Source organism: Amborella trichopoda, chromosome 13 (genome assembly GCF_054954075.1).
Source record: "Amborella trichopoda isolate Santa Cruz 75 chromosome 13, AtrichopodaSantaCruz75HAP2 v2.0, whole genome shotgun sequence".
Taxonomy (NCBI): domain Eukaryota; kingdom Viridiplantae; phylum Streptophyta; class Magnoliopsida; order Amborellales; family Amborellaceae; genus Amborella; species Amborella trichopoda.
The window spans coordinates 39869208-39941296 of record NC_142348.1 but is presented as its reverse complement, the minus strand read 5'-3'; the positions used below and the strand labels follow the sequence as shown (position 1 = coordinate 39941296).

Sequence of the window (72089 nt, the reverse complement as noted above, 5' to 3'; positions counted from 1 at the left end):
AGATCTTTATAACTTCCAGAGAGATAGAGAATCGAATCAAAATCTTGAAAACGTTTAAGGAAGTCTAGAGAAAGAAAACTAGCTTTATGTTGTCATTCTTATACGAGGTATATGGAATTTAAATGCATATTCCAGAGTATTGATCTTTGTATTTTCTTCTTCCTTTGAGTCTTTGTATGTCCTCGTAGTCACGGATCAAAGTTTTTTCTTTTCTTTGTAGGATATAAATGAAACTTGTCGTTCACGAACACTTGGAATACTTCTCTTTTTTAAAAAAATATGAAATCTTTTTTCTTTTTTTCTTTTTTTTTTTCTTTTGGTGAATCAGTGGGGATGACAGCCCCTACCTATTTTTTTTAAAAAAAGAGTTCACATATATATTCATATTACAATCCTTAACGAACTTGCCAAACCTCTCTACACCTCAATAGCAACAAACGAATCCTCTAATCTCAACTCCTTATTACAAATGAGATATTTAAGACACTTATAGGGAAAGGTTTCTATACTTCCCAAACAATATAGTAGCAATATACTTCCCCCCATAGCTAAAACCCTAGACGCCCTTAAAGTCCCAGTGGCCCATCTCCTCTCTTAGAGACCCCAATCACCCTTTTTGTTTGAAGCTCGCTGCCCATCTCGCTTGAACCACCCTTGGTCACGCCTCACAGTTTGAAGTTTGCAGTGACCTCCTACAGGTCATAAGGATTCCTGCAGCAACCTTCTGGCGACCCGTGGCAACCTCCTGCATACTGCATCACCCTTCAGAGGGAGAGTTGTTGCTGCTACCAAGATATCCATAGAGAGAGAGAGAGAGAGTGGATGCTGCCTAGACGTTTGGCAGCTACTACTACTTGAGTGACCTTCGTCGGGAGCTTAGACCAGCGTCGTTGAGCACTTCGGTGTCCTGTTGTGACAACTAAAGGACATAGGTGACCTGAGAGTTCTTATCTTTCCCCCTTGGAACTGTCTTCTATTTTTATGTATCTCCTCTTTTCCTCTTGCCTCAGATATGAGCTTGTGGTTGTAGATCTGTGGGCTATTTTCCTCAGATATTGGGTTTTTATTCAAATCTGGGTGCTTCTTCTCAGAGCTGAGTTTCTCTTTCAAATATGAGTTTCTTCTTCTCAGAGCTGAGTTCTTCTTTTAGATATGAGTTTTGTTCTTGTTGCTTTGTAGGTTCCTTTTATTTATTTTCTTTCACTCTTCTTTTGCCTCTCAGCCTTTTCTAATCCCTTTTATTTTTGGGTTTTTCTATACTTCTTTTCTCTTTTTTTTCCTTTCTCTTTGTTGCTAGCTTGTTTTTCTTTGTGCCCTTTGCCTTTTTGTTTTCTTTGAGCTCTATTCCGTTAATCTTAACGTTTATTTTTTTGTCCTTTCTTTCTTCTGACCTCCTCTCTCTAGTTCTTTAGAGAGAGAAAGAGAGAGAGAGAGAGAGAGAGAGAGAGAAAGAGAGAGAGAGGCTTCATGGATACAAATAAAGAGTGGCCTTTTGGCTTGGGAGGAGGGGGAATTCTCTCCCCCGCTCTTCCCCCCGCCCTTTTTGTTTTTGTGCCTTCTTTCATCCCTCCTATCCACCCTTATTGCCCCACTGTCTTTGTCTTTGTCTACCTTTGTTCAAGGAAATGTTTCTATACTTCTCCTACAACATAAAAGATATATACTCACCCATTCGTTCAGCCGCCAAATTTAGATCTAGTGAGCCACAGACCATTTAATCTAGATCTGACGTCTCAGAGTATTTTATTTTTAGTTTTGTTTTTACTAACTATAAGACTATGAAATTTGATATATGCCATCGTCTCATTGAAGTGCATCTAAATAAAATATTAAAAAAATAATAATAAAATAAAATAACAAGAATACCCCTAAAACTTTCAGAGGCATATTAGACATTTTATTTTATTGGGAATCCTTTTTTAATATAGATGCGAGTTCAAGAGAGGATTGGATGCCCAATTTTTGGTGTTAAAATGTTTTATATAACATAAAAATAAAAAATAAAATTTTATAGAGGGTGACATTGTAATTGGGGCCATATAGGCGGTCCATTTAGAATGGACGGTTGGATGGGGGAAGTATAAAAGTTTTATGTTGTAGGGGAATCATAGAAAGTGTGCTCCTTTGTTCGCCCTCCACCGTTGTCTATGACATTTCTTTGATGCTCTCGGCCTCCTCCCACTTCCTCAACTCTTAACTCTTCATGCTTAAGTTAACGCTTATGACAGGGTTACCTTTTTTAGGAGTTTAACCATCTTATTGCTTGACTTCTTTTTTCAAAGTCTATTGTATCTTGCCAAAGCTAACACCTATTATGGGGACGGTCAGTTTCTTGACCTCGATAAACCCTGTGTATGGTAGTATGATACAATTGTATCTTGCCAAGGCTAATGGCTATTATGGGGGACAGTCAGTTTCTTGACATTGATGATCCTTGTGTATGTTAATATGGAACAATTTTTTGGAGATTTATTTGAGTTTGGTCCCCTCTCTTTTAATGCCTAGTTTTTTCCTCTTATCTTGTTCTCAGTTTTTGTTCTCTTTAGAGTTTTTCTACTCTCCTACTACTTTCATTTTCTTTTAAACCCCGCATTTCAATCACTGGTTGTGCCCAACCCCCACAGAGCATTGTTTATCCTGCGTTGGTTGGTTCTTTGTTTGAACCCTGGCTTGTTAGGTTTCTATTGAAAGGGATGTTTTGTTATTGAAGGTCTTGTTTGTGGTTCAGTTTGAGTGGGATGCTAAGAGGCATGTTGCCTGTAGAAGCAGTTGTGCATGGTTTAGTAGGGATTATGGGGTTACTAGTGTGTTTGGGCCCATAGCCGTTGAGGGTTGTTTGTGTTTTGTTAGTCTTGAATGGGTCATTTTTTTAGTAAAGAACTTGGTCTCTTTTTTTTTTTCTTCTCTTCTTTCTAGTGTAATTTGTAATTTTGAGCTTCGCTCTATGTTAATGAATTCATTCTTAACATTAAAAAAAAAAAAAAAAGGTTGAACAAATCAATTTGTTTACTTTACATGGTTTTTATCCATATCTTGCACATGTGTATTAATGTATCAATGATATAACACTTCTCTCGTTAAGAGATGCAAAAGAGAGTTTCCAAAGCCCCTTGCTTTCATCTCTCTCTCTCTCTCTCTCTCTCTCTCTCTCATAATTTACGTAGCATCAGAGAATCTAGGATCACAATTAGTATTTCAATCCTTTTATTCCTCTTCCATAGTTGTTACTTCTCCCTAATTCTCTAACATCATACCTTTGGTATCCATCAAGCTTTGACCGATCCAACTATCTATTGTGGCAATCACAATTCTTATCTATTCTGCACGACCAAGACCAATATGGTTACGTCGATGGGTCAACTCCCTCTCCACCCAAGTATTGTGACGGATATCAAAATAAAACTATCCTGCATGGGAAAAACATGATCAACTCTTACTAAGTTGGTTAATTGATGCAATGACAAAAATGAGTGATGTCACAATTAGTTGGCCTTATTACTTCTAGGGACGTGTGACAAACATTTGAGGAGCTCTATGCACCATAGTCAAAAGCATGTATTATCTAACATAAGCTTCAACTTCAAACCCTTAAGAAGTGAATAATGTCCATATCAGACTACCCAACAAAGAAAAAATCATCACAAATAGTCTTCCGGCCATTGTTTATCATGTCGATAACAATAATTATGTATACATTTGGTGAGGCCTTGGTCCAGAATATGATTCCTTAATGACATCCATCACAGCTCATGCTGATTCGCTAAACGCAAGTGAGCTTCACGGTCTTCTTCTTAATAAAGAAATTCACTTTGAAACCCAACATCAACAAGGTATTCTAGACTAGCCAGCAGCGGACTACCCACTGATGGTTCTCGCCAACCTTTATTCTTTTGTACTTCTTGTCAATGGTAAAAGTAAGCGATTACCATTCACTCCATCTCCCTTGATGGCCCCTCAGTCATTAGAACTTATTCACACACACACACACACACATATATATATATATATATATATATATATATATATATAACCTACTTATGTCTATAAGTGCATATCGTTATTATATTGTTTTACTGATGATTATAGTGCATATTGTCGGCTATATCATTTGGCCCTCAAATCTCATGCCTTTGAAGTGTTCATTACATTTAAAATTTTGGTGGAAAGTATGCTTGTGACTAAAATTAAGAGCATACAATCCAATAGCGGAACGAAATGACACTTTTGAACGCAAACTCCGTCAATTGGTATAAATGTGGCTCTCTTTGTTTGCCTATGCTCATATGCCACAACACTATTGGGTTGCACTAATTTTTTCTAATTAATTGATTCCCTACAAAAGTCACTTGTAATATTTCACGATATTAAAATTTGTTCAGGTGCCCACCAGATTACAATGTTTCGTGCTCTTTTGGATGTATTTGTTTTCCCTACATCCAACCATATAACACCCACAAATTGGCATTTCAGTCGATTCTATGTGCTTTTGTTGGGTAAATCGTAAACTATCGTGGTTATCAATGCCTTGATCTGGCCATGGGGTGTATTTTTCTCTCTCAGCATGTAGCATTTAATGAGTCGCGGTTTCCATTTGCAAAAATTACACCATTGCATTCCTCTAGTCCTCACACAGAAACTAGTTACATCGTGTCAGAGAGATCATTGGCCCACTTTGTGTGCTTCATGGATCTTCTCCATCATATGTCCATGATTCATCGCATGTCCCTACAACCCCTCAATCCATACCCAGTCTCCTTAACATCTCACATTCTCCTCCTACTACCTTTACTCCTAACAACCTTCCTACGGTGCTTCCCACCTCCTCTTTACAACTCATTGTATCAACCCCAAATGACCTCCTTGACACCACTAACTCAACCGAATCCCTTCGCTTATCCAGAAAATGACTTGCAACTCAAAACACCACTAATGCATCATCAACCAATACATGACAACCATTTACTCACCCAATGATAACTTGAAGTAAAGATGGCACCCACTGCAAACTTCGTGCTTTTCTATCCATCTTGTGCCCTATGCCTGCAGCCCATTATCTACTACTCCTAGTGAGCCCACATGCTACACTCAAGCATCAAAGTTATCATATTGGAGGGTGGACTAGTGAATTTTATGCATTCATTAAAAATTGATTATGGGTACTTATGCCGCCTCGCCCTAACCAAAATGTGGTTGGATATCGATGGATATGGAAAGTCAAACACAAAACATATGGGACTATTGAATGGTATAAGGCTTAGCTGGTAGCCAAGGGCAATCATCAGCAACCTGGCATAGGTTACTCGAACACGTTCAACCCGATTTTCAAACCTACAACCATTCAGATAGTTCTCTCACTTATCGTCAATTATAATAGGCCAATTGACAATTTGATGTACAAAAAGCATTTCTATATGGGGTTCTATCCGAGGAAGTATACATGCAGCAACCACAACGCTTCATCGATCCTAGATTTCCTACACAAGTTTACCACCTTTGAAAAGCATTATATGGTCTAAAACAGGCTCCTTGAGCCTGATTCAAGAGGTTCACACATTATATTATAATTCTCGAGTTTATATGATCTACTGCTAGCTCTTTTCTATTTGTCAACTTCACTACTAGTATTATCACCATTGTTTTAATCTATGTCGACGATATTCTTATCACTGGCAATAGTGACACCTACTTAAATATATTGATCCATGATCTTGGGCACCTCTTCGCTATAAAGGGCCTTGGGCCCTTACATTAATTTTTGGGTGTCAAAGCACATCGCTCATCTGAAGGACTCTCTTTGTGTCAATCTAAATTTATTATGGACTTAGTTGCACGATTCAAAATGAGTGGGGTCAAACCTTACATGCCTCCTATTATCGATGGCAACAAATTATCTAAGGACACAAGTGATCCACTCTCTGATGGTATCGAGTATTAAAATATTATTGGTGTTCTCCATTATTACTAAATAACACAGCTCCACATTGTTTTTCTTGTCAATCAAGTATGTCAATTTATGTACAACCCCACTATGATACACTAGGCTGCTGTTAAATACATTCTACAATACCCTAAAGGAACGATTGATGAAGGTGTTCACTTTAAGCCAGGCACACTAAGTATTGTTGCTTATTCTGATGTGGATTGGGCACCAATCCGGATGATTGCCGATCAATAAGTGGCTATTGTGTATACTTTAGTAGCATTCTTGTCTCATGGAGTGCCAAGAAACATGCCATTATAGCTTGGTCAAGTACCCTCGAATATAGATCTTTATCTCACACTACTGTCAATTTATACTCGATTCGCATGCTTCTCAAAGACTTGTACATTTTCTACCTTATCCACCAATCATTTGGTGCGACAACATTGGTGCACTATCACTAAGAATTACTAAATGATTAATTTCAAAGGAAAATTTGATTTTTGAGTTTTCTACAATTATATATTGCCCATAAAAAATTGGACGGTCTCGATTCAATCTTAGGACATTATTTTTTTCTAGTTTATAGAGTTCAATTTGAATTTTTATTTTATTTTATTTACTGCAATTAGTCTATAAATTAAAACATTTTATATCCCCAAAATTTAAGATGTCCATGAATTGAAGAAGTTATATCCTTAAAATTTAAGATCTTAAAATCACTCCCATATTGAGTTTTACTTGAGGGAGTAATGGGTAAGGGAACTATAAAATCATGACAGAAAAAAGAGATCTCATCGAGGGCATTATAGAAAGGAAAATGGTTTGATTGGGCTCAATCCTATCAAAATAAGTAAAGCTCACTTTATAATTCATCGAAAATTGCAATTTAAGCATTGAAAAACCTTTATATCAATCATGTCAGCTTGAACATTATGGTTGTGAAAAAAAATTAAGATTTTAGCTATAAAAATAGTGTATGTCGTAAATTATCTAGACCGTCCATTTCGCCCTAAAAAAAAATGTTCATAGATCCACATTATTTGTACGTTTTTTGGTTTCAAAATTTATTGTGGATGTTTGAAATTGATTTTAGAGCCATCTGAAGAATTCCATTACCGAAAGTGTTTTTCGAACGAGGATTTGAGGTGAAGCTTTATTTTGTTTTCATAAAGCCTATGCCCTATAGAAACTTATTATTATTAATTTTTGACAATAATATTTAATTTTATTAGATCAAAAGCAATACAACATTAAAGAAACACATGAGAAATTGCTAAGGAATCACGATACGTCCCTTTCTTTGCTCGATCATCCTCCATAGAATTGGCTTCTCTACAAACGTGGTTAAAAGAGACGATGTTGCATGCCATTCATTCCTTGATTTACAACCATTAACATCTTAATCACTGAGGTAGACCATGTTTTGAATCTACTTCAACAATTAATGAATTCCCCAGTTTAAAAGTTGTCCATACTGGGCAAGGACAAATGGGTTAGAGCAGTACTTCAATGATTTTTCCCTCACTAAACACTGCCCATTCCTTTGGGCTACTCGGCAAAAGCCCATAGGAAGTAAGCGTGTGCATGATAAGACAATTGGAAAACATTTTTCCCATCTTCTCTTTGTTTTCCACACTTTCTCACTTTTTTTTTTTTTTTTAATGAGTATTACATGGAAGGTCGGTTGATACGCATCCTTTGTATTTTTTCATGTTGCCTCTTGGTCCAATGTTACTAATATTAAACCGATTTAAATTTTTTCATATTTTTATTTTTTGTAAGGTTGTGGTTTATACGATGTCCCAAATATCATACCAATAAGGTTCAAGCGGTTCGAGGTGCAAGACCCCAGACTGGTAGTTTGTGCCCTATTGTCATAGTATAGCAGTCTCAGACCATTTATTGTACTAATCTTAGGATATCAGACTGGATCACCCCAAAGTGAGAAAAAACAAATAAATAAATTTAAAAAGAATGAGAGTCACCCAACCTTTTCCGTAATATTTGTAAAAACTATATTTTTTTGTACTTTTCTTTTTATTTTCATGTCTGTATGTAAATAACTCAAATTCAAAAAAATACGCCTGAATTTTCCCTCACTTATATAGGGCTGCCAACAGCCAGACCCGGGCCTACTCGTGGCCCAAAAAGCCCATAATTGTCTCGGGCCTGCATGATAAATTTATGAGGCTCAGCCCGTCCGACCTAGCCCGTTAACTTTGTGCGGAGGCTGGCCCAACCCAAAAAATCCCATTAAGCTTATTGGGGTTGGTCCGACCCATTATTATTATTATTTTCATAAAAAAATCTTTATCTTCAAATTTTTCTTGTAGGGATATTTTTTTTTTTTTTTGCTAATTATGTTTTAGAAAATTTAAAAAGGCCCCTCCCTCCTGAAAGCTTTTCTCCTTTGCCCCAGCTCTCTGTTGCTCCCTGGGAGCTCTCCGATCTCCTCTCGCTGAAACCCCCAAGCCTCAGTACGTCGCCCAATTCGAGGAGCCTCCCTCGTCACTTTCTTTCGCTCTCTCTTACTCCCCTGCACTCTCTCTCTATATGCAAATCCCTTGACCCCAAATCCCTCTCTCTCTCTGCAAATCCTTCACCCCAAATCTCTATCTCCCACTTTCTAGTAACTCTCTCGCTAAAAAACTCTAGAAAATACTAAAAAAATATCCCCCTTCTGCTGCTCTACTCTGCATCCCCTTTTTTCTCTCTCCACTCCCAACGACCCACATACCCAACTCCCCAAAAAAAACTCTCTCTAAAACCCAACTTTAGAAATCCTATTCAAAATATGATTCATTGGGGTTGATATTAGACCGAGATAGAGGAATCGAAACGGAGGGAATTTTTTTAAAAAAGGATAGAAATCATCAGAGCAATTGAAGCATTGGTTTTTCATAGAAGAAACATGGTTACTGCGAATTGTAATTCTCTGAGGTTTTTTCATAGAAGAAACATGTGGACTATAGAGAGAGCAACTGTTTAGATGAGTGGTTTAAAAAACGGATCGGTACCCTTGATCGGGCACTCCAAAAACCCATCCAGATCGATAAATCGGTGATCCGGATCGAAAATCGACTGAATCAGTCGGATTAAACTTTAAAAAAAATCCAAAAAAATTATTAAATTCCATTATAAATGTTTTTTTTAGGAATTTAGTAAAAAATTAGGTTACTGCATTTTTAACTTTCATTTTTTTTCATCAATTTGTGAATATTGATATGTTATTTCCTTATATGAACTTATGTTAACTATTAAATTTACATCATATAAAAGAAAAATCATAGAATTATCATGGATAAAGTATAGGTGCGGTTTGTATAGAACCTAGGCTCTAAACAATCAAATTAGAGCCTACTTTCAAATAGTGTCGAGAATTGTGGTTTCAAAACAACCTCTTCTAGTGAAAGTTTTGAAGTAGGTTCAAATTTGATTGTTTAGAACTTTGGCTCTATATAAATTTTTTCTGTAAAGTATATAATCATACATAGACTACAATAAAAAATGAATTAAATCGATGAAAAAATGGCCACTAAAATCTCTAGCTATAATCTTAATTCGCTAAGAAAAACCTTAACTAGCTATAATCCAAAATTATTACAACCTAACTAACTATAATATTATATACTGAAATTGAAATTGTTGATTTATATTTTATAATTATTTTATTACACAAATAATGACAAATCCAAAAAAATAATAAGATGTTGTGCTACACTTTTTTTTGCTTATTGCATTACCTTTCTTTTCTTTTTTTATGACAACAAAAATAGGAAAATGATGCTACCAAGGTACCTTTTAATTTTTTTATACTTTTTATTTTATTTTTTGACAATAAATACTTGTTATATTACCTTTTAATACTTGTTATATTGTCTTTTGTTTTTTTGACAACAAAATAAAATATATTGTATTACCTTTTTTTTTTTAAAAAAAAAACCTTTTATTTTTTATTTTTTTCCTTTTACTTTATTTTCTTTCGTTTAGATATTTTTTTTGAAAAACTTTTTATTTTTTATTTTTTTTTCCTTTTACTTTATTTTCTTTCGTTTAGATATTTTTTTTGAAAAACTTTTTATTTTTTATTTTTTTCCTTTTACTTTATTTTCTTCCTTTTAGACAAGGAAAATAAGTTGGATGGCGCCCAAGGGGCTCGACGTTGAGAAAATAAGTTGGATGGCGCTTAAGGGGGAAGTTGAGACGTCCAAAAAGAAATTGTGAGTCATAACCAACTGCACCATGTAATAATAGTGTACATTGAATTGCCATTTAAACATTATAATGATTTTGAGTGCACAATGTGTGGGAGTTATCCCACATCGAAGCTTTACTATAAGTTGCATGGTATAAATGTGTTTGCCGGGCCACCAATACTTTTGCATGGTATTAATACATACTAAAATATTTTTTAAAAAAATTTAAAATCCATTTTAAGCCCGCATTTCTACATATGTGGGCTTTGTCTAATAGAAGCCAAATCTAAAGGTAAAAGAGAGAGAGATTGGGATTGGGGTCTTAGAGAGTCACTCCTTAAGAAAGAGTGATTGGATTTTTAGAGAGATAATAGGTTTTTAGAGAGAGAAATAAAGAATTTAGATTTTTAGAGAGAGATAAGAGAAAATTATTTTTAGGAATAAAAAGAGATATTGAGTTTTTTTAGAGAGAGATTGGATTTTTAGAGAGAAAAAGAGAAGTTGGGTTTTAAGAATTGGTTTAGAGAGAGATTAGATTTTTAGAGAGAGAGAGTGAATGGGTTTTAAATTTTCTAAAAAATATTTTAGTATGTATTTGTTTTGTTTTTATTTGGCTTATTACATATAAAAACAAGGAAAAGAATAAAATGTGACTATTTACCTTTGATACAATGTGATCACAATAATCTTGACCATTGGATGTGACATTAGGTGGTTGCAATTATTCAATTGACAAGCTCAATCTTCAAAAGAAATTTTTTCAAACGTTGTGATACATCAAAGCTATTAAAGTTTACATCAAATGGTTGTAAGTATTTGTGACCGTCTTGTATCAAAGATAAATGGTCTCTTATACATTATCTTGGAAACTTGAAGAGTGAAGATTACAAAAAATAAAGAAAAAAAAAAAAAAAGAAAAAGAAAAATAAGATTACAAAAAAAAGAAAAAAGAAAAGAAAAAGAAAAAAAAAGACGAAAAGAAGACTAAATGGACCCGGCCGGGCCCTATTGGCTGCTGACTGACGTTATTAGCCCGAAGCAATTCTCGGCTGCGTGGCTAGTCATGCCCGCTGGGCAAAACCTCTAGGATTTTCCGTCCTTGCCCATTAAAGCCCCGTACCGGCCTGATACGCATCGCTGTTCACAGCGGAGCGGTCCTAAGTCCATTAGCGGCCCGTTAACAGGGCCGTCAATGACCCGAAGCCCTGCCCGTCTATTACCATCCTTGCTCTTCCATCAATCGGTCTCAGCAAGTTTCTCTGTCGGCTTCCCTGCTTCCAAGAGTGAGAAAGCTACCTTCTCTCTCTAACAAGACAAGTAAAAAAAATCAATCCCACTTTGCAAATCCATTTGCCAATTGGCTTCCGCTTTTCAGAGGCTGCCACCATCACCTGCCCTTTTTTTCATTTTCTCTCTCTAACACTCAGCCCTAAAGTTCAGCCAAGAAGCCATATGTCCTTCTACTTCATCCTAGAGAGAGAGAGAGAGAGGTGTTTCAACATGGTGTTCTGAAAGGTGGGTAGAAAGAGATGGTGGTTCAAAAGGAAGATCAGTAAGAGAGAGAGATGGTCGTTCGAAAGGAAGATCAGTAAAAGAGAGAGAGAGAGAGAGAGAGAGAGAGAGAGAGATGGTGATTAGGAAAGTTGGGAAGTATGAGGTGGGGAGGACGATCGGAGAGGGGACGTTTGCGAAGGTGAAATTTGCTCAGAACACAGAGACTGGGGAGAGCGTGGCCATGAAAGTTCTCGACAAGGCCTCCATCCTCAAGCACAAGATGGCTGACCAGGTGCCTCTTTCCTTTTTCTTTTTCTTCTATAGAATGATTCCTCTGGTTTTTGCGGCTCTTCTCAATCTAAATAGAACTGAAGATGGATTGGTTCATATCCCTCTCTCTAAAAAGTTTCTCTTTTTTGTTTCTGCATTGCTCTTGTATTGAAAATTTGACATGATAATTGTAGTTTAGGGAGATTCTAGTAGTCTCCATGACATAGGCGTATTTAGGTACTCACAAATAGTGTGAGAAACCACTCTCTAAAAGGTTTGCAACACATATCCGGCCACCATTAGAGATATGGAATCAATAGTAACAGTTACAGTTGTAGACACAATAATTTTAGTTATTCTTAGTAGCATAATAGTGGTAGACAATTTGGGTGAATCCCTCAAATCTTTGAAAGGTGGTATGAGAAACAAATATAAAGCTACCATTATAGATGTAGAATCAGTAGCAACAGTTGTAGTCATAGACATTCTATCAAAAACACTACAATCATAGGTTTTCTTAGTAGTTTAATAGCTTTACACAATTTAGTTAAGGTTTGCCAAGCGGCAATGTACTTATATGTTTTATAGTGATAAATAAATTCGACAAAAGCACTGCAAGCATCCAGAGTTTTGGTATTAGTAATAGTGATAGTCATTTTAACATATTCGTTACATGTGTTGGTTTTCTTAGGAGGATTGGTAGTGTAGTAGTAGTAGTAGTAGTAGTGGTGGTAGTAGTTGCAGTTCTATGTCACTTTGTTGTAAAAAAACAACTATTCATCGTAATAGACTGGTAGTGGAAGTTGTAATAGGTAGAAGTTGTAGTAGTAAACCTAAACCCCCAGAATTGGAATGTCTTGGATTCCTGGCCAAGTTTTATTAAATTGGCTGAGTCTATTAGCCTTGAACTTAGCTGGGCTTTCCTGGTACACCAAAGGTGTTGTTTTGGTCAGTGGAGCACTCTCGATACGCTCTTTTATGGGCTTATGTGTTTTTTGCATTAAAATGAACAGAGTTATTCTTCAATCTGACATTGGTCTCCATTTTAATACCCCCAGAATCAGCAGGTCTTGGATTCCTGGCCACATCTTATTAAATTGGCTGAGTCTATTATCCTTGAACTTAGCTGGACTTTCCTGGTAGTCTGGTACACCAAAGGTGTTATTTAAGAAAGGAAATTATACATGTAGACAAAGGCCAGTGAACTGCATGGTTTTAACATGCATGCTAGGCAACCAATTGGAGCATTGCCATGGATACACCTCATAAACTCAAAAGATGAAGATCTCATCATCTTTTTATTAAAAATATCCCACTCTTTTAAGTCGTTTCAAGATAATTATCGCATGATTTTGAAGGCATTCAACAAGGTCCTATTATTTTCAAGCTGTTCAAGGCGGCAATTATCTCACAAGGTGATGTTGATCAACAGTAAAGTTTTTGTACTTAAACAGTGTAACTAAGTTTTGTAATAGCGACATTTTGCAATACATTAAATAAAAAGCATTCTGAACCATTTTGCCAATCTTCGGCAACATTGGAGTTGCAGATTGTGAGGAGCTTCACCTTATCGAGTTATAACCAGTCTTTGTTTGTTATGGGTCATTACAGTGTTAACTTGCTAACTGCTTTTTTACCTATTCCTCAAAAAAAAAAAGGCTTTCTAACTGCTTTTTGTCCTTTAGTGATCTATCATACTAAGAGAAGTTAAGGGGACTCCACTAGCCTTTGATCTCCATGTTTTTAATTTGTATGCTATGTCCATTAATCTGAAAGTAGTTCCAACAAGTTGAATGCAAACTCTATGCAATGTATTTTTTTGCTTCTCTACCAAAGAAAAGTGAACTCTGTAGATGAAACCAATCATTATATGATGCATTAATCAGTTTTGCTTAAGTCATTAATAAAGCAACTACATATTTTACTAACAAACTAAATTAGGAATGGCTGTACTAAAACACCTGAAAAGTTGTTGCCTGGTTGTAAAATAAACGCATGAACAGGTATGGTATCATAATACCTGGAAAGATCATAGTGGCCTTGGGGGTTGATGGTGCTTGAGTCTCATTATTTTTTATGGCTATCTCTTTTTGTATTTGACTGGTAATGATAAAAATATTTATTAAATACACAAAACATAAAAGGTGGGTTAGGGAAACCTTAAGGTGGTAGAAAATCCTGTGACCCCGAACAATTTCCATTGCCACCAAACGGTTTGCATCCCTTCCAACGTAAAAAAAAAAAACTATAAAATGATGATTAAAAGGTCTTCAATTTCTGATAAGAATTTAACCAATCTCCTTGGGATTTGAGACTCTAGTTTGAGCATCTGATTATATTAGCCATGTAACAAAATCCCTTGGTTAGCAGTTGAATAGCTTGTATTGTCATGTACACCTTGGTTCTAACTTCATCAGTGGCTCGAAGGTCCTCTGAAAATCTTAAACTAATGCGTTGTGCATTCATTGTCTTGTCAAAGGTTATCAAAGGTTCACGTGTTTTCCTGTCTTGCTTGAACATGATAAAGAAGAATTGAGTTTGAAGTGAATATTATTCATGTTAGATAAACTCTTAGATATATGCATCTATAATTGTTTCTCAAGTAGATTTCTTAAGTCAACAGAATAAAAATTTCAGGATATAATTGGAAAAGCAGAATATTGTGTGATACATTTGCTTTACTATATGAGCTCTGAACAAAATAGGCTTTTTGTTTTCTTTGCCAGATTGATAAAATCTATATTAAGGGCATTCCAACGAGTGCATTGATACTTGAGGCAGTTCACTTCAATGTGCTTTCCAGTATTCTTATTGAAAATAATAATGTGACATGTCAAGTATTTATTCTGAAGTTGTTTTTATTGACTTCCTATCTGCAGATTAAGAGGGAAATATCCATTATGAAGCTTGTTCGACATCCTTATGTTGTTCGCCTGCACGAGGCATGTATTCGTCATGTTTCCTTTTTTCACATTTTTTTTCTAGTGACTGTACTTTATTATTACTGTCATTTTGTGTTTGATCTTCTAAGTGAAGCACATGTATATACTAATTTATATTAACTTGATTCATTGTGAACTATAGGTTTTGGCTAGTCGTACAAAGATATACATAATTCTGGAATTCATCACAGGTGGTGAATTATTTGATAAAATAGTAAGATTCCTCTGTTATTTCCCTTCTAACGTGCTCAGATTTTGTTGATTCCAGTAATTGTCTATTTTTTATTAAAACAATCTCTCTTGTTTGTTCTCTGGTTGCTGAGAGATCTGAAATATCGTTGATATATATGCTAAGAGTACTGCCCTATACTCATGCTTATTCTTCTGTTATTTCCCTTCTAATGTGCTCAGATTTTGTTGATTCCAGTAATTGCCTTTATTAAAACAATCTCTCTTGTTTGCTCTCTGGTTGCTGAGAGATCTGAAATATTGTTGATAAATATGCTAAGAGTACTTCCCTATACTCATGCTTATTTCCTTATACTCATGCTTGTGAAATTATGAGTGCTTACAATAATATGTTTTACCAAAAGTTAGTGTAAAATTTTCTTTTCTGGGAGGGATGTGGGAAAGCAGAGATACAGAGATGCATCAGAAGCAGATCAAGAAAAAAATTTGAGTCATAAGCTAGCATACAGACTGATTTTAGAAGGGTTGGAACCCTTTATCATAAAAGCTTATAAAATGGGAAGGATGCAACACCAACAACACCACTCCTACCCACTGCAGCCCCCCTCTATGAAGGGGGAGGGGGGAATTGAACATACCATACTGTTATTCTATACGTATTGTCATTTTAACCAACAATGCTATGTACAGGGCCGATCATGTTTCCATATATCAGCTTATCAGTTGGTTTAGGCATTTCACTGGGGTTATGACTGGATCATCCCATCAGTTTTTAGCCAACAGGCTCATGCCCTCAGGTCCCAATTCAGTAGTTTGAGGGGTGATTTACACCCCCTCCCACAACACCAGCTAAGGAAGATCTTCCCTGTTTTCTCTGTTCATCTGTCTTGCATACCCAATTTCAAGTGCATAAGGGTTTTATAACACAAAATACCCCTTCTCCATGCTGTTTATGAATTGAATATAAAGGAACAACTGAAATACTCCTTCATGTCTAAAGGTATATGCATGTATACAGGGAACTTATGTTGTTACCATATTGGTGATTCTGCATTGGCCAGAGGAAAGAATTTCACTGACATTTTCATCTTCATTACATATATATTATAGTTTATGTTCTCCATGCTTCTCTATGGTGATTTGTAGAAATAGCTTGTAGATGTGGTGCAATTTTTCAGCTCTATGTAATCTCTTTCATGAATGAATAAAAATGTGCATGCACATTATGTTAGCAGGTTCATTGGGGAAGGCTAAAGGTATATGCATGTATACAGGATGCTTATGTTGTTACCATATTGATGATTCTGCATTGGCCAGAGGAAAGAATTTCACTGACATTTTCATCTTCATTACATATATATTCTAGTTTATGTTCTCCATACTTCTCTATGAGTGATTGTAGAAATATCATGTAGATGTGGTGCAATTTTTCAGCTCTATGTAATCTCTTTCATGAATGAATAAAAATGTGCATGCATATTATGTTAGCAGGTTCATCGGGGAAGGCTTAGTGAAAATGACTCAAGAAAATACTTTCAGCAGCTCATTGATGGGGTGGATTTTTGCCACAGTAAGGGAGTGTACCACAGAGATTTGAAGGTGTTCTATGACTGGTAATCAAATAGTTTTTGCCAACTAATGTGATACGAACTTCTAATTGATTACGTTGCTCATTTGTACAGCCAGAAAATCTTCTGCTTGATTCACAGGGTAATCTGAAAATCTCAGATTTTGGCCTCAGTGCATTGCCTCCACAAGTATGATATGTTTATGCTTTCTCTCTCTCTCTCTCTCTCTCTCTTCTTTTTTTGTTTTTTTCTAACATAGAAACAAACAATAATTAGGGATTGTATATGATTGTGGCAGGGAACTGACCTTCTTCACACAACATGTGGAACACCGAACTATGTTGCTCCAGAGGTACTCAATTATAATTGCTCATTGAGTATGGCCTTATACTTGTTTTCTAAATTTAGCGCGAAATATGATGTGTTAATCACGCTTTTTATTATTGTTACAATTCCTAATATATATTTTGCATTTTCTTTCGCTGAATAGTCGGCAATACAATACCACAATCTATATACCTTAGAAAATACTAGCTTGAACAAAGATGATGAAACCTATATTAGCTTAGAAATGTCTAAACCTAGTTAGAACTTATGAGAATGGCAGTGTTCTAAAAAAATATAGCTCAGGCAAGGTACTTGGCACCTACCTGAGCCGAGTTACTTGTGTGAGTGGACTTGGACTCACCCTAGTCACCACGTCTGAGCCATAAAAATATGACCAAAAAATGAAAAAGCTGTAAAAATTGTAAAAAATAGAAAAATTCTGAAAAATATGTAAAATACAAAAAAACTTTAAAATAAAAAATGTATAAAACATGGAATTGAAATACAATTGATATTATTGGCTTGAAAAAAAAATAGAAAAATCGAGAAAAATGGGGAAAAAATATAAAATTGAACTGAACTCACCAAATCGGCCCAGCAGGGTAACTGTGTCACGCAAACTGCGACACAGTTGTCTAGACCCGTCAACCTCCAAAATGGCTAGGGTACGGAACTGAACTCACCAAATCGGCCCAGCAAGGTACAGGTGTCCCTTTCTTGACGAATACGAGGATGGAGGTTCAGAAGATCCTGCTCCCCTCCCTAAGACCAAAGTCGGTGCATGCAAGGACTGATATCCTAACGAGCGCTAGGACCGAAGTTGGCGCTTCATTCTCTGATCGAGTGTCAACCCCCCTGTGTTGACCCGGTACCCCTTCTCGAATATGTGCTTAGCCTGCATGCCGTGTTGCCAGGTAACCCCCTAGGGACCCAGCGTGCTTTACGTCGGTGCACTCGATTCCAATGGCCCCAACATTTATTCTCTTCGACCCTTTCTTCTCTTCGGCTGCCACGTCCCTTGTTACGCAGCACACTCCAGGCCACGCATTAACTCCTTTCGACCCTCTCTTCTCTTCGGTTGCCACATCCCCCGATGCGCGGTCCTCTCCAGACCACCTGTTGCTCTCGCCTTTATTGCCTCCGCCGTCTGGGCACTCCTCCGGTGCCGACCCATCACCTCCTTTGATCTCTCTTCTGTTGTCGACCTCACCTACCACCTCTCAATCGTCCTTCGAAACGCCTCCTCTCTCTCCTCCCCCTGCTACTGCCACTTCGCCTACTACCCTACCTCGAGATCCTGACCTACCTCTCTTTCCCCCTCCTCCTAATGTTGCCCCTTCACCTTCGGCGGAAGCCCCTTTCTTTCCCCCTCTTATGGCACCTCCTTTGCCTTCGCTTTTTCGCCACCTACCCTTTGAGCCCCCCTCTCTATTGGCCCCGGCGACCCTCTCCTCTCTCACCCTTCTGAGCCTCCTCTCCAAGCCTCCCCATTCTTCTCCTCTTACACCATCGATGGACCGTCCTCCTCTCCCCTACGGCTTCGTGGCTGTGCACTCCATGGACCCTTCCCCCCCAGATCTAGACTACATCTCCTCCCTTCTTGCCCCACATTTTTCCTCTTCACCCCATCTGGTCCGCATTTGTAGGATACACACCTTCCACTTCAACTATGCCTTCCACAACCTGTCCCGCCACTTTTTTACTTACTCCCCCTCTTTCACCCACCATGCCTCTCTCTACCCTTTTAACCCCTTTCCTCTCCTATATCTTGCCGTTCTCGACCATTTCTCGCCCCCTATTCTTCCTCTTGGGACCAGGGCATGCCAAACTCGCCTCCCTTCTCCTCTGCTGAGCCACTCATACTTGCCTCGCCGGGCTTCCCCTCCCCTACCTCGCCTTTTGCCCCCTCACCCCTCCCCTCACCTTCTTCTGATCCTCCCTCTGTTCCCCCTTGCTCTGTGGATCCCTCTATCCTCCACCCTTCCTCTTCCTTTGAACCTATTCCAACCCTACCTCTTGACCTCTACCCTACCCTTTCTCCACCTCTTTTTCCTCCTGAGCAGGTCTCGGGTTCGCTCGAGGAGCTTGGCACGCCCATCTCTCCCCCCTTGGCGAGGGACAACGACGACGGGGATGGGAATGATCGAGACTTAGAGAGAATGAACGAATTATTTTGGATTATGGGCTTTTAAGATGAGGGCCCTGAAGGACTTGCCCTCTAGTTCTTTCTCGCAGATGCTCAGAGTCGATTGAAGGTGAGTTTTAAAGGACAAAGGGAGTTTCTTAATCGCTTTTCGACAATCTCATACGAAGGCCTCTCTTCAGAAGGTCTTCGTGCCACTATCTCCTCCCCCCTTCTGAGGTGGTCTGTTAGATTAGCCTCAATCTCAACTCCTTCTCCAACACCATGAAGCTTCTCACTTGGGACATTAGAGGCTTGGGACACTTCTCCAAAAGGGAGGTCGTCAAGGACTTGGCCTTGAAACACCGTCCCACTATTCTTGCTCTCACTGAAACTAAGCTACTGAACCCTCTCTCCACCTCATCCGCCAGGTCTGGGGTAGGAGGCCATGCCAGTGGGTTGTTGTCCTACCTACGGATAGGGCTTCAGGGGGTATATGGTTGATCTGGGACCCCACAGACCACCTCCTCCTATCCTCCTATCTAGGGGAATTTTATGTTACTGTTCTCCTGTCTCTATCTCTGATGGCTTATAGTGGAAATTCTCGGCCATTTATGGCCCCTGCTCTGCTTCGCTTCGTTCTCGCCTCTGGACAGAACTGGACTTCGTGGCTTCCCTACCCTACCCAATTTGGTGCTTGGGTGGAGATTTCAATATTACTCGATGGTCTCATGAGAGAAACTCCAGCTCTAACATCTCTCACGGTATGACGGATTTCTCGGATTTCGTCTTTAGAAATGATCTCCTAGACATCCCACTACAAGGAAACTGCTTTACCTGGTCCAATCACTCCCCCTAACCTACTCTCTCTAAACTTGATAAGTTTCTCCTAGCTCTGAATTGGGAGGAACTCTTTTCGGGATCCCATGCCATGGCCCTGCCTAAACCCACTTCTGACCACTGCCCCGTTCTTCTTAGCACCCAAGCTATTAGTAGAGGTCCGAAACCTTTTAGATTCGAATTGGCTTGGCTTGAAGAAAAATCCCTACCTAACTTGATTTCCATCTGGTGGAACTCTTTTCTAGCCAGCTTTCGGGAAGTGCAAGCTATGAACTCCATATTAAGATTCAACTCCTCAAAGCCTCCCTAAAGACTTGGAGTTTTTCCATCCTTGGGAATTACTCACAAGTTAAGTCCTCTCTTTTAAATTCCATCCAAGACTTGGACTCTCTTGAGGAGTCCAGAACTTTGACAGCCACTGAATCTTATCTGAGAACCCAAACCAAACTTGAATATATCTCTACCCTAAAAAAAGAAGAGCTTTACTGGTTCCAGAGATCTAGAGTCAATTGGCTTAAAACAGGGGACCATAGAACTCGCTTCGTCCACCGGATAGCAAGTTGTCATAGGAGAGACAATACCATTTCGACTATCAAGTCGAATAGTAGCTATCTAGTATAGCCTGAAGAAATCGAATCTGCTATTTTAAATTTTTTCCATACCCTTTATGCTACTCCGCAGGGTCCCAAACCTATATAGCCGACCTTGACTTCCATACCTTGTCTGAAGACCAGGCTCTATTGCTGGAGCGTCCTTTCCTCAAAGAGGAAATCTTGAAAGCCTAAGATGACCTAGCCAAAGATAAAGCTCCTGGCCCAGATGGGTTCCCCATTGCCCCCTTCAAAATCTTTTGGGAAACCTTTCGCCCAGACTTCATGAGTTTCTTCACATAATTTTTCCATCGGGGAATACTTCATAAAGCCATTAACGCTACTTTTATTGCCTTGGTCCGCAAGGTTGAAGGGGCAGAGGAGCTAAAGGACTTTCGCCCAATCAGTTTGCTCAACTCCTCCTATAAAATCCTGGCCAAGGTGCTGGCCTCAAGATTACAATAGGTCCTTCCCTCTATTATCTCGTCTTCACAGTCAGCCTTCATTAAAGATAGGCAAATCGTGGACGGAGCTCTAGTTGTCCACGAGTGTATCCACTCAAGGCATTTGGTTAAAAAGCCTGGTCTCATCTTTAAGATCGACTGGGAGAAAGCGTATCACGATGTTGATTGGTCCATACTAGATGAGACAATGGCAAGAATTGGATTCCGTGGTCGCTAGAGAAACTGGATGAGAGGTTGTTACTCTCATCCGCATTTCTCGATACTCATAAATGGAACCCCAAAAGGATTCTTCCCTTCCTCGAGGGGATTACACCAAGAGGATCCTCTCTCCCTTTTCCTTTTTGCAATCCCAGCAGAAGTCTTTAGCCGATCCTTATCCCGAGTATACCAGGTCTCCTCACAGGTTTTAAAACTTCTCACTGTGGCCTTATAGTGTCGCACTTGCAATACGCAGACGACACTTTGGTATTCCTAGATGCATCGCCTCAAGAAATTGATAACTTGAGGCTCTCTCTGAAATGTTTCCAAGTGGCCACAGGCTTCAAGGTCGATATGGAAAAATGAAAAATGATGGGTGTAGTTCCCAAATCAGAGAGCTGATCCCAAATTGGGATTGCAAAGTCTACCTTTGGGGCTGGGAATACCGAAAAAGAGGCATTGGTCTCACGTGATAGACAAGGTTGATAGGCGTTTGGTTAGGTGGAAAGGGAGATACCTTTCTCAAGCAGGCAAAATCACTCTGATCAAAGCACCTTGGCCAATGCCCCTATGTACCTTATATCTCTTTTCCAAATACCAACTTCAGTAGCAAATCGCTTTGACCAACTTATGAGGAACTTTCTCTGGTCAGGACAGGCAGAGAAAACAAAATATCATTTAATCTCGTGGGATAAGGTCTGCTTACCTAAACATTTGGGGGGGCTGGGGATCAGGCTCCTAAGAAAACACAACTTGGCCCTTTTAGGGAATGGTGGTGGCACTTGGCCACTCAGACAAATTCCCTCTGGGCTCAAGTACTACGCATTAAATACAAGATTCCTGAACGCACTTGGGTGCTAGAGAGGAGACCTTGGAGCAATGCATCAGGAGCATGGAAGTCGTTTACCTTCTTCCTCGCATTGTTTCAAAAAATTCATCAGGCTTCATCCAAGGGAAGGAACAAGAGTGTGCTTCTGGTCAGATCTCTGGCTTGGACACACTACTAAGGGACCTCTTTCCATCCTTTTACGCCATCGCGGCAAACAAAGATTCTACTATAGAGAAGGAAATGGTGCCGGAGGGAGGTCGAAGAGTGTGGAACCCCTCATTCAGAAGAAACTTCTCCGAGGAGGAAACATACCACTTTCTCTCCCTGTCGACAACTTTGCACCTTTCTTTCATCCCTACACAAGCGAGGGACCAGCTGGTATGGTCTCTTGCCCCTACAGGGGTCTGCTCAGTAGCCTCTTTTTACAAGAAACTCATCCAACCTCCCAACTTCCCCCTAAACCCTCCTTTGGCTCTTTCTAAGGTTTGGCATACTATAGCACCCCCTAAAGTGTAGACCTTCAACTGGATAGCGGGTTCTCAAAAGGCACTTATTGTCGATCACCTCCAAAAGAAAGGGAATCCCATCCCCAACAGATGCATCATGTGTTTGAGTGAGGAGGAATCTAATCTCCACCTATTCATCCATTATAATCTTGCCCACGACCTCTGGAGTCTATTGCTACAACTGTTCGGTGTCCACTGGGTAACACCAATGACGGTCAAGGACCTAATAGCTTCGGTTTATGCATTTCAATGGCTGAAGGCTGGAAGAACTCTGTGGAAGGCTGCAGTGGCAGCAACCATTTGGGTGATCTGGACATAAAGAAATGCCAGAATTTTCCAAGGACAGGTTAGCCAAGTCCCAACACTCTTTCATAAGGTTACATCCTTAGTAACCTTCTGGGCTTCTAACCAACACCTCTTCAAGGGTATCTCTGCGAATTCTTTCCTAAGTCTATGGGATAATATACTATTCCACCGACCACGGAAGGCACAAAGATCAAGCAACTGGAAGCCACCCCCTGAGCCATTAAACTTAACTTCGATGGGTGTTCTTTGGGGAACCCCGGCCATGCAGGAGCTGGTGGTGTCTTTAGAGATCACCAACGCAATATCCTTTTTACCTACTCCAAATATCTTGGCATACAAGATTACCAGTATGCCGAATCAATGGCCCTTCTGAGGGGCCCAAAAAGTTTCGATCAATCTTGGGGGCAAAACCTAATAGTGGAGGGTGATGCGTATAACATCATAACATGGGCAGCCGGGAGATCTACACCTCCATGGTATCTTGCTTCGATTTTTTATGAGATTGCATACATCCACAGGGATATGTCCATCTTATGGATGCATACCTCAAGGACGTCAAACGAGTTTGCCGATCTCCTGGAGAAGGATGGGGCTAGGGCCCATGAAGAAGATCAAACCCGGCCCATCTCCTTTTTTGCTCTGGACCACAAAGGATATACTTAGAAGAATGTAAACCTATTGTATGGGGGCAACCTTATAAGCCCATTTTTTGTACAGGGTCTGTTGACCTATTTTTTACCGAGAGTCCTGTCTAGAGGGTACTCTCAGATTAACCCAAAACCGTACTCCAACTATTTATATTAATTCCAAAGTTAACGTTTTTTTTTAAAAAATATACATAATTGATTTAGTAAAAAAGTAAAACCAAATTTACTAATTTAAATTTAAAAATTGAAACATAACCAAAATTTTGAAGCCATCAAATCGATTCCTCGAATCATTGTCAAATCTTTGTCAAACGACTCCGATCAAAATCCCCAAAACAATTTTAGGTTGAGTTTGGATCTAGGAGATTGAGCTTTTGAGAAAATTTGGATGGATATCAAATCTAAATACCAAATATCTCAAATCTTTTTTTTTTATTTTTTGTTTTTGGTTGAAAATAAAGTGTATGCTTGAACTAAGGAGACAAAAATAGGCTTAGGAATTGCAATTGTCAAAGATTGAACATTGATTGAGAATAAATCATCATTTTTCAAAATTGGGCAAACACTTGGCCAAATTTTTCCATCTAAAAAATCTGTCAAATTATGTCGTTTTCCTTGATTCTAAGGCTTCCAATAGATAGATCAAGGAAAAATTTAAGAAGTTAATTTGGGCTCAAACAGATCCATTTGGGAAAAAAAACGGGGGTGGGGGTGGGGTATTTCTGCCCCTCTCCGTGACTTGTATAGTCCTTGGCCAAGTACCGCACTAACTCACCAGAGTCCTATCAACTTTGGGCAAGTCAGCCCGAGTTTCACAGTGCTTGGGGGAGTTTGTATAGTATTCATTTAGATACTATACAGGGTACTTAGGTACCCTACTCTGGGGTCAGCAGTCTGCCAAGCCCTAATAACTTGCGAGTCTGAGTTTATTTGCGTGAGTTTTTGGACACTGAAAAATAGGAACTGGTAATCGAAAGGAAAACCATCTAGACAAAGGTTAGGAATTGACTTATTTGGATGCATTTCTAGAGAGATCACACGGTTTATATGGAAATCCATCTTGAATCCCATCAAAATGAACCAGAAGAAAAATATGAATTGAGCCACCCTTAGAAGAGGCACTTCATGGTTCCTGAGTACAGAAAAGAGCATTGACTGAAGAACCCTTGAAATGCACAAGATAACGTACAAGACTAATGTGGAAAGGATCTTAGTGACCTACATACAAGTAGAACTATCTTTTTTAACCATCCATTCATCATCATCATCATCATCATAGCCTTTTCCCAATTAATTGGGGTTGACTACACGAATCCCAGTCTGCTATTCTGCTCTATTAAGGCCATACCTCAATGAGGCCATAAGTCCCCATATCTTTTCGGACTATTTCCATTCACATCCTTTTGGGCCTATCCATTGCCCTTTTCCAGCTTTCTACTTGAACTAACTCGCATCTCCTAATAGGTGATGTACTAGGTCTGCGCTACACATGGCCAGCCCACCTAAGTCTACTCTTTCTAATCTTATCGCCCATTGGTGCCATACCTAAATTTTCTCGAATGGAGTCGCTTCGAATTCAATTTCTTCTTGTCTTGCCACTCATCCATCTCAACATCCTCATCTCTGCACTCATTCTATAAGGATCTTGTTTTTTGTCCACCCAATATTCCGCCCCATATGCAAAGCTGGTCTCACAGCTGTCCTATAGAACTTGCCCTTCAACTTCATTGATATGCGCAGCTTCATTGGTATGCGAAATAGTAGCAGGTTTTAGAGATTGAATTTAAATCTTGAATTCTGTGCACACTTCTAATTTGTCCTCAGAGGAATGCCTATTGGTGTACTAGATGCTCTCAATTTTGGCTTTACATTTGAAAGACTTGACACTACCCTGCGTATTATGTGCTGATGATATTGGAGACACTATGTTTTAAATGTTGTTTATGTTTACTTAGTAAATTTTGAAATAAAGCATCTAGCTATTTTTGGGCTGTATTTTTCAAAGGACCTTTTGTGTTTTGTCAAGAATTTTTAGAATAACTCACCTGGTAAACATTAACTTGTGCCACATTTTTATTTACTTTTACACTGCATCCCATACTCAAGCTATACATTTTCCGCACAGGTACTCGCCCATAAGGGTTATGATGGTGCTGTTGCAGATGTGTGGTCATGTGGTGTCATTCTTTATGTCTTATTGGCTGGGTATCTTCCATTTGATGAGGTTGATCTCACAACACTATATGGCAAGGTATTCTGTTATTATGCTTTTGTTTGGAAGATTGTCATATACCAAATATGCCTTTTCTTTGGCAGAGTGTCAAATCTCTTTCTTTTGCACAATGCCAATTATAAACATTCAGTATTTGACATGCCATTTGGATAATCGCATTGTCTAATATGAGTGTCATCTGTAGAACTTTGTTTAAGATAATTTAATCTTTATGATATTTTATTAAAGGTTTTTTATATTTCCTTCGTTTGAGGTTTACATGTTCCCTTGTGAAGGAAATCTAAGTTATTATTGTCAGTGTAGATTGAGAGAGCAGATTTTTCCTGCCCATCTTGGTTTCCTGTAGGAGCAAAGTTGTTGATCCATAAAATTCTGGATCCAAATCCCAATACTGTGAGTATATATATCCATGAAGTACACTAGCTTCGATGTTTTCTTATATTCTGATGACATTATATTTTTTCTTCTTTCTTTGATTTTTATTAAGAAAATCATATATTTCTGTTTCATGATAAAGAAATCATTATTATATCTGCTTATTTGGGTAGGTGATTACTCGGCTCTATATGGATTTGCTACAATAAGGATTATGTAGTTCTTATGCATGGTCTCTCCTTATCATGTAGTTCAAGTTTAATTGCTGGGAAGGTTTTTCTGGACTTCTTACACCAAATAAAAGTTTTTTCTGGAGTTACAAACCTCGCGTTTATTGTAATCCCTAAATCACGGTCACTTAACACATGCACAGCTTCTCATTAGACTTTTTTTTTTTTTTTTGAATTTTCAGCTTCTCATTAGACTTAAAAAAATTAAATGAAGCATGTGACTTGCCCTTCTTCTGGAATCTGTTCCACATGACAGACAGTTGCACCCATCCAATTAATGGTTGCTTCTGGAATAAGAATGTGTTTTCTTTGTGTTGAACGCATCTCATAAGAGGATTAATTTATCCTCAATGTTTGCAAACGTATGCTTTTTGTACATGTCCATCATTTGAAAGCATATGCTCGGCTTCCGTTCATCCAATAGATTGCATCCAGATCTCCTGTAATGTCATGCTTTTATATCAATTATTTTGCGGAAAGCAACACTGGTTCCCTTAACATTGGGCTTAGACATACTTTTGATGATGAAATACTCGCACTTGTACATTTCCCTTTATCTAGTAATCATTGGTAAAGGAATCTATTGATTTATGTGGAACGCGTGAAGGCAAACTAATGTCTACTAATGTATCAAAATGCATGCTAAGGACTTACGAAGGTGATTTCTAACCAGAATCCAATCCTGCCTATCCAAAATCTGTTTTTTTTTCTTTGTTTGGGCTACAAATTATACTTCAGAGCAGCTGTTGCATATCATGTCAATGGGATTATAGCATTAATGAATCACACATTTTGGCTTACCAGAAACAAAGTCGTTAGTTCATGAATTAAAAAATTAGTCATCAGTAAACATCCAAAAAAAGTCAATCATATTATCTCACTAAGAAATCAATATCAATTAATTCATGAACAATATTGAGATTTTGGTGGGACCTATGTGATGAAGAAGTGCAAGAGTTGAAAACTCTCCTGGCCCTCCTTAACTCCCACCTTATTCCTAGACAAGATAGAGATAAAATGGTATGCGAGCCAGCCAAATCAGGTTGCTTTGCAGAATTGCAGTGGCTTCTACAAATATCTCCACCTAGGTGAGGGCCAACAAAGCACTTTCGGGCACATATACGCCCCCCTCCCCCCCCCCCCCAAAAAAAAAGGAAAGAGAGAGCGAGAGAGAGAGAGAGCAACCCTCCACAAAAACAGGTTTCGCTGGGCTAGTGAATACCTTACAGAACCCATACTGTGGATCATTTACAGGGCAAGCGGGTCTTCTATGTAAAAGGTGAAGAAATAGCCAACCACCTCTTCATTCATTGTGACTTTACTTGCCATCTTTGGGCCTCACTGGTAAATGTCCTTTATGCTGTGTGGGTTTTCCCTGAATCCAACAGCTTTTCACGGTGTAGTTTCAAGTCCTCTTTCCAACTTCCAGACGACTTCTTTGGAAAGCTGCTATGATGGCCTGGTTTGGACCATTTGGATGGAGCATAACAGAAGAAATTACGAAGGAGAATAAACACAAAATACAACGGATCATGGTCAAACTCATGTTCCACTGTAATTTGATGGGCCTTTGGTCTTCTTAACAAATTGGCACTCTTCCTTAAGGTCTATACCCATGAGAATCTTGAGATCCATATGGTATTCCACTTGAACGAAGTACCGTCAAATTGAATATTGATGGAAGTTCCTACAGTAATCCTGGAAGGGCAGGCACTGGAGGAATATTCAAGAGTAATTCAGTGGCTATTCTCTTTTCATTCTCAGGGACCATGTGCAATACTACTTCTAAGGTGTCTGAAGCGCAGGCCTTTGCAATGAAGATTAAGTTATTCCTACAAGCATGGGGCTCCTCTGTAGTGGTGGAAGGTGAGTCCATGAATGTCATCAACTGGAAAAGAAAGGCATTTCCATTCTCCTGGGTTTTGGAACAAGTCTTTGAAGAGATTCATAAACTGTGCAGTTCCCTGTGTAATTTTTCTTGAGAAATGGAGAGGAGGCAATGTCCTAACAGTCATTCTTGCAAAGGAGGGTGCTGATTGCACAACTTTGGCCATCTCTCAGCCCAATCCATAAAAATGAACATGACAGGGTGAACGTAGAGGCCATATCCCTGGCCTATAAAGCACTGTAAGTGAGACCTCGGTCCAAGGTTGTCCCTCCCATCTCCTCTTCTTCCTCTACCCCCCCTCCCTTCTCCCTTTCCCTCTTGAATCATAAAGACAATGCTGTAATGCATTAAGAGAGGCATCCAATTCACAAGAGAGGTCCAATTCTTGTGAATGCCACCAATTTTGTAGCACATTATTATAATATAATACAGTTAGAATTTCTCAAGAAAATTAACTCACGAACAAATAAAAAAAGTGGTTCATAACCTTGAGCTCTTGATTTGTCTATTCATCGGGTGGGTTAACCTCTAGCATTAAGCAGACCATGTACTGCATTTTTTGTAAAGCAAACCTGTTATAAAATCCAGAAGCTTTTATCCATGAACTTTGCAGTAGCTGAAAAGTTTTTGAACTACACTAAGGGAAGTCAGTAAAAAACTCATTCATTCATCTGTATGGGGGAAGACCTATGTTTACTCACTAGTGGAGACTCTGGAAAATTTGCAGACAACATATTATTTCTCTGGGTTTTCACTTCTCCCTTAAATTAAATTTAAATTCGTTGAGTTGGATGTAGCATCAGAGACCTGTCTTACTAGAGTGATTAAGCAGAACATGTAGCATATGGAATCTGTTGGCTGCAGAAGTCAACAAGATCTGCTATTTTTGATGATGAACTTTTGCTCTATACAGGGTATGATCCTCATTTGGTCATCTACTTCCTGCAAAAGAAGGTGGTTTGCATTATATAAACACAAAAGTGCCACCATTTATCTATTAGCCAACACTGTGTTCATTGTTGGAACATACCTAGTTGAAATAGGTTGCTATTTTATCACCAAATAGTTCATGCTCAAGTGATCAACCCTCTATTTCATTTGCATTAGAAATCAGCTAGCCAACATCTTACAAATGGATTGTCGCATTTTTGTGTTATGCCTTATATAATTTGATCTTTTGTTGTGAAAGGTCTTAGACTTAAAAAATTCTCCGATTTATTTAAATTTCACGAAAATGAAATATCCTTCTCATGTGCTACTAAATGAATCGGAGAATTTTCCTTTTGTATTGTGTTCCTTTTTTTCTTTGCTTTCAATAATTTTTCTATCTTATGCAAAGTTAAATGACAATCTCTTGCAGCGAGTGCGAATTGAAGAAATCAGGAATGATGATTGGTTCAAGAAGGGTTATGTGGCTGTCAGGCATGTTGAAGATGAGGATGTTAATTTGGATGATGTGTATGCTGCTTTTGATGATGCTGAGGTTGGGAGAATTTTAGCATGCTTTCCGAACCCAGTTGCAACTAATTTTCAAAAAAAATTGTTCAGTTACAGTTTAGTTCTTTTTGGACGTTAACGAGCCATGTGAAAGTGTTGATTTTCCAAATTTATGAATGCTGATTCTTAACTTGAGAAGATGATTTTGGTAAATTTTGCAAGTTGTTGACCGTTATTGCACCCGATGATTTTTTCCTGGTTGTTTATTGCACTCAATACAATGATCTAATTGAACTTAAACTTTCATTTTCAGTACTTAAAGGTTAATTAATTATAACTAGTAGCACTGGTGTCTTCAGGATCAGTATGTAAGTGAACATTCAGGGCACAATATGGGCCCTCTTATTCTGAATGCGTTTGACATGATTATTCTCTCAGAAGGCCTGAATCTTGCTGCATTGTTTGATAGGAGACAGGTATTCTTTTGACACTAGAATTTATTGATGATACGGTTTTCCTTTTTACATCATTTTTTATTAATATTTTTGACGCAGGTTTCCTTTTTTCACTTTTAATGATGTCTTTTTTGTCCTTTTAGGAATATGTGAAGCGTCAAGGCCGATTTGTTTCACAGAAACCAGCAAAGGTTGTTCTATCAAGTATGGAAGTTGTTGCGCAATCTATGGGTTTCAAAACTCATATACGTAATTTCAAGGTATTCTTGAGCCACTTTCCTTTGATTGTTTCTATTCGAAGTCAGATTCTTGAGTTTTCCAGCAATTTGTCTTTGCAAAGCCCACCATATGTCACATATGACAACCAATGAAAAGTGACTGAGTGATATTTAGCTACCGAAATAGATCTTCTGTAGGGAGGTACTGAGTCATATTGCTTTACATGAATACCTTTAGATGATAATTCAAATACCTTAGTTTTATGCACTAACCTGATCAATATTGCCACACATTGATTGAGTTTTTAGTTTTAGTAATCGAGTTATGGTACATTGTCTGCAGATGAGGGTGGAAGGTCTTTCTGCAAACAAGGCAGCACATTTCTCCGTCATTCTGGAGGTTAGGGTTCTTGCTAACCATTTTCCATTGTTCAATCATTTCAGTTCCCTTTGATATTGTATTGGTTATGAATAAGTTGTTCATTTTTTTTTATTTGCTAATATTGATTCAATTTAGTATTTGGATTTTGATAGGTTTTTGAAGTGGCCCCTGCATTTTTCATGGTGGATGTTCAGCAGGCATCAGGAGACATCCTTGAGTATCAGAAGGTACACTAGGACTTTAGAGGCTGCTTTTATTCAAAATGGCTGAAACACTTTATGATATGTCAATTACAATTCGTTTTTCGTATAAAGAACATGTTTTCCGAAACTGTGGCAGCTGTATTGAAATATTAAACTCCAGAAAGCTCTTGGTGGAACAGATTTGTGATGAATATTGAAATTCCCCCTATGACATTCTGTATGAGATTAGATTTCTTATCAAGGGATATCGGGATCTCTCAATATTGTCTTTTATGTTTTTCCCAATCATGGGACCACATATTAGCAAGCAATTTATTCTAAACCAGTGTAGGGTAAATCGAACCGGAACGGTTAACCGGATATGGGGCCGGAAGCACCGCTTCCGACCTAACCGGGCAAGTCCCGGGCGGTCACAAAAGTGTTAAAAAAATTAAAAAAAATACAAAAAAATCGAATAAAATATGAAAAGTATATTTAAAGCATGATTAAAAAAAAATATCCAAATGAAGTTGAAAATTAATGAAAAAAATGGATTTTAAAGAGTCAATTTGGGCCTAGGTGTATTTTTAAAATTTTCTAAAAAAGATGGAAAAAAAAAGTATTAATAGCCAAAACAATTTCCATTCTTTGCCAAAATCATGAAAAACATTAAAAAAATTCATTACAAACAAAGTACCTTATTTTGTGGGATTTTATATAATTGTTTTTGAATTTTTTAAAATACAGGGCCCAAAACCGGCTGAAACCGGAACCGGCGAGTGGCCAGTTCCAATCTAGCTGGTTCTAACCAGGTGGTTAGAATTTGACCCGCCCGATTTTTCCTACACTATTCTAAACCGTGCTAGTAGTCGTTTATAGAAATGTTAAATTCAGTTCCTCTTTGCTATCAAAATTTTATGCATCTTGAAGCTCATGAGAAGTTGAGCAGATCTCCTATACTGCATGAGTTATTTAGACATTTGAAAAGGAAAAGAAAGGAGCATTATCATTCATGTCGATGGAGTGTGTTTTTTTTTTCACTTCTATGATTTCTGAATGATTGAAAATTCATGGAATTGTAGGTCTTTCCAATGTCCCTCTGCAATTTCTGCTAATGTTATAGTGTACTGCCTCCTTGAATCAGAATATCAGATTGGTATCCAATCTTTGAGGTTCTTTAACTACTCTGAGGTTCTGATCAATCTCTTTGCTCATGACTTCTGCAGTTCTATAACAACTTTTGTAGCAATCTTGAAGATATTATTTGGAAACCTCCTGAGGAGATGGCAAAACCGAGGCTTTCTATGAAAAGGCTTTGAGTATTCAAATTACCCTCCATTCCTAATTTAACAAGCATTCACCCACTTCTTGACTAGTTGCAGTTTGAGTTAATTTATGAGTTGAGTATTATATCATTATTATTGTTATAGGGATGGTATACTATAAGACCATTACCCTTTGGTGCAAGGAGGTCGCAATTGCTGTACCGTCAAATGTCAAATTCTACAGCTTGGGGTGTGTCACAAATATCGAAAAATTCTCTTTTGAACTTTGAGACTAATCAATGGCACATCCCTAATTGTTGATTTCAAATCTGATATTCAATAGCAATTATTACCGCTTTGTACCAAAGATAAATGGTGGTATTCTATACTTTTCCGTTGTCTTAATATGTTCACTAGGTTTTATTCATCGCTACTCTTAAGTATAGAAGCTGGTTATTAGGTTGCTTGATAAGAACCAGTTATTGTGTTTAATTATTATTTTCTGTTCCATTTACGCCCCCATCAAATGTGAATTATGTTAAAATCTATTATTGTAATATGTCTGATGACTCGCTTGCTGATCGTATGAGATATGCATGAAACATGAAGAGAAGGTTATAGTGGTCACTCAGAATGACTTGATGATGTTTGGGCGCGTCATGCTAGGTCTTGCAGTTAGCTCTAGTTAGAGCTGTTTGGTACTCATTTTGAGCATCCCATCATTTTGAACCCCCCTTGGGGTTCCCCCGTCTCTCTCTCCGGTGCACGTGTTCAAGTTCCAACAATTGATTGGTAAGCAAAAGAACATCCTTATTAAGATGCACTTAGCAAAAATTAATATATATATATATATATATATATATATATATATATATATATATATATATGAAAAATGCTGATATTATAGCTCATATGAACATGAGTTCAAAGGCCCAGATTGAATCTGGGTAGATCCGATGGTCACGATTTTATTTTGTGTTTGAATTTTAATTTGTTTTATACAAATTCAAATAACTTGAAATTTTAAGTGTCTATTCTTCTCATCAAGGCACACATAATAAAAATATTTAAAAAATAATTTTTAAAATTTAAATTAACCAAAATACCCATAAAACTCTTTAGGGGTATTTTGGTCAATTTATTTGTTGCAAATTCTTTTTTTATATATTTTTATTAGATTATTCTATTTTTAAAAAATACACACTTAAAATTTCAAATTATTTGGATTTGTTAAAAAAAAAGAATTAAAATTCACACACGAAATGAGGTCATGGCCTTTAGATCATTCAGATTCAATCTGGACCTTTGGGCTCATATGTTCATATGCTAGTAGGTTAATTTCAACATTTATATATATATAATCTCGTGAAAATAAATGATCAAAATCCTTCTAAGAGTTTCAAGAGTATTCTGATAATTTTAATCATGAGAAATATGTTTTATTATTTTTATCATGTGCTCCTCTGTTAGATGTATGCATTTCTCAAATTTCACCGTAAAATAATTTATAGAATAAAAGTTATAAATAAAACACTTTGAACCGTCGGATCAAGATATGATGCTCAAGCACTAGTTTTTTATATTATGACTTAAGCCATCTCTGTCATGTAGTCAGATTTGATGATTGAGATAGGCATCACTTATACTATATATATATATGGAAGATGTTAAGATACGTCGATTCGCATACTGCTACAGTAAACGCCAAACGGTTTAGATCGAATCTAGGCTGATCTAATGATCACGGATGTTCGGTAGTGTTTCATTTTTCATTTTTTTATACAAATTAAAATGATTTGAAATTTGAAGAGTGTGTTTATAAAAAATAGGCGAATCTAAAAAAAATATAAAAAAAAATATTTTATATAAAATAAATTGACCAAAATACTTTATATAAAAATATTTTATATCTAAAAAAAAATATTTTATAGAAAAAATATTTTTTATATTTTTATTATGTGTGTTTCACTAAGATGTACATACTCTCTAAATTTTAGATCATTCTGATTTGTAAAAAAAAAAAAATTCAAACTCTTGGACAACCATGACCGTCAGATCTGTCTAGATTCAATTTTGGCTGTTGGGCATTTACTATAGTGGTCCATACATGGGCGTACAGGAATTTATATATATATATATTATAAAATGTCTAAATATTTATATTTTACAAATTATTTTTTTCATATTTTATTAGGTTCGTTTCACTAAGATGTACATACGATATAAATTTCAAGTAATTTGGATTTGTAAAAAAAAATTGAAATACTACCGGATAATTGTGATCGTGCGATGAAGTTTGGATAGTGATGATGGTAGGCGAAATCGCTGTTCATTTTCACCTATAAGGGTTCAGAAGAGTTTTTCATATATATATATATATATATATATAAGTAACGATACTATGAGACCTTACCATACCCATGTGAGAGTAATGGCACTATGAGACCCTACCACACCCATGTGAGTAGGACCTCAAAAGATCACCATTAAATTTTGACACAGATCTCAAAAAACGTTATCACATGGGTGTGAGACTTGGGTAAATAGGTTTATTGATGACTTTTCTATAGATATGTGTCAAAATTTAATGGTAATCTTTTGGGGTTCTACTCACATGGGTGTGGAAGGGTCTCATGGTATCATTACTATATGTCTATATATGGAAAATGCTGAGATTGGCCTATCAGCTCATATGAACATATGAGCCCAATAGTCCAAATTGAATCATGGTTGATCTAACGGTTACGACTTCATTTCGTATTTGAATTTTTTTTTTTTTTTTCTATGAATTCAATTAACTTGAAATTTTAGGCGTTTATTTTTTTCATCCACCTAATAAAAATATTTTAAAAATAATTTACAAAAATTAAATTGACTAAAATACTCTCGAAACGTTTTAAGGGTATTTTGGTTAATTTATTTTTTGTAAATTATTTTTTTGATATTTTTATTAGATTCTTCTATTTTTGAAAAATACACGTTTAAAATTTCAATTTATTTGAATTTGTGGAAAAAACATTAAAATTCAAATACGAAATAAAGTCGTGATCAGCTCAGATTGAATTTGGGCCGTTGGGCTTATATGAACACGTATATTTATTTGAGCTAGTGGGTTAATTTCAATATTTTTCTCCATATATATATATATATATATATGGATAGGGTCATATGCGGAAAAAAAAAATGCATGCGTCCAAGTGAAAAAAGAGAAATATAGTGATAGGTGCGTAAGGACTGGCTCTAAGGTGGGGTCAACAACAGGGTGGACCTAGCCCTACCCAAGCCAGGACCAGGTCGAAGGGGCCCTCATGGAAATATTTTGTGACCCGGTCTTTAATATTTCAAGGCAGGGCTGGCTGGTAGAGTAGCTTTATATGCACTTCATGCGCTCTACTCATGCTGGAGCATATTATGTACTGCTCTTTTGGGTGAAAGAGCTGCTTGCTAGGATTTTTTTTAATGAAATTTCAAGATCTACTAAAGAATCACAAGATTATTATTGAAAAATGGAATAAGTTTTTAAGTACTTTTTTAGGGGGTAATTCAGTGGAGAATACAAGCCCCTATCTGTTTTTTAAGGTGTTGGGAATGAAAATCACAATGTGCATTTGTAATGACTATGGGTTTTTGAAAGTGTTAGCGGGAATGAAAAAATAATCATTTTAAGGCAACAATGTTTTCAAGCACATATAAAGTGCATTTCATTTTTTTTATTTATTTTTAGCCGGATTGAGGAGATCACATCCCAAAAATATGGCGACCGAAAAATATTCCTATATTGAAATTTATGACAAGGAGTGGAGAGAAAAATGCTACCGCGTGAACGTAGGATGTTTTGATCCCCTGAATCCTAGCATGGACTCCTGTAAACCAAGTATTCCCTTGAATACATGCTGTATAACTTCTTCCATTTCTGTTGTACTATTTATTTTTTGCACCGGCATAGCTCAAGCAAACTATGGATAAACAGATAATTAAAATATGTCTTAGGGTGGGGTAGTGTTACATGGTATTCTTTATCTTCACTCTCACATTGTATGTCGGCACTTGAACACACGTCAATAGATATATGCCTATCACACTACATATGACAAATGTCTCACCAATACCTATATTTAGTTCCTCTAAAAAGTAGTTCAAAAACTGATGACAATTAATACGTTTGATATTCATATGAGGGTATTTACTTGGAAAAATTATAGATACCTCCCTTGATCTTATTTTATAGGCATGCCACCTGCTAAGACTTTGTAAATCATATTCTTAGCTCCAGAACTTTTTATATTTGTAACCAGTTCCCCAAGTAAAAAAAGGAGGGTTTTTTTAATCAAAATACGTTCTTTCTTGGCCAGTTTCCTACTAATGTGTTCACAACTTGAATGTAGAGCTAGTTCAACAAAGTTTTTTGTGTTGAATCAACTCTTTTTTTTGTGTTGGACCAAACTCTAGATTCAAGTGGTGTCGGTCTAGACCGACATAAAATGGGCGTCATGTTATCAAAGGTATTTTGGTGGGGTTGGGGAGGGAAGTAAAGGTGTCTAAAAAGTACAAATTGGAAAGATATAATAACCCATTAGCTTAAATTAAAGAGGCTGAAGGGGTTTTTTTACTAACATTGTGTGGTCTTTACCTTGCAGGCATAAAATAGTTTCAGATAGATTTATTAATGAATACCAAACTCCTATAGTAATAATTCAAAGCGTTTATATCTCACCAAAGAAAGAAGATATAAGCTTTTCGGATCTCAATCACTAGGGAGCTTTTTTAGTTTAGTCAACCTATGATCTCCTCTTTTTTTTTATCATATAGGACAATTAAATGCTGGTCTCTTTAAGAATAAAATGCTTCATGTGCCTTTAAAACTTGGAAATATTTCATATAGAACTTTAATTCCTCGTATTATTTCATGATAGACTTTTTTTTCGTTTTTCTTTCAAGCGGCATAAGAAAACCTCTAAAGATCTCACTACACCCTATCATCTCTTATCTCTTTCTTTTATTTGACTTTTGATTATAAAAATTAGCCCCAACAAATCTTTTTATACCATTTCAACTCAATTTTTTTTAATAGGCGGAAAGGGAAAAAATGGCTAAAAATGTTTTTGGAATGAAATGATATAAAAAAATTTGTTGGCGCTAATTTTTATGGTCAAAAGTCAATAAATAAGGAGATGAGGGGATATGGTGAAATTCTTAGGGATTTCCTTATGGCGCTTGAAAGAAAATATTATCATGAAATAATATGAGGAATTAGAGTTCTATACGAATTTTTCTCTTAAAACTTCAATTATTCTTGTGGATTTTAAGCTAAGATAAACTAGTTATTGTTGATAACTTTCAAAAAAACGGTTATGTTTGTATATTTTGTAAAGTTAATAATGAGACGGCCCGACACCTTTTCCTTGATTGCTCCTTTGTGGTGAATTTTTGGGATTGGGTTCATCAGTGCCTAAACCTGTCGGTACATATACCAAAAAATACTAGTTAGCTTTTGCACCAATAGCTTACTCTTGGTATTTCAAAAATCGGCATAATATTGTGGAGATCAATTTGGGTGAGTATTCTTTGAGGTACATGGAAAGAAAGAAACAAAAAGGTATTCGAAGGTTTGAGCATTGATTCTTCGATGCTGAAATCCAATATCAAAAATGTATTCGAAGGCTTGAGCATTGATTCTTCGATGCTGAAATCCAATATCTTCGCATGGGTAGCATATTAGTTTTTTTATACATAAAAGATGTTAAATTCATCCCAAAAAGCTAAATCATTGCAAATCATAGGGTTGTGGTCAGTTTATTTTCTCCTTGATCAAATCAAATGGATGTCGTTTGAACGCCACCACCTGCTAATGCATACAAACTGAATTTGATGGAAGCTCTTTTGGAAATCCAGGCACAGCTAGTTTTGATGGAATGATAAGAGATCGTATGGGGCATATTCTTTGTTCATATTCTGGAATATTCTTAAAACTATAACTGCTGAAATTTGCCATTGCTATTAAAATGCTAAAGCCGAAGCTGATTGTCTTGCATAAGGAGCACACCAGTCTTCGTTGGTGATTATTTCTAATGATTTTGTCTGTATCTTGTAATTTGTTTGTGTAATTGAAATTCTTTGATAATGTTTAAAAAAAAAAAAAAAGAAAGAGATACTTCAGGTGGATTTTGAACCCATTACCATATGATGTCGCATTAAAAGTGATGGCCAATATATATATATATATATATATATATATATATATATATATATATATATATATCGAAAAATAATCTTATGAGCCAATGGGCTCATAAGAAAAAATGAGTCCAATGGTTCAGATTGAATTTGGACAGATCTGATGATCACATATGTCCGGTGGTGTTTTAATTTTAATTTTTTTTTTCTACAAATCCAAATCATTTAAGATTTTACCAAATCACTTGAAATTTTAGGCGTATGTTCTTCTCATCAAGTCGCATTTAATAAAAATAAAAATAAAATAGTCTGCAAAAAACAAATTGGTCAAAATACCCCTGAAATTTTACCGGGATATTTTGGTCAATTTTTCATGTAAAATAGTTTTTTGATATTTTTTAAAGATTCGCCTATTTTTTATGAACACACACCTAAAATTTCAAATGATTTGGATTTGTAGAAAAAAAATTAAAATTCAAACACTATCAGGCATCCGTGATCGTCATATGGGCCCATATTCAATCTGGACTGTTGGGCTCACTGGCTCACAGGATCACTTTATATATATATATATATATATAGGTACGGTTTGTATAGAGCCGAAGTTCTAAACAATCAAATTAAGGCCCTCCTTCAAATAGTGTCAAGAATATGGTTTCAATATTGGAAATATTTGATTAGCCTTAAAGTAAAATTTAAAGCTTCAAAAATAGTGTAGATCAAACAGATCCATGAAAACTTGAATAACTTAAAAATTGATGGTCCAAAAATGTATTACAAGATATCACACATAGAATTAGAGTTGGAAGGACAAAGTGGAGATGTGCAAGCAGAGTTTTATGTGATCGTCGCATACTAATGAGGCTGAAAGGCAAGTTATATGGGACAACTGTTTAAATGGTCAATATAATACATACCCATAAGATGAATGTAGCTTAAGTGAGGATGTTGATATGGATGAATGAAATGACAAGAAGGGACAGAATTCGAAATGGATAGATTTGAAATAACTTACGTGTGGGCAACAAACGATAAAATGAGAAAAAATAAATTAAGGGGATGATCATGTATAGCACACCCCCAATATAGCACCCGTTCAAAGGTACAAATTTGTTCACGTGGAAGGCTCAAAAATAGCTAGGAGAAACCCAAATAAACATGATTGAAAGTAGCGAGAAAAAATATGAAGACTCACAGCATCACTACGAATATAACCCTTCATTTAAGCAGAATAATAGTCTCTCATTAAGCGGAATAATAGTCTCATTTTTTTCTCATCTTGCAAAATTTGTTTTCCTGTGAATTCTTCCCCACCAATTTAACCATATCTCCCAATTTTTTACGCTCCTCTCTCGGGTACTTTATCCAAAAACCCAACTCATTATTCTATCTTCGTGCGTTCTCCCTCTAAGCACTATAACAGGTTCTTCTCCACTATCATACTCTCTCTAAAACCCCAACCCAATTCCCGTCTCATCTCATATTTTTTTCTCTAAAAATCTAATGTCATTTTTGCCTCCAATGACACTAAAAACCCAACTCATATTTTTCTCTCTAGAAATCTAATATCATTTTTGCCTCCAATCACAATAAAAACCCAACTCTCTAGAAATCTAATGTCATTTTTGCCTCCAATCACACTCCAATCACACTAAAAACCCAACTCTCTAGAAATCTAATGTCATTTTTGCCTCCAATCACACTACAAACGCAACACATTTCTTGCCTCATCTCATATTCTCTCTTCAAAAACCCAATCTCATTTTGCCTCCACTCACATTCACTTTCAATCCCAACCCCATTCTTGCCTCTTCTCATATTTTTTTGGAGAGAGAATGTAAGAAGGAAGAATGCATTATGTTTTATAGAGGATGTGGAGAAGGGAAGAAACCATGGGAAAAACATGAGAGATGAGAAGCTTTAAGATTTTGTTGTTAAAAGAGGGCCAAATCAGTCTATTTACCCTCTATAAAAGTTGGGAGGGCTAAAATCAAAAACAAAATCTCAGGAGTTCTCACATCTTATAAGAATTTCTCGTCTTAAAAGCCCATAAATAAATAACATCAAACATATCCAAACATGACCATAGGTCTAATGGTGCTGCTGATAATCTTGCAAAGCTGGGGTTATATCGTTTAATTCTCATATTTTTCTACGGTTCTTAGGGATGGTTTTCTTGGATGTTCATTTGTAACCCCAATCTTTGGCCAATTAAATTTTTTGCTTTTATTCTAAAAAAAGAACAAAAAGTCATAAAATAAATAACATATCACCTTATTCAAGGGGCGCCCTCTAGTAAATGGTAGTATTGGCCTAATATCCAGGCACAAATTCATCATTAGCTACATAGAATGGCGAGATTTTAGTATATGGTTACAGCTTTCACTAGATTTTCGTCGAAATTGTGGCATTTCACGAGCACAAAATTTTCTCAAAACTCAATAAATTAGGGAAAATTTATTGAGATGTTCAGGTCCACCCTGAAAACACATCAATGCTCAAATCAAGCCCATAATATTGTAACATCCCATAGCAAAAAAGGAAATTTGAGATAAAAAGCACATCATAAACGCACAGGAGCCATACGTACCATGATATATCCAAAGCCTGAGGTGACCCGAGCATTGAATTTGATCTGATATCCCACAATTTACATCAGAAATGGTCTTCAGAGAGGACAAAATAACTTATGAACCCAACAGATGCCGATCAAAATTTCTCCCTAGCCCATTAGAGGCAAGAAAAGCTTCCAACTTCTATTGAACCACCTCCTTGAAAACATCCCCAAAATGAGATTCACAGGCAGCATATGCATCAGGTTTCAATGCCTTTATAAATGATTTATTCAGCTTAAGCTTTGAAACCACCTTCAGTGCTCCAATACAAAACTGCCTCACCTCCGACCTCCTCGATGCTTTCTCTGGTGGCTTGCTAAGGAGCTGTTGAATCAAATCACAAACAGAAGATAAATGCCCTTTAAAAAAACTCAACTCACTTAAAATGACTTCTGCTTTGCCTGAAACCCACAATTTCAACATGTCATCCACTAATGAAAGAGCTTCGACTCTACGAAACTCTGACTTAGTGTTCCTGCATTTCTCTAGTAGAAACCCAAAAAGCATTCGCACAAGCCACGGCTCCCTTCGAAAAACCTCTTTGAAGAAACCTGACTTAAATCGAGACTTCTTGTTGGTAAAGAAGTCCTCTAGGGATGTTTGAAATATCTCTATTGTCCTCTGCAACTGGGTTTCTGTAAAGTTGGCACGAACAATTTTCAAGAGCCAAAAGGTTGCGTTTTGAGATAGAGAAGTCACCGGTTCTTGTTTTGATCGAGAGGCAGAACTTAGGCTCTTCTCAAGATGGTTTTCTAGGGTTTTGATTTGAACACCGTCACCCTTGGGGTAATCCTTCTGCTTGAAGATCCTCCTTTGCAAGATGCCACTGATACGCTGCGTCAACTGTACACTTCCTCCCATGCGAGAAAGGTTAAAAACTACACGGATCAAGTATGAGTATGCAGTCAAAATGATGGGTTTACCTGCACGATAGAACAGGAAGTTATGTGATGCATCGATCCATGTTGTGGGGTAAGTAGACCATAACAAACGATATATTGATTTCCTCAAGGATATTGAGAAGAATATCACTACGTGAGTGTTAATATAAAGCTAAATTTTAAAAGTAGGGGAAACTTATTCTTTCTTTTTCCACCCATAACTTTCCTTTAGATTTGTCCTCATTTTTCAGACACTCCTTTAGATTTGTCCTCATTTCCAGCTATTGCGAAAGATTGTCAGAAGAATATGAAATTTGAAAATCTCCCATGCAGGTTGTTTACCGAGAAGGTCCCCAGAACAATTGTCTCTATTGTCATATTGTGAGACAAATATGACTTCCAAGGAAATAGCTAATATAACCTAAGGATCTCAGAGAAACCATTGTCCTTAAAAGTCATCAGTCTATTGGAGGAAGGATAAATGGTAGTTGATATAATAGAACACACCGAAAATGACATGAACCTAGGGGGTCCCAATTCTCTTTGATAACCTTAAGGATTATAGATTTCCACACTTTTAAGAATAGAGAGTACTTTCCCAAATCAATATTTGCAGGGGATAGAGAGAATAACTTCAAAACACACAATCACTGGAGAACTTCTGAAACTAGAGGCCAATTGATCCACTTTAAATGGAGTGAAAAGTGAATGGCACTCACCAGCATGCTTTTGCAGGAAAATTTCCAATAGTGAAAGGACTCGAAGCTTGAACAGCATGAGCTGAGACTGAGTGGTATCACCACCACCACCAGCCATGTTCTTCTTCTCCTTGAAGATAAGGGCAAGATATGAGTCCATCCTAAACATGGCAGCATCATCCATGCCACCATCCGAGTCATCAGAGCCCTCTGGATCTTGCGTGGCGTCATTGGCTTTTCCGAATGCAACCCCATCATCATCATCAGCATCATTCAGATCCTCATTTCTCATCTCAGCATTGCTCTCTCCATCTTCACCAGATTCCTCAGCCTCATCGTTATCCTCTGTTTCTTCAATACCCAGAACATCTTCTTCTTCATCATCATCGCTGTCTGCCACCTGATGACGAGAAGGTTTCAGATCTTTCTTTATAACGCGCAGCATGCTAAGCAGGTTAGGTTCAGCTATTTCATCACAGAAAGCCTTGAAAACCTGCATCCAAAGCCAAAGATGATGAACAGTCCAAACCAAACTAGATAACCTCAAGTAATAATCCAAGCTTTGCCTGATGTTTCAGTTTCAAAAAGCAAGATGTGTGCAGGTGTGGGTGATCTTTATTCTGGTATATTCACAAATAGCTTGATGGAACAAATTGATATTGAACTAAGCGTGACCGTGTTAAACAAGCCTTGATATCAAGGATTGTCTTGAGATGGCAATGGTTTCACAGGAGAGAAAAACAAGCAGATGACCCCTTATGGTTCTCAAGTGTAGAGACAAGTAAAGAAATGGAATTTCAGTTTGAACATAAGGGAATCCTTTTGCTCAAGGAAAACTGAAAATTGATAATTCAACTATTGACAGAAATTCATCAGATGAACAGAAGAGATGATTGAAGCCAAGAGAGTTTGTATTAATGCCTAAATTACTTTTGTCTCTCCTATCGATGACAAAATCTTGGGCATTTCAACAGTTGATGAAACATTGGTGATATCATAAAGAAGCTTTTTATATTTGCAAAGTATAACAACTCTGCAAAAGAACTAATTATGAGAGAGAGGGTTCTTTACAACAAAAGAATGTTATAATCCTTATGATTCTGGAAAATCCAGTCGTATGGGTCATCACAGTTCAATTACTGATAGAATGATGGAGAAAGTGTGGGAACGGCCAGAACATGACATCTCCCATTCACCCTCCAACCATTGATTGGACAATGACAACCTTGTCACTAAGGATTTATACCTTTTGCCTTCTTTAAAAATTCAGTTAGTGCACATCACATACCCGCTCAACAGCAAAACATAAAGGACCAGAAGAATGAGGCAGCAAGGAGAGTAGGGTATCTACAAGGACATCCATCAAAACGGGGGAACCATCTACATCGATATCCTCCTCTTCCTCTGAGAATCCAGGATCATTATAATCCGCAAACGCTTTCTTACAACATATGACAAGTTCGGATGCAGCATCACTAAATTCTCCAGGATGGAGAAGAACTTGCAACAGCAACTGTATAAGCAAGAATCGCATAGCAAACAGTTTATCTAACTTGCATCTTATAGAAAATAATTTATCTTTATTGCCTTTCCCTTCCTTTTCTTTTTCCTCCTCCTTCTCCTTTTCCTTTTTATTTTCCTTTTCCTGCAGCCCAAAAGGTACAGACAAAACACATGAAATATTTCAAGGAGAAATAGTTACCATCATATAACTTAATACTAGGACATAGTGAATTGGGTCAAAAGTGAAATTGAACAGCAGACTCAGCCCAAGTAAATATATAAATGGAAGAGGAACCAATTTTGAAAACTTCTACAATTGTCCAGATTATGCAGTCATGAACTGGAGAAAAATGGCAAGACAAAAGAGAAAAAAAGATTATGTAAACCCTTGTCTGTTTTCGTATATCTAGAACTATTCCCCCTTACCAACATTTTTCAGTTTGCAGCCCTCATGATTAGTGTTCTATTTTCACAATCACTCGGGATAAAAAAGAAAAAGAAAAAATAAAAACTGAATTAGAACGGAAACAATTTAACAAATAAGACTATGACAAGGTCGACTTTCCATAGTACCATTTTTACAATGTTTGCTTCACTTTGTTTTTTTTTTTGAAAAGTAATTAGATGATAAAATTGTTTTTTTGTTTTTTTTGAAAAGCAGCTTCTTAGTCATGCAAAATGTTTGCTTCACTATTTTTTGCTGATACGAAACAACCGGATAGGAATTCAAAAACACGAAAATTCCAATCATTCAATTTTTACAACCGTGGTAAAACTTCACTATCACAGCCTTCATGAGCAGTCCATGGTCCTTACCATAGTAAACTGAAACAGATAGATGTCTATTTTTTATTTCTCTTCTTAAATGACATACACTGATAGAAACCATTTACTTCAGTTTTCCTAATTATCATAGCTAACTGCATTTATTGGATATTATCCTTAGTTTCAAGAATGTAAAATGCAAATAAAAAATAAATGGGTAAGATGGTCTAAAACACAAGAAGCTTACCATGCATAACATCTTAGCATGCATTGAGTGCATTTTCTTCAATGCCCCCTCATCCTCATCACTTAAGGTCCGGAATAGAGAAACTGATGGGATGTTGCGCACTGTTTCAAGAAGCCACATGAAGTATTCCCCTGGTTCACTTGGTTCTTTGCCAGCTGATTCAAACTCAGACCCCTCATCCTTCTGAATATCCCCCAATAGAAGCTGCAGCTGCTCCATACAAATCCGCCGTATATGACTTGAGGTAGCACTCTTTGGCCATTTCAATTTCTCATGCAACTCAAATGATGTAACCTCTGTACCAAGAGATGCGGAAAATAATCCCTGCAGAGTCAAAAATTTCAAAGCCTCTTTCCTCACAGTCAAAAGTTTTGAATTCTTCGATATACGATAGAGACAATCCACGATCCAATTTCGCAAGGAATATGAACTTGTTAAAGAGTCATCATCATCCTCAGCCAAACCCTCAAGATTTTGATTCGTAGCCGACCCAGATGCCCCCTCATCAAGAAACAAGCTTATAAGACTCCCGACAAATGGAGTACAACCTGGGTCCATCCCAAATTTTGAAACTAAGTCTTTAACTGTGTTGGTTCGAGCGATGATATCAAATTTTCCATCTGTGTGTTGTTGTAATGCTACAACAACTGCTATCCTTCGATCATCATCATTCTCCACCAAACTAGAGATTTCATGTAAGAAATGTTGTGCCGCTTTATAAAGCCAGGAGTCCTTGGTAGATAAAATATCAACCAAGCAGTGGATTAGCTTCTTAGAGAGAACAGCATGGATGCATGAAGAAGGTAATCTTGGCATGACCAAAAGCAGAACATCAAAAGCCAAATGCTTTCTATCATGTGACGATGATAGGAGTGCTCCTTCGATGACAACTTCACAAAAAGAGCGGAGACGCTTTATGAGATCCTTTTCAGGAGAGTTGCGCTTCCGGTTTTTCTTAGACTTCTTAGAGGAAGTAATGCTCTGAATATCCAGTACTTCCTCTTCATGCCTTTCCAGATCTGAGAAGAGGATGTCCACCAAATAAGGCCACAAACTATGAACCCGAGGCTGACAAAAGGTTGTTTCCTGTGCCCAGAAAAAAGAAATCACTTGAAAATATAAACTAATGACAGCCACAATTCTTAAGGAGTAAGATCACATAATTAACAGCACACTCTCTGACTTTTCCCAGAAGAATGATGTTCTTGAATGTGTGGGTTCCTTGGTGTCAAGGCTTTAGAAGCTTCTAAAATGACCAAGCACCATGACAAGAAAACCTAGGCATCTTCATTTTTATAAAAGGAAGAGGAAAAAAGATGGAGGTTTGTAGTAAACCGGGATTTCTATGGAATATCATGTAAACAGGAAAAAAGGAAGAGGACACGCAACTTGGACTCAGAGATCTTACCTTGAAACAAGAAACGAGGGAAGTCAAAGCCTCAATAGTAAATAGATTCTTTGGACTGAAAGGACAAGGCCACAATTTGCTAAATGTCTCATCATCTCCAGAAAGCGTTTCTTGTAATTTCATGGCCAAAAGTAGCACATCAGGATTTCCATCATCAGTAGCTCTCTGAAACCACTCCTTCAGGAGAGAAGCCTCAAGAACATGGGTCGACAGAGCTTGTGCAGGTAACTGCAAAACTAAAAGAAGAAAACATCAATAATTAATTGAACTAGAAAAACCATGCTTTCATGAAAATGGTACAAGATGGTACACCATAAAAATATATTCAGTACTTTGTAATGAGCAAAATGAACAATTTAGAAAAAAAAAAAACACAACATGATATAAGACAACACTTCTACAAATCTAAAACCATCAATCCCAGAAATAGCATGCACTAAATAACATCTTTGCAAGAATAACTAATCAAACAAAAATTAAAAAGGAGTGTAATCTTAGCTGACAATTAGGACCACAGAGGCCGCACTTCAGAACACCTCCACGATATCATTACGCCCCTTACATAGTCTCTGCCAACAAAAGGCATAAGAAAGATGCCCTTAATTGTTTCGTCTTGTTTTTATCAAAGTATGTCTTTGTTTGCCTACAATTGCTACAATTTTTAATGTATACTCATACAGTCAGGGCCACTTTTGAAGGATGCGAGCACTTATTTAGAAACAGTCCCATTTCTATATGCCATTTACAGGAAACTTGAAATAGTTTTAGGGATTGTTGTCTCCGCTACAGTTTTTTAGGAGTAGGTCCCATTCCAGAAGCCTGCTTGAAAAAAGCAAAACCTCTAACACACCTAAGTTATTTATTCTTAAAAAGCAAAGAAGGAATATCATTCCCCTGCCAGTAAACAGCCTTAGCCACCAATAGAGTTATGGGAGTGTCCAAACTGGCCTAAGTCATACGAGCTTTCCATCCTATGGAACAATAATGCTGATGAAGAAGCAGGTGAGGCCTCCTCTAGGGGACAATTCCAGTTCCCACCACAAAAATGTGAGGTTCCACTGAGACAAACAGTGGAGCGCTATGTGCCAAAAAGCCGATTTTCTCCAAGCTTCTACAAATGCCTACTCATTGGAATCCCGTGTTAGCAAGAGCAAGCCCATTACGGAAAGGAGCCATCCCCTCTTTATTTATTTTTTTTTTTTTTATAACTGTTAATCTTGGATGCCAAGATATTTATAGTAGGTAAAAAGTATGTTCTGATGGTGATCTCTGAAAACTCCTCCTGTACCTGCATGGCCTGGGTTTCCCAAAGAGCAACCATCAAAATTTAATTTGATTGCTCCTTGGGGGGAGGTTTCCAGGCTCTTATAACTTTCTTGTTCTTCGGTTTGTGGAGGAGAATATGCTCTTAATTTGATTGCTCCTTGGGGAGAGGTTTCCAGGCTCTTATAACTTTCTTTTTCTTCGGTTTGTGGAGGAGAATATGCTCCCACTGTGGTAGGAAGGAGTCTGTTGGGATACCATTGAAGAGGTGATGGTTTGACTCACAGAAAGTTACTAAGGATGTAACCTTTTGGAAAAGAGAAAGGGCTAGACCGGCCTGTCCCCGGAAGATTCTAGTATTTCTTTCTTTCAAGATGGTCCAAATAGTTGCTGCCACCATGGCTTTCCATAGGGTTCTGCCTGCCTTCAGCCAGTGCAAGGCCAAGTTCAAAGCGAAAAGGTCTTTGACTGTTGGAGGGATTACCCAAAGAACCCCAAACAATTGCAACAGTAGGCTCCATAGATCTTGGGCCACATTACAATGGAGAAAAAGGTGGTTATTGGATTCCTCTTGACTCAAGCACATGATGCACCTATTGGAAATTGGAATTCCTTTCTTTTGTAGGTGATCCATAGTGAGGGCCTTGTTAGAACCTGCAATCCAGTTGAAGGTTTGCACCTTTGGAGGCACAATAGTCTGCCAAACTTGTGATAGAAATGAGGTTGGATTGAGGGGCAAGGCAGAAGGTTGGATGAGTTTTTTGTAGAAGGAAGCCACTGTAAAGTCCTCTGACGGAACAAGGGACCATACCGACTTATCTCTACTGTGGATATGGATAAAGGTATTGTGGAGCAGAGAGGAGAGTGAAAGGAATTGATTATATTCACCCTCAGAAAGGTGCCTTCTGAAATATGGATGCCATTCTCTTTTTCCTCCTTCCAGTCTGAACTCCTCTACGGTAGCCTCTCTATTAAACGCAACAGAGAACAGAGAGGGATAGCAGTCCCTCAAAGAAGTATGACCTATCCATAGATCAGTCCAGAATCGCACTCTACTACCTTCTCTTGGATAGAATCTGATGAGCTTCCTGAATAATTCAAGGGTGGCATTAAAGGACCTCCAAACACCTGAAGCATTAGCCCAAATAAGACCAGGTTTTTTGGCTAGGTGCCAGGAATGGAGGCATTCGTTGGCTATCAAAGCTCCATCAAGGATTTGTCTATTTTTAATAAAGGCCGACTGTGAGGGAGAGATGACCGAAGGAAGGACCTCCTGAAGTCTAGTGGTCAGAACCTTAGATAAAATTTTATAGGAGGACTTGAGCAAACTTATGGGACGAAACCCTTAAGTTCCTCAGCCCCTTGGATCTTAGAAACCAGCGTGATGAAAGTGGCATTGATGGATTCATTGGGAATACACTGCTGAACATATTCTGCAAAGAAACTTAAGAAATCCAAGCGAAAAGTTTCCCAAAAGATCTTAAAGGGGGCCACGGGAAACCCATCAGGCCCAGGAGCTTTGTCTTTAGCTAGGCCGTCCAACGCTTTAAGAATTTCATCTTCAAGGAATGAACGTTCTAACTATGTTGCATGTTCTTCCGAAAGGGTCAAGAAGTCTAAGTCAGCCATAGCTGGTCTAGGACCAAAAGGAGCTGAGTATAGGTTCTGGAAATAGTTTAAGATTGTTGATTTAATCACTTCCGGCTGGTCTAAATAACAGTTGTTAACTTTAATGGTCGAGATTGAATTGTCCCTCCTACATTATTTAGCAATCCTGTGGAAGAAATGGGTATTGTGGTCCCCTGTTTCGAGCCAGTTGACTCTAGATCTTTGATACCAGTAGATCTCTTCTTTTTTCAATGTGGATAAGTAATTAAATATTGTTTGGGTTCGGAGGTCAGCTTCAAAAGAGGACATGGGAAGTGATTCTTCAATGATATCCAGGTCTTGCAAGGTCAAAAGGAGATCAGACTTCATCTGAGAATAGTTCCTTGAAACAGACGATCTCCAGGACATTAGGGAAGCTTTGAGGAGTTGAATTTTCGATTGTAGTCTGAACCCTACTCTACCATTTACCTGGGCGGAGAAGTAGTTCCACCAGGTAAGGATCAGAGTTGAGAGAGACCTTTCCTCTAGCCAGGCTAACTCGAATCTGAAGGGTTTGGGGTCCCTATTAAGGGCTAAGGTTGAAAAAAGTATGGGGCAATGGTCAGAAACAGGTTTAGGCAAGGCCATCGCATGAGAACCCGTGAACTTTTCCTCCCAAACTAGGGTAAACAGAAACCAATCCAATTTGGAGAGAGAAGGTTGGGATGAGTGATTGGACCAGGTGAATTTGTTGCCTTGGAGAGGAATATCGAGGAGGTCATTCCTAGTTATGAAATCAGAGAAGTCCAAGAGATCCGGGAGCTGGAGTTCCATTCATGGGACCACCGTGTTATGTGAAAGTCCCCACCCAGGCACCGAATAGGATGAGGGAGGGACGCGGCATAGTCCAGTTCGAACCAAAGCCGCGGTCTAGAGGCCGAAGAGCAGGGGTCATAGATGGCCGAAAATTTCCATTCAAGGCCGTCTGAGATTCTGGAGAGCAAAATGGTGACAGAGAAATCCCCTATATGCAAGGATTTTAAAAGATGATAAGTGGGCTCCCAAATAACCCAGATTCCCCCTGAGGCTCCTTCCGCGGGTAAAGCTACCCACTCGCAGGGCCTCCTACCACAAACCTGACGAACTTGGAGTAGGGAGGGCTCAAGGGTCTTAGTTTCAGTAATAGCTAAAATAGTGGGACAACGTTTGGAAGTCAAGTCCTTGATCGCCTTACTTTTCGAAGGATGACCCAAACCTCTGATATTCCAAGTGACTATCTTCATGATGAAGACAGAGAGTAGGGAAGGGAGGCTATTCTGGGTGAACGACTCAAAGAACCGCCTTGGGGGGAGAAAGAGGACCCTTCAATAGAGGATGGGCCCTGAACAGTTAAAGAAGAAAACAGGTTCAAAAGCTCCCTCTTTCCTTTGAATCCCACCTTCATGCGACTCTAGGGATCGGCGAGTTTGAAACGATGAGCCAATCCTTCAAGGCCATCATACTGGAACCCCATCAAGCGGTACATGTCCTTCATCCTTTCCAGGTCACGGTCGAGCCGTTCCTTGTCGACCCCCTCGTCGCCATTGTCCATCGAGGGGGGAGAGAAGGTCGTTGAAGAATCCACAATTGGTAGGTTAAGCCCATCCCCGTCGACGCCCCCGTCTAAGGCCCTTGACGAGGAGGGAGAGATGAGATCCACCAGAGCATCGGACTGGTCAGTCCCCTGCTGCTGGGTAGAAGGGGGAGGGGAAAAGGGGGCGTAGAGATCAGAAGGAAGAGAAACGGGGGTAGAGGGGGAGTCACAAAGTGGGGGGGGAGAAAGATAAAGGGGGTGAGGAGGAGGAGCGAGAGGAGACGAGAGGGAGAGAGACGACGAAGAACGGAGAGGAGAGACGAAGAACGGAGAGGAGAGACGAAGGACAGGGAAGGAGAGATTGGGCTCCCAACTGGTCGCGACAGGGGAACAGACGAGGAGGGAAGAGGGAGGGAGGGAACAGAAAGGGAAAGGAAAGAAGAGGGAAGAGGGGAGAGGATGGCGGGGGTGGGGGAGAGATAAGCAAGTTGGTGAGACACCTCAACCGAGTGGTGGGACAGACAAAAGGCCCCAAAACAGTGATGAGAAAAGTGAACCCTATGGACCCTAATTACGTGGGCAGTAAAGCCTGGGGAAAAAGAGAAATCCAAGGAGGGGTAAGCTGGAGAGGGAAACTCATGGTCCCAAAGGGAGGGTGATGAGTCCATAAAGGGAGAGGAGAGAGACGGCCAAACAAAAAGAGAGAGAGGGAGGAAAGGATAGGGGGGAGAAGTCAAGGGGAAGCAGAAGACACAGAGAAGGAGGGGAGGGATTGCTAAGTAAGGGCAAGGGAAAGGAGGAAACGAGAGGGTAAGGGGGAGGAAAGGGAAGGAGAGAAGTGGAGGCAGAGGAAGGGAAGGAGGAGAGAGAAAGAGCCTAAGGGAGAGGTGACGGCTGCAAGCCTCCATCATGAGGAAGCCACATGACATCCCAGGGAGGAAGCGAGGGGATGGGGGAGGCTCGAGGCAAGGGGGGCGGGATCCAAGGACGGGGAGAATGAGGGGGCCGAGTAAAACAGAGAAGAAGAGGGAACGGGGGGATTAAATGCGGAGAGGTCGGGGAGGTGAGGCGTGGCAGACAACAGAGGAGAGAGCACGCCAACTGGCAGCAGAGCAAGCTGAAGAGGGACAGGTGTCGACGAGGCACACAACGGGGTAGAAGAAGCGACGGCTGGCGATAAAGCAGACGAAAGGGCAACCGAAGGAGGCAAGGCAGGTGTCACAAGGCACAGTGGCAGAAGTGACCGAAGGCGGCAAGACAGGCGCTACAGGTAACATGGCAGAAGGCGCCGTGGTTACGGTAAGATACGCGTCACTGCCAAAGAAACAGAGGTCGGGGGGCACGTGTGAACAACATGGGGAGCCATAGAGGCGGTGGGGGAGTCACATAATGATGGGCCAGGAGAGGGGACCACGACGGGAACAAAGATAATGGGCTCTTTTCCTGGTCTTCGACGCACCGGAGAAACGACGGGGTTCTCAGTGGGAAGAACCACCAAGGAACCCGAAAAGGTGGTGGGGAAGTTTGGACCGGGCTCTAGGGAAGCACCCTAAGAAGGGTCCTGAGCTAAGGTAGAGACCAAGGGCCCAATGGCCGGGTCACTACTGGAACTCTTGACTTTAGCCCGGTGGAGACCAAAAGCCTGAGGCTGACGCAGCCAGAAGGAGAAATACCCAAGCCAGGAGGAGGGGGGGGCTGCGGCATGCTAGAGGCACCTCTTGAGCCTGCGATTCCTGTGGGGAACAGGAGGCCAAGCAAGTGGATTCGAGGGCTGAGAGATGGAGGGGGAAGAGTTGAAGGAGGAGGAGGAAGGGGGGGAAGCTTCCGTCCAAGATAAAGAGACACAGAAAAAGAGAGACTGGACTTCAAGCCAGACACTAGAGGGAATCACGTTGGAATCCAAAACTTCAATAAGCAACCAGATGGATCCAAGGGGAAGAGACTCTATGGATTTCCAATTGATGGCTACTAAATCTCCGCAAGCTCAGCTATCTTAGAGAGAGTCACGGGAGACCACGCGTGGAGAGGGATATTATCGAGTGAAAAACACACTCCTTGTTTCCTGTAGGCTCCAGAAGAGGCAGACCAAGACATAAGCGAATAGGAGGCCCCATGGAAGGTGGAAATAGCTGGGGTCTTAAGAGCATACTGCACCAACTCAGGAGAAGGAAAAGAGAGCAAATAAGAACCCCCATACATGCGACGGCAGGTGAGAGATGGTTTGTTCTAGATTTTCTTAGCCCAACGTTCTATTCCTCTCACGTCGTCCCGTTGAGGGTGGAAAGCAGCCACTAAACAAGACTGGAGCTTGCATTGCAATTGGAACAAGACCTCACTAGGAGGCGATAAAATGCAGGGAAAAAAGGGGGAACGAACAAGGGAGGGGGAGCACCTTGCAACAAAAGGAGAAGCGGGGCGTCCAGATAAAGGGTCAGGGTTAGAAGTGGGAGGAGCCGATGCAAGCACTTGAGAGAAGGTGACCTTGGGGGTATCCCCCTGACAGCAACCAGTAGAAGAAGGAAGAGCAGAATGAAATGGAAGGGTTGTGGGGTAAAGATTGTAAATCAGATCCCAGTAGGAAGGGGGAGGTGAGGGGCGACGATGACGACGCCGAGTCCTCATCTGGAAATTTTCCTATGGTTTTTGAAGGAAACTTTCCCTCTGAGCCATCCCCTCTTTTCACCAGTATTAATAATCTTCATTACAATGAAAGTTTCCAATAAAAAGATATAACGCACGAATACTTGAAAACAGGCATCGCATCAGCATATTTTTAAACAAGTGGAAAACAATAAAAAATAGAAAAAAAGCTACAGCCATGTCCCTAGCCACATCTGGATGTCATGAACTAAAAGATGGATGGCTCTGCAGCTTTAGATAGAATCATCTCCCCTTCCATTTGCCAAAATGATTGTCCTCAACTTAACGAATGTAAGGCAACAAGAACTAGTTATGATGCCACAAATAAATGAATATGGATGTTGCATCTGCAACTCATCATCATCATCTAAGCCTTATCTCAACTATTTGAGGTCAGCAGCAAGAATCTTATTCCGTCATTCTGCTCATGAGTTCAGGATTCATGATAAGATTTCACAAAGTTTTATGTTTGCTGCCCTACCTAACATAACCCTCCTCCTTTACCCGGGCTTGGGACCGGCATGACAGGCTTGGGACAGGCCAAGGTGGATTTATGTAAGAAACAAAAATAAGAAAATAAAATGTAAAGAATTTTTGCACAGTAGATTAATAGGTAAGGGCCTTTGCATGAAGAGAGAGATGGATCTCTAAGCTTAAGATTCACACCCATGGCCAACACTATGAAGCCCAAAGAGAAGCTATTAGAAGCATGCCATTGCCTTCTCTATAAAACATGAAAGGGGGGAAGGTTTAATACAAGCAATAAATTGCCGACTATAACATGAACAAATTAAAGACTGGTTGAAAAACTAAAAAAGTTATTTCAAGCTCAAATTGGGTTTTGTGGGGGAGGCCCCGTTTGCTTTTTGTGAAGAGTTGTAATGCGAGTCTAAATCTTGATATCGTTTCTTATTGGTGGTTGTCAGAGCTGAATTTAGTGAGAATAGAGTAGTCCAAAAGTAAGGATTTGGGCTTTGGAATAGTGAAGCCTCGAGAGATGCCTCTGAGTATTGAAACCTAGAGAGAGAAGTGAGTAGGAAGCTAAAACCCTCTCAGGGATTTGGGCTTTGCATAGTGAAATCTAGAGAGATGCCTCGGAGTATTGGAACCTAGAGAGTAGTAGTAGTGAACCTAGAGAGAGGCCTCGAAGTATTGAAACCTAGAGAGAGAAGTGAGGAGGAAGCTAAAAACCTCTCCAGAAATTGGGCTTTAGAGTAATGAAATCTAGAGAGAGGCCTTGGAGTATTGGAACCTAGAGCATAGTAGTACTGAGGAGGAAGCTCAAAACCTCGAGAGAGAGAGAGAGAGAGAGAGAGATGTAGTGAGCAGGAAGTGTCTTGGTAGCTTTCTTATAGCCCACGCAATGTATAAAACCATGGTCCTAAATTTTGCATGTACTTTTCCACTCACTTGCTTAATGCATAGGGGTTCTGGCTTTTGCTTAATGTGATCCATGAAAAAACAAATGCTTTGGAAAGAGTGATTGGGTTCAATGAGGTTTTAACACAATTAGAGAGAGAAAGAATAGAGATACCAATGCCTTATAATTAAATTAGATTGGAAAAAGGCTTATGACAAGGTAGACTTGGAACTCGCAAACTCTATCCAAGAGCACATGGGTTTTGGCTCACGCTGAAGGAAAGGGATTCAAGCATGCTTATCGGTAGCGTTTGATAACCATGAATCAGGGTGAAAGTACCCCACTTTCACCCTTACATTATAAATCACCCGTTTAGCAACGGTAAGTTAGGATGAAAGTCAAAACCCAACTTTACCCCCTTTACTATTCCTCTAAAAGAAGTGGTTGAGGAAGGTTTGGCTCTGCAACACGCTTCACCCCAAATGGTGAAAGTCGAAACACAAAGGCCCGTAAAAAACACGAGCCTTCTCGCCAAGCAAAGGCAGCAAGCACCACACCTCTGCTATCATCTCGCTCTCTCTTCCCCAGAAACAGTTTCATGTGATTAGGGTTTATCCAGAGAGACCGTGGGTATCAGGGAGTTGAGAAACCAAGGCCAAAATCAACCATTAACGAGAACGAGATCAGGACCACAACTCAGGGCCTCATCAGAAACTACCTAAGCTATGCCACCAATCTTCTTCGGGTTCTTTCAAGCTCTCTGTCCTCAAGTATTTTCACACCCATTTGTTTGTTTTGGTTGTTTCCAAGTGGGAACCTAGGTTTATTTTCATTTCTATGGATGTTCTAGGGTTTTATGTTGACTTGAGGTTTCTCACTGGTTTGGGACCGTTAAGTTGGGATTTATAGCTAGGGAAATGAGGCTTATCATTGGTTTACGATTTGGTGATTGATTGTTTCTAGGGTTGGTTTTAATCGTTTGCTTGTTTGTAAATTCTTGTTTGACTGTTACAGGATTGGTTTTGCATATGTTTACCCTGGTTTAATTCTCTTCATGTTTATGATTGAAGCACCCACTCTTTTTTTACTTCTTTTTGTTGTTGCGTTTCCCTTTCACTATTTTGTAGTTTGTATTGTACTTTTGCTTGGACTTTTTTATTTTTGTTGATGGAATTGCACTTTTTCTTTAGTTATTTTGGATATTTTTTTATAGTTAGGGGGCGTTTATCCTAAAGATGCATTTTTTTATGAAGTTCATTTGATTCTTTTTATACTCATTGATATACTTGCAGTTAAAAACTTTCATCATACATTTTGGTGAGAAACAGTTTCATGTGATTATATGGTTATAATCTTAAAGCTTTGTTCAACCATGCTTCCCTACTTAGGATTTTGATCTGAATGTTTCAGTATATTGATGCCATAATTTAGGACTCTCACTTACATGTGGTATAAGTTAGAACAAAATCATTTTAACTAAAATAGTTTGAGTCATTGAGTTTAACATGTATGGCTTGAGGATTAGGAAGTCCTATAAAAGTAGAAGATTTGTTGATGGTTCAATTTATGTAAATATTGGTATTCCTTCAATTATTTATATGTTTGATATTATATTGGATGATTGGAAGGAACCTTATTTAATGCAAAATGTTTTTAAAAAACTGCATTTCGTACATCATATCAATGAAATACATGATGAACAATATTACATGCAGTTTTTAGCTTCCCATTGCCAAACAAGTGAAATTACCAGCACCACAGTTTATCAAACAGGGTTTCAACTTTCACTCTACCAATATTCACCTGCATCCCAGAATCTAGGACATCTGCAGCAGGGGTGATTCCTAAGGAGACTACAGTGAAAGTTATCAAACGCTACCATCTAATCATTCTTTTTCTATCCTTCTTAATGGATCTCTCGAAGTTTTTTTTCAAGCTAACAGAGGGCCTAGGCTAGGGGACCTCCTCTCGCCTTTCCTTTTCACTCTCATATGAGAGCTTTACTCCAGAAGCATCTCTAGAGTATAGGACTGGGGTCTCCTATCAGGTTTAAATCTTCTGCATCTGGGCCTATAATCTCACATCTTCTCTACACAGATGATGCTCTTATCTCCTGTGATGCCAATCCTGCACAAGTGGACTGTCTATGGCGTTTTCTTAGGACATTGGAGCTCTTGACTGCTATAAAAGTCAACCTTGCTAAAACAAAAAAGTTTGGGGTTCTGGTAGAAACCCCAAAATTTAACAGTCTAGCCCAACGATTAAGCTGCTCCATGGAAACACTTCCCTCCTCCTACCTAGGTCTACCTCTATGTTTGGGAAAACCCAGGAAACATCTATGGGATAATTTAATAGAAAAATTCACATGGAAATTTGCCTCCTCGAAGGGTCGCTTCCTTTCCTTTGAGGGTAGAAAGACCCTGATCAGAGCCACAGTTGCCAGTATTCCTATCTACTACATGTCCCTCTTTCAAATACCCATCTCAGTCATCCGTAGATTGGAACAACTTACGCGGGATTTCCATTGGTCTGGTACGGAAAGTACCAAAAATACCATCTAGTTGCTTGGGATAAAGTCTATGTGCCAAAAAAATGGTGGGTTAGGAATCAGAAATCTTAAAACTATGAACCGTGCCCTATTGGGAAAATGGTGGTGGAAGTTTTCTTCACCCCATCCCTTCTTATGGCAAAAGGTCATTCATGCTAAATATGAGATGGGACAAGAAGAATGGCTGCCCAAATCCCCACCTCATAGGTCTTCAGGTGCCTGGAAAAGTATCTCCTACTAACCAAAAATTCTTTCCTCAGTCGTACTAGATTAAAACTGGGAAATGGGACCCACATCAAGTTCTTGTCAGACCTTTGGATTGGCCATTCTCCACTCAATATAGCTTTCCCCTCTCTCTTTCTTTTGGCTTTTAACCAAGCAGCTCTCATAGTTGAATATGTAGAATTCCGAGGTTCCAACCTTGTTTGGACCCAACTTTCCAGAGAAATCTCTCAGAACAAGAATCCAATTCCTTTACTAGCCTTGACTAGCCTTTTGAATCCCTTTTCTTCCCCCCTTCTCAAGAAAGGAAATAAAATTATGGCACCTATCCATTGCGGCTCTATTATGGAGCTCGTGGATAGAGAGAAATGCCAGAACTTTTAAACGTAAAATAAAACTCAGCAAATTGTGTTTGAGTCCATATCTATCTTAATTTCCCTTTGGGGCAAAACAATATCAATCTTTGCAAACATCCCAATCACCCATTTCATAACTAATTGGAAATGCCTTTTGAACTTACATACCCCGCCGAATAGACCTCGGCCACTCTGGTCACCTCCACCCCCTGTTTGAAAAAATTGAATATAGACGGATCCTCCTTGAGGAACCTAGGGCCGTCTGGAAATGGAGGAATGCTCACCGACTCAAATTCAACGCTATGGACCTTCTCTGAATCAAGGAGTCCACTATAACGGAGGCTTTGGCACTACTGGAGCGCCTCAAACATGTGGTACTGGTGGGAACCTCTACCCATGGGATTATTGTAGAATCAAATTCCAAAAATACCATCCTTTGGGCAACTCAAAAGACAGAACCCCCATGGAGGCTTGTTTCCACCTTTGAGCATATTTTTTTCCTCTGCAACACTCTTCCACAAGTTCGCTTCAAACTCATATTTTGGGAGACCAACTCAAAGGTCGATCGTCCGGCAAAAAGAGGAGCTTCACAAGGCACAGGTACAATCATTTCCCCTTGAATCTTCCCCCTCTCTCTCTCATCTTACTATCTTTATATCGTCTCACTCCCCCACAAAAAAAAACAAAGGAAAAAGAAGAAAAAAAAAAAAAGGGGAAAAAAAAGGGCAAAAAAAGGAAGGAAAAAAAAGGGCAAAAAAAGGAAAAGGTTTGTCTTAAGCCTTAAGCCTATTCTTCCCTTCTCTCCTTTCTTTCTACTCTCTATCTTCCTCTTCTACCTTCTCCCGTTTCACTGCTCTACCCTACATTCTTACCTTTCTTGTCTTACAGGTGGGAACGTCCACCCATGGGATTATTGTAGAATCAGATTCCAAAAATACCATCCTTTGGGCAACTCAACAGACAGAACCCCCATGGAGGCTTGTTTCCACCTTTGAGCATATTTTTTTCCTCTGCAACACTCTTCCACAAGATCGCTTCAAACTCATATTTTGGGAGACCAACTCAAAGGCCGATCGTTTGGCAAAGCGAGGAGCTTCATGAGGCACAGGTACAATCATTTCCCCTTGAATCTTCCCCCCTCTCTCTCTCTCATCTTACTATCTTTATATCGTCTCGCTCTCTCTCCTACTCTCCCCTCGCCCCCACCCCGCCCCCACCCCCACCCCCACCCCCACAAAAAAAAACAAAGGAAAAAGAAGAAAAAAAAAAAAAAAGGGCAAAAAAAGGAGGGAAAAAAAAAGGAGAAGGTTTGTCTTAAGTCTATTCCTCCCTTCTCTCCTTTCTTTCTACTCTATCTTCCTCTTCTACCTTCTCCCGTTTCACTGCTCTACTCTACATTCTTACCTTTCTTGTCTTATTGGTGGGAACCTCCACCCATGGGATTATTGTAGAATCAGATTCCAAAAATACCATCCTTTGGGCAACTCAACAGACAGAACCCCCATGGAGGCTTGTTTCCACCTTTGAGCATATTTTTTCCTCTACAACACTCTTCCACAAGTTCGCTTCAAACTCATATTTTGGGAGACCAACTCAGAGGCCGATCGTTTGGCAAAAAGAGAAGCTTCACGGGGCACAGGTACACTCATTTCCCCTTGAATCTTCCCCCTCTCTCTCTCATCTTAATATCTTTATATCATCTCGCTCTCTCTCCTACTCTCCCCTCCCCCCCACCCCCACAAAAAAAAAAAAAAAAAAATGAAAAAGAAGAAAAAAAAAGAAAGGGAGAAGGAAAAAAAGAAAGGGAAAAAAAGGAAAACCTTCTCCCATTTCACTGCTCTACTCTACATTCTTACCTTGTCTTCTTTTTAAACTTTGCCCCTCTTAAGTTCTCTTGTTTAGGCATTTTTCCTGTTTCCCCCTCCACACCCCTTCCTCTTCTCACCTTTTCTCTGTTCTTGTCTTCGTCTGTTATGGGGCCTCTCTCTTACTTCTCACCCCTTCTCTTCTCCTCCTCTACTCTATTTCTAAGCCTCTCCCACAGTTCTCTCTCTTTCATCTGTCTAGAGTACCCTGTCCTTTTCTACTCTCTCACCCCCCTCCTCATCTCAGTCTCTCTGTTTTCTCAACCTCACCCCTGATGTAATTCTAATCTCCTCTTTCCTCTTTTCTCCTCCTGTCTAGGGGTACTCCATGTTCTTTCCTCATCTATCACTCATTCTAATGAAACGTTGCACTGATGTTGCTGCCCCTCGAATCTCTGAGACCCCCCCTCTTCCCTTCACCATCTCTCTAGGATTTCATCTCTGTTGTGCTAATTTGCTGCTGCTAAGGATTGATGTCACTCAAGATCAGGCGACAACGCACATCAAAGTCATAGCTTATAGATCCAGTTGCCAACAGCTATTTTCTCTAGTGTTTCAAAAAACGTTCCACCCGGTGCCTAGGCACCCTAGACCATAACCACTACTCGCCCACACCCCGGTGGCCCAACACGGGCAGATGTACCAGGGCAAGCGCCTAGGCGGGTGCCCAAGGCCGTAGCCCTTTTTTGTTTTTTCAAGTAGCCCAAAAGGGCAAAAGGGGTCATTTTGACCCCCAAGATAGTATAATAACGATGATGATTATGATTCTTATTGATGTCCTCTCTCTTCTTTTGTAAATATCTTTATAGCACCATTTTGGTTTGCGCCGTAGACATTTGGATTTTGGATGTTAGACAAACTTTTTTTTGCCTTTTTGGACTATTTTGTAGTGTGGTTTTATACTTTTCAAAATCAATTTGTTGAAGACTTGGAGAATTGGAGACTTGAATCTTATTATGCTTTATTTTATGGATATGGAATCTGGAGAATTGGAGAGTTGGAGACTATCTAAATATTCCTCTTACATCGCCTATTAGACTTTTAAATGTTTTGTATGGTTTGAATTTTGAAATTTTGAACAAGTTTATTTTCAACATGTGATATGCTGATATGTCATATGTTTGTTATAAAAATGTATGTTACAATATTTTCAAATGCAATAAATTACAAAATTGACAAAACTATATGCACATATGTGCGTTTGGATAGCAAATATATGTATATATCTTAAAAATTTGTACTACAAGGCGCCCGAGGTTCTGGGCGCCAAGCCGGCCACCTAGCATTTTTTGAAACCTTGATTTGCTCAACCATATAAGGACTCTCCTTCCACTGTAACCACCATCAGTCCACTGCTCGCTGGTCCTCGCACACATTAAGTTCCAAGCAAGTTGACAAAAAGCCTCCCCCCTCTCACCTTTGGCTTCACTTTCGGGTTTTAGGTTTTATATGCCTTGTAAAAGACTTTATATTAAGTTTACTACTCCCTATCCCCTCTTCTGCACACCCCAAATTCCCCCATCTTCTTTGTCAAACATTTTGCCATCATTTATACTTCCTATATTTTTTTTGTAAGTCTGCGCATCCAGTTTGTGGGATGCCACCCATCGACTAATCCTCTTGTAATTACTTAACCACTTATACAAAGTTAACATTTCTCAAAAAAAGGAATAGATATACCATTTAATGCAACGGAAGCTAAGAATTTCTGTTTAAAATTTTCCTAAGGGTTTGGATCCCTGGAAGAAGATTACCAAGAAATGGTTTTCCAGAGAAATGATCTATTTCCATTGGTTGGATCCAAAACCTAGGACAGATTTTTTTTTGGCGAAAATGGTTTTCTCTATTGTGAGCCCAAAATGGAGAAATTTATCTCCATGCCTTCACCCTAAAAGATATTTTTTCTCATCAGTTTTCCATCATGAAGCCAAAGCCTACTCACCTGAAACTCTCTCATTCATATCACACACAAGCGCCTTAAATGACCTACCCGTTCACTCTCAATGGCCAAAACCTCCAATGTCCTCTCTCTCATCCCATCCTATCTTCCCTCTCTCTCTAGCTAGAGAGAGAGAGAGAGAGAGAGAGAGAGAGAGAGAGAGACTGATGTTATAATTTTGTGGCCCTCCAACTCTCCCTGAATCTTTAAGGTAGCACATAGGATGTGATCCTATCAGCTAGACCACCTCTTAATGTGAATGGATTACGCTTTTTATAATGATGATAATAATAAATAAAAGGAAAGGAGTTCCATGTGCGACATCACCTGCATCTACAGCTGTACACGACACCTTAAATATCCATGTCCAAAGGACCGTAGGGGGCCAAAATTTTGGGACATTTCTTGATTCACCTAGAGAATAATTTCAATGTAAAAAGAAATCAAGCTCTAAAACTCTAGATCTGGACCATCCAAAAAATGACAACTTAGGAACATCAATTTGTTGGATGATAAGATCCAGAGTTCTAAGAGCCCAGAATCCTGTTTTTTTTAATTGATTTTAGGAATGTCCCTAAAATTTTGACACTAAAAATCCCTCTAACATGGGCCTTTTAGGGGTAGTGCACCCTTGTATAAGTAGGCGGCATAGCACATGCAAAGTCTTCCCTAAGTAACACCCATTGATACCAATAAACTAAAAAATGTGAAGCGTTAATGCAATACATGGACATACAAGCTTTAAAGATTTTGAATAGCTGGATGTAAACCAATTCCCAGTTAACTGGGGTTGGCTACACAAATCTTGTGCCACCATTCCGCTCTATCAAGGGCCATACCCTCAGTCAGACTTGATGAAAGAAGAAGACAAAAGAAAAATAATTTTAAAAGCATCAATCAAGATGAACTTACAAGGGAGTATCTTTCAAAGTCAACTATATACTCTAGGTGAAACATAGGAACATTAGATATTTCACACAAAACTACCTCCTGCTGCAGCATGATAGGCACAGTATTTAAAGACTATACGATAATGGCATCAATGAAATTGTGTTTCATAAGATAGATCTCATAACCAAATGGCAGACAGAAAACATGTTAAATATCACCTTAAAAGACTATATCATATCAAAATAGCAGACATAGTTACCTTGTTAGCTAAATCCACTATAATAGAGGCAGCAGGTTCACGCAAGTATCGCTTCTTATTAGCAAGTGAAACTACAGAGTTAATAAATTCCATAATAGATTTAGACTTTTTATCTGAAGTCCATTCCCCAGCTATTCGACCAGATCTGGCAAGAGCTCCATATGCAAACAGACGGCCCAAGTAACAATCTCTTACCTCCTGCATTACCGTTTCAGAACATGTCAAAGCTTTGTCCATATATAGCACAAAAGTCAAAACATAAGAAAGGATATGTTACAAGCATAGGAACCACAGAAAATGATGCAATTTATGCATGCATATGCAAATTCATTGTCTGGAAGGCAAACAAGCAGGTTTCACCCGACCAGATTCGAAAACAGCATAAGATAAAGACTGCGCAACAGCTTATTTAACAAGTAAAACCACAAGAATAACCTAATTAGCCACTGGAAGGTGAAAGAAAGACATGTCGCCCAGAAGGCGACCGTTAAATAGCTATAAAGATAGATGCAAGAAAATAACTAATATATATATAATCAGAACTAGAACTTCTAAAGAGACAGAAAAGAAGTAGCAGCCCTGTTTTGATTAGTTTTTTTTTTTAGAATGTTAACTTTAACAAAAGAAAATGTACAAGTACAAAAAATGATCTCCCCCACAGGGAAGCAGAATAAAATTCACCCAAAGGATGAGGGATACACAAAATTATACATCCATGGCTTCTGAATGAGTCAAGTTGGGAACCGAGTGAGACCCAGAATCAGGTGGGTCCACCATCACTAGGACTCGATGCACCTTCTTTGCAAGGGCATCAGCTAGGATATTGGCCTCACGCCAGGTGAGAGAGTCCATGAAATAGAGAATGGCCTGCATATCTCGCAAATCTTGTTGAAAATATAGGCTAGTCTCCACGGGTGTGTTGCCTTTCCTGAGGTCCAGGAAATGACACTTTTAGAAACCCCTTCGACCGAGAGGGCATTACACCAGCTGGGGTTGAAGGCCCCTAATCCCTCAAGGAAGACCAGAGCTTCTGCAGTGATGCTATTGGCAATGCCGATCGATTTAGAGAAAGAGAAGAAAATATTGCGCACATGGTTTCTGAAACTGGCCCTGGGTTGCCAAGGGAGCAGCCATCGAAGTTGAGCTTTAGATGACCTGGTTCAAGTGGCTGCCATGTAACAGAACGGGTAACCCCAGGTGTTGTAGGATGGCATAACTGCCAATTGAGCGAATAATCCGCTGGTGAGAAGTGCTTGAACTGTTTGCGGTTTCTCGCCCAAAAGGTCAATAGGGATCTAATGTGCTCCCTGAGCCCTTCCAAGGTGGCTGAAGTTCCTCTGAAGATACGACTATTGCGCTCGGTCCATATCACCCAAAGAGAAGCAGATATGGTCACCTTCCATAGCAAGATGCCTGCCTTAGGCCACAGCATAAACTGAAACATGTTGAAGAGGCAAGGGAGGGAAAGTGGGGTGACCCAAAAGAGACCAAAAAGCTATAAAGAGGCTCCCCAAATATCGGTAGCCAGTTTGCAGTGAAGAATAAGGTGGGTGCTTGTTTCCTCTTCACAAAGGCACATGATGAAAGTAGCCACCCTTTAGAGAGTAGAGAATCTGTCTCTAAGGGGAGTATGACCATAAGGTTCATCCAAAACACCATGCAGTTAGCAGTTCTAGGCTGGAACCATAAGTGTGACTTTGAAGATATTGTAGCAGCGGACCAAGCCCCCAAGGGCCTTGGGCCTACACACTTTGTCCCATGCCACCAAATGGATTTTTTTGGAGTTTCCTTCACCTGACCATAAGAAGTTTCGAATCCATTGCTTCAAGTGGGCACCAATGGAGGTTGGCATATGAAAGAGGGACATTTGGAAGACAGGTACATTGGACAAGGTAGCCTTGAACAGCGTCGTCCTACCTGCCGAGGAAAGGAAACTACCTTTCCAGCCTGCGAATTTCGATCAAATCTATCGATGAGATGGCTCCAAATGCTCTTTTTTGGGTTTGCCTAAACATTGGGTTTGCCTAAACAAAGGGGAAGGCCCAGGTAAGTAGCAAGCACGGGCTCGATCTTGCAACCCCACCTATTGGCAAAAGAGGCTATGAAGAGCAATTTGTAGCTATCCTTATCATCTTGGTTTTGTCCATGTTTACCTTGAACCCCGTGGCTCGTTGGAACCCTTACAAGGAAGAGGAGAAGATTGTTGACCTGTCAATCAATGGCACCGCAAAACACCAAAGTGTCGTCAGCATATTGGAGATGGGAGACCACGCCCCCCCACCCCACTCCCCTCCTCCGGGCAATAAAACCTTTCAAGAGGCCATGGTTGTACATTCTGGTCAATGATCTACTAAAGACCTCAGTGACTATGGCAAAAAGGAAAGCCGATTGGGGGTCCCCTTGCCTGAGTCCTTTGGAGGCGGGGAAAAAACCTTTCGAACAACCGTTAATAAGGACAGAGAAGTGGGCGTTGGATATGCATCCTCTAATTCACATCCTCCACCTAGGCCCAAACCCCATTCTTCTAAGAGTTTCATCGAGCAAAGTCCAATCCACGTGAACATAGACCTTGCCCCAGTCTAATTTGATAGTTATGCCCGATGATTTGGCTAGATGGCAAGAGTGAATGCACTCGCGGGCAACCAAGGCCCCATCCAAGATTTGCATGTCTTCAAAAGGGCCCTTGGTTTATGGATATGACAAGATTCAAAACCTCCCTAAATTTGGTCGCCCACACTTTAGGAAAGTCTTTTATAGGAACTACTGATGAGGCTGATGGGCCTAAAGTCCTTAAGTTCATCAGCGTCCTTAAGTTCATCAGCGCCCTCTATTGTTCAGATGAGAGTTAAAAAGCAAGCGTTCACGGCCTTATGGATAACTTCTCTCTTGTGAAACTCTTGAAGAAAGGGAGGATTTCCCTGTGGAGAATGACCCGGAACTATTTGAATAACGCCACAAGGAAGCCATCAGGCCCTGGCGCACGGTCCTGGCCCATGTCGGGGATAGCCTTGGCAATTTCAGATTCAAAAAAGGGTCGTTCTAACCATGCAGCTTTACTAGGCAGCAAAGATAAGAATGAGAGGTCCGTCACCCTGGGTTTGGGACCAACCGGGCTTTAAAGAGCTTCTGGAAAAAATCCAAGATCACAGCCTCCACTAAGTGAGGCTCTTCGAGAAAGGAGTACCAGATATAATCTGGGAAATAGTATTATTTCTTCTATGGCAGTTAGCCATTCTGTGAAAAAATGCACTGTTGTGGTCCCCAAACTTCAGCCATTTTATCATGGAATGTTGGAACCTCTCCCTGAGCTCATTGAGAATTACGTTTCTTGTTCCTGATGAGCTCGGGGAGAGGTCCCTGTTTTGATTAGTTAGAAGTAAAAAGAGACATTACTATTGAAAGATATTTGAACTAAGGTATGAATAAAAATTAAGGATTAAAATAACCTGTACAAAGGACATACCTATTAGCAAACGATTCCTCTTTAGGGCATTCTCTTTATAGCTCATTGCATATGGGGATTCACAAAAATATAATGTTATGGAGCACGTTCATTTGAACTCAAATCATTCTTGATTGTATCTTTAAAGAAAGCTGCCGGTTTCTCCATGGGTGTTCTCACCACAACAGCTCCAAATTTTCAAACAAGAAAGGGAGCTCTACAAGCAGGCTGGTGATAACAGTCACATCTGTAGGAATTCTAAATTTCACAAGTCCGTGAAATTCACAAGTAATCCTTGCCAGGCTAAATATTTTCCATGTTCTTATCTGACTAATTTTAATTTATAGGTGGCAAAATCTTAGTTCCTTGTAGCTACTTGACAAAATTTGGCAGATTCAAAATGAAAGCAAATCTATTTTTTAGTATAACAGTTTAATCTGTTGATCCAGAATAATAACTCATGTTCAACAATTAATATAGCTCTTTTTTTTCTTTTGACAATTGACTGAACAATGATTATTACTTTGTGGCAAGTTATTACATGAAGACAAAATCATATCATTATTCCTAAGGCATAGGCCAAAATCAAAAGCCTAAAGAAGCAACCATTGCCATTTACCTGGCCTTTCATTGAAGAAGAAACCTCCAGTAATTCATCAATCAGTTTCAGCAATGAGTCCACCTTGATGCTAGGAATGCTAGCAATGACAATAGTCAAACCCAATGCAAAGCCTTGTCTTGCACACTACAACACATAAATCATTAGACCATCCAATAAGCCACATACAAATTTTCATTACTGAAAAACAATATAACATTCACATGCAACATATTACAGAAGGGTGGAAAAAGGTCACCATCATTAAGTATACATTCACATCCAAGATTGAGGATGAATAGAGACATATTAATTCCACATAACAGAAAGACTTCCAATATTAATGGATGTCGATACAAAGAAAAACACCCATGAATGATTGAGGGTGAATATCTTACAATATTGGGTTTAGAATACATAAAACACTTTATAAAATGTTTATCGTAGCCCACAACAAAAACATATCACATAACATTAGACACCCAATTAGGTAGAACTAAAGAAGGGCACAGAAAGTGTACCTCTCTTGAAGAAGAAACTCCACGAATTAGTCGGCGAAGGGCATATCTCAATGAAGGGGCACAATTATTGAGACCATCATCCTTGGCAGCTTCCAATTGCAGGTCATCTTCACTCGAACCTTCCTTGATGCACTTCTCATGTGCTTTCTGAACTTCGCAAAGCTCCTTAACCAATGCTTCAGTGGCTGCTTCTCTAGCCATGGTATCAGCCAATGAAAGATCCCTAAAAACACTTATGTGAAATCCAGGTATATTACTCAACAAAGGGGGGTTCGATACTACACTCATTTGGTGCTCCGAGCTTTGAACCAAAACACGAGTTCTCGATGGCATGTTGTTTGATTCTGTTTGATGCTTCTCTTTATCCATTTCTCTCCTTTTCTTCCTTCTCTCCATTGGGTTTGCAGGAATGGAGGAAAAACCTGCTTTGTCCTCATTTTCTGCTTCTTCCCTCTTCTTCTTCCTATTCTTCTTGTTTTCCTGAGGGCTTTGTGGGTTTTTAGAAAGAGAAGCATCCTCAGATTCCTCAACCTCATTCTCGGTTACCTCCCTCTTTTTCTTGTTCTTCTTCTTCATTCCTTGAAGGCTAGTTGGGATCTCAGGAAGAGAAGCAACCTCTGCTTTCTCAACCTCATTTCCCACCTCCAGGCTCTTCTTCTTCTTGTTGTTTTTACTCATTTCACGAGAGATAGTCGGGCTTTCACAAAGAGAAGCAATTTCATCATTCTCAACCTCATTTTCAGCCTCCTCCCTTTTCTTCTTGTTCTTCATCTTATCCTTTTCCTGACAGTTCCGAGTTGGGTTTTCTGTATAGCTTTGGTCTCTCTAGGAACCAATTTCTTCGACTGAATCTGAACTTCTTTTCTTCTTAGAAAGGATGCCACTTCCAAAAACTTACAAACCTTCAAATTACATGTATCATCAGCAACTAAGTTTCTACAACATCATACATGAAATTCTTCTCTGCAACAAAAATCAGTATGCAGTAAAATAGTCTTACTAAAAAAAATCGTTCCTTGACGATATTTCTGATGAAAACTTTGAAGCTCGCAATTAGCAGAAAAAAGAAAAACCAACAGGACACACCAAACAAACTCAAAAACGAAAACAAACTCTCTTACCAAAACATTTTGATAAAACTAAACTCAAAAAATAAATAGAAGAAATGGCCAAACAGAAGGCACCGTAGGGTTTCTATGGCTTGCAAAAATGATGGATAGATATGTATACCTAGGGTTCCAAGCGCTCTTGAGAAAGCCCTGAATAATGGTGAAAAAAAGCTATGGCGAAGCTCCGGCCCAGGGTTTCAAGGGCATGGAAAAATGGTTATCAGAAGCAAATTTCTAGGGTTTCTAGCGCGTGTTAACCTGTTTAAAAAAAGAGCCTGCAAAAGGCTTAGGGTTTGAGAAGCTTTCGTAGGGGTGCAAACTACGGAACCATCCCTCATATTATTGAAATTGCGAAATGGTGTATGTACTTTTTGAAAAATATGGAAAAAATCCCTGTCAGCTATTGACTTATGATGATTTATCAATGAATAAAAAAATCTGGGATATTTTTTTGCCTTTGTTTCCATAACGTTGCAACCTTAAAGAATTCATTTAAGGTGCACGTTCAAATTTCATCATAACATAAAATTTTGATGTAAAATATTTTTAAGATTATCTCAAAATCTATTTTCATATCTAATTATAAAATATTTTTAAGATTATCTCAAAATCTATTTTCATATCTAATTATAAAATTTTAAACTTCAAAAATGATTAAAATCAAGTAGATCTATAAATATATGAAAATCTTGTAAATAGAGAGTCTAGATAATGTGTTGTAAGGTGCACCATTTTTTGGACTCAAAATTCTTTTTTTTTTCATAGTCATTCATCTCAATGTCGAGATGATCAATTAGAGGGTTTTTCAATATTAATACAACCTTTTCCGATGGATTTTTTAGATGTATCCATAGTTCTATATTTTAAGGTTGCAACCTTATATAAGTTTTCCCTTTGCGAAAACATATTCTACTCCTTCATTAGCATATTCTCATGCCTACATCTTTATGTAAAACACCAGGATTGATTTTAGGACCCTAATACATAGATTAATCTCAATAAAAAATATTCTTCAATTGCACCCTCTAAGTACTTTAAAAAATAATGTCTCGAGATTGAATATAAGAGATCCGATTTTTAGAGGGTGACATCTAAGTGACAGAAAACTCAAACTTCACTTTTTTTTTCTTTTCTTGAGAATGATCATCTACAGATTCTAAGGTGTTTAACAAAATGTTAGATCGAAAAAATACTCCTAAATAGGTCTAAACTGAGTAGAAGAAAAGTATGATCTCGAGGGAGCATAGAATACCTGCTCTATTTTTTCTAATTCTATTATGAAGAAGGATTTTGGATTTAAAATTTAAAAAAATGAAAATCTCAACCATGAAGATTAGGAACGCTGAAAAAATAAATTTTAATTATAATAAATGAAACAATTTTTATATTTGTACACTCTTGACTTTAAATATTTAGGGATCACCATTTTTGAACATCTATCTCCAAGGTGGACGTTACACGCATTAGGGGACACTAAGCATGTCCCCTGACGCAGGCACTACTTTTCTTTTCTTTTCTTTTTTCTAAAAAGTGTGATTTATAGCAATGTTTTAAAATGCGGCCGTATCCCCGCATATGCAGCTATATCAGGTAGTATGCAGTGGGCACTGTATCGAAAAAGACTGCATATGCGGTTTGGAGGTATGCGGGCGTGCACTGCATCAGAGCACATTTGAGCCTTAGAGCGCATTTGGCAGCATACTGTTCTGCAATGTTATTTTTGATTGTGCCCTTCGAGGATGGGCAAAATGGTCTTTTTTACCATAAAAAATTGGGGGAAATAGTATAGGGGTATTAAACCCCCAAAATGAGCATTTACGGCTACTTTCGTGACTTTTTTTGGATCAAATCGAGCAAAAAAAAAAAACGGTGAAAATTGTTTTTCATTGAGATCTTGGATTTGGGAATTGTTTGATACTTTGATCTTGATTTCAACCTTTTGATTGTTGATTTGAGGAAGTTTAGGTGAATTTGTGACAAGAAATCGGGGTTTTCAAATGTTGTGAAGAAATCGAGCACTGCATCAAAAATCGGTAACTTTTTATTCCTTGTACCGTAATACTTATTTTTGGAGCAATGTTTTCATCCCAATCTTCTAGTAATAAGGATCTGACTTGAAAATATGTCAAACTAACAAATCTGAAAGATAGAAATTGTGTGATTTATATGCTCTGTGAAAATACTTATATGGGTGGCATTTTTCGATAAAAATAATATTTAGCCGAAATTTATGAGAATGTAAGAACATGCCCAATAGCTACCGATGAAATAAAAAATGAGATTAAAGAATACATTGATGGATTGAAAAAATATTAAAGAGAAGAAAGAAATGAAAAGAAAAGAATTACTTGATGATACGCAGTTATTTGATGATGATGTTGATGATTATGATAATGATGATGATATATCTAAAGTTGCAACGAGGGAAATGGGTAATCGAACTTCAATATCAAGAGAGAGGATTATAAATATTGGTGGTAGTGTTGAAAAAATAACACCTAAGGAAGGGGCTAATGGATGTTTTTTTCACCCCTAACCCTGAAATTATGGTTCAGGAGAGAGAAAAAACAAAACAAACTACAATTGAAAATAGATACAAGAAAGAACCGAGGAAGTTGGTATATAAGTGGATTACAAAGTGGTTTTATATGGCCAACATTCCTTTTAATATTATAACTCTCGATAATTTTACATGTATGGTCCAGGCAATTGGGCAATATGGCCCAGGACGTATTCCTTCTTCATTATATGATGTTAGAGAGCCATTTGTCAAAGGATGTTGTATTTGAAGTCAACAAAATTTTGATTTTTCAAAGAGAATGGTGGGAGAAATATGGGACCACTATTATGTGTGATGATTGGTTCGTTAGGAAGTCGATGAGATTCATTAATTTTTTGGTTAACTGTCCAACATGTACTTTTTTTGTTAAGTATGTTGATACATCAAACAAATCACATGATGCTACATACTTTATATGGCTTGATGGATGAGATTGCAGAGTTTGTTGGAGAGAAAAATGTGGTATAAATTGTCACTAACAATGGTGCCAATGATATTGCAATTGGGTATTTCTTGACTTTAAAAATGACGCATATGTTTTGGACTCTTTGTCCAACTCATTGTGTTAATCTTATGCTTAAGGAAATGGGTACATATTTATTTAGTGGGATGATTTCAAGAGTTATGTTTGTTGTTGGATTCATTTACAATCACACCATAGTCCTAAGCATGATGAGATTTTTTATAAAGAAGAGGGAATTAGTGCGACCAGGTATCACTAGATTTCCCATATCATTTCTCACTCTTCGAAGCCTAGCCAAGCAAAAAAGTGCCTTGTGGACTATGTTTGTTTCAGAGCAATAGAGTCAAAATAAATGGTCAAAGCATAAGGATCGGAGAAAGGTTGAAAAAAATATTCTGAATACATATTTTTTGAGTCAAATAAATCTTGCATTGGAGGTTATTCGCCCTTTAGTGTGAGTACTTCGACTAGTTGATGGTGATGTGAAGCCCACCATGGGCTACATACATGAGGGAAAGAGTAGAGA

At 38.7% G+C, this 72089-nt stretch overlaps 2 protein-coding genes across 9 annotated transcripts; one reads left to right on the top strand and one right to left on the bottom strand.

The window, feature by feature from the left end:
• Positions 1-11727: 11727 nt before the first annotated feature.
• On the top strand, positions 11728-32443 carry LOC18446451 (CBL-interacting protein kinase 8). 5 transcript variants are annotated; one of them, XR_016046717.1, is made up of 16 exons: positions 11728-11905; positions 14763-14825; positions 14968-15039; positions 16506-16613; positions 16697-16771; positions 16881-16934; positions 25537-25662; positions 25948-27528; positions 27638-28115; positions 28210-28376; positions 29498-29620; positions 29934-30050; positions 30173-30289; positions 30591-30647; positions 30782-30856; positions 32038-32443. XR_016046717.1 is itself a non-coding variant. In XM_006856568.4 (14 exons), the coding sequence occupies exons 1-14, from the start codon at positions 11747-11749 to the stop codon at positions 32128-32130; spliced, it is 1329 nt and encodes a 442-aa protein (XP_006856630.1). In that variant the 5' UTR covers positions 11728-11746; the 3' UTR covers positions 32131-32443. The 5 variants fall into 5 exon arrangements, 3 of the variants coding, with proteins under 3 accessions (XP_006856630.1, XP_011627891.1, XP_088710871.1); XR_016046716.1 differs by having other exon boundaries at positions 16503-16613; XM_006856568.4 differs by lacking the exons at positions 27638-28115; positions 28210-28376 and having other exon boundaries at positions 25948-26037.
• Positions 32444-40452: 8009 nt separating this feature from the next.
• Positions 40453-68803, bottom strand: LOC18446449 (DNA polymerase V family). Of its 4 annotated transcripts, none has more exons than XR_016046715.1 (10): positions 68662-68803; positions 67432-68394; positions 66932-67057; positions 62871-63068; positions 46368-46595; positions 44960-46045; positions 43733-44089; positions 42466-42937; positions 40841-41788; positions 40453-40730 (listed from the first exon to the last, which is right to left on the bottom strand). XR_016046715.1 is itself a non-coding variant. In XM_088854744.1 (9 exons), exons 2-9 carry the CDS (start codon positions 68200-68202, stop codon positions 41007-41009), a joined length of 4020 nt encoding a protein of 1339 aa, XP_088710870.1. In that variant the 5' UTR covers positions 68203-68394; positions 68662-68803; the 3' UTR covers positions 40453-41006. The 4 variants fall into 4 exon arrangements, 2 of the variants coding, with proteins under 2 accessions (XP_088710870.1, XP_088710868.1); XR_016046714.1 differs by having other exon boundaries at positions 67432-68333; XM_088854744.1 differs by having other exon boundaries at positions 40453-41788.
• Positions 68804-72089: the final 3286 nt, after the last annotated feature.

Excerpts from the sequence above, each read along its gene's own strand:
- LOC18446451 (XM_011629589.3), top strand. The coding sequence starts at position 11,747 with ATGGTGATTAGGAAAGTTGGGAAGTATGAGGTGGGGAGGACGATCGGA. Across the intron at positions 30,648-30,781 it reads ATTTCTCCGTCATTCTGGAG|GTTTTTGAAGTGGCCCCTGC; the intron begins GTTAGGGTTCTT and ends GGATTTTGATAG. Across the intron at positions 30,857-32,037 it reads ACATCCTTGAGTATCAGAAG|TTCTATAACAACTTTTGTAG; the intron begins GTACACTAGGAC and ends TGACTTCTGCAG.
- LOC18446449 (XM_088854744.1), bottom strand. The coding sequence starts at position 68,202 with ATGAAGAACAAGAAGAAAAGGGAGGAGGCTGAAAATGAGGTTGAGAAT. Across the intron at positions 67,058-67,431 it reads GAGTTTCTTCTTCAAGAGAG|TGTGCAAGACAAGGCTTTGC; the intron begins GTACACTTTCTG and ends TATGTGTTGTAG. Across the intron at positions 41,789-42,465 it reads TTTCCTGCAAAAGCATGCTG|GTAAACCCATCATTTTGACT; the intron begins GTGAGTGCCATT and ends TCTATCGTGCAG.